The sequence below is a fragment of the Nerophis ophidion genome, linkage group LG05 (assembly GCF_033978795.1).
Source record: "Nerophis ophidion isolate RoL-2023_Sa linkage group LG05, RoL_Noph_v1.0, whole genome shotgun sequence".
Classification (NCBI taxonomy): Eukaryota; Metazoa; Chordata; class Actinopteri; order Syngnathiformes; family Syngnathidae; genus Nerophis; species Nerophis ophidion.
This window is the reverse complement of record NC_084615.1, coordinates 47,887,512-47,959,600: the sequence shown is the minus strand read 5'-3', so window position 1 is coordinate 47,959,600 and position 72,089 is coordinate 47,887,512. Positions and strand designations below refer to the sequence as shown.

The 72,089-nt window shown below is 39.8% G+C and overlaps 2 protein-coding genes across 14 annotated transcripts in view; both read right to left on the bottom strand.

Annotated features, from left to right (window-relative positions):
- LOC133553230 (A-kinase anchor protein 7-like) overlaps positions 1 to 5,929 on the bottom strand; it is an 85,828-nt gene extending 79,899 nt beyond the window's left edge. For 2 of the 4 annotated variants that reach the window (XM_061901188.1, XM_061901187.1), the window contains exons 1-3: positions 5,385 to 5,928; positions 5,083 to 5,299; positions 4,458 to 4,606 (exon numbers count right to left, since the gene is read on the bottom strand). In XM_061901188.1, the coding sequence (XP_061757172.1) occupies positions 4,458 to 4,606; positions 5,083 to 5,299; positions 5,385 to 5,501 (483 nt within the window). In that variant the 5' untranslated portion in view covers positions 5,502 to 5,928. Of the gene's footprint in view, positions 1 to 4,457; positions 4,607 to 5,082; positions 5,300 to 5,384 lie in introns of all 4 variants that reach the window. The other 2 variants (XM_061901186.1, XM_061901185.1) reach the window with 2 other exon arrangements.
- A 14,476-nt stretch (positions 5,930 to 20,405) lies between these two features.
- trdn (triadin) lies at positions 20,406 to 59,571 on the bottom strand. 10 transcript variants are annotated; one of them, XM_061901191.1, is made up of 7 exons: positions 59,458 to 59,571; positions 59,195 to 59,328; positions 46,003 to 46,192; positions 36,171 to 36,212; positions 26,257 to 26,304; positions 26,022 to 26,156; positions 20,406 to 21,660 (listed from the first exon to the last, which is right to left on the bottom strand). In XM_061901191.1, exons 2-7 carry the CDS (start codon positions 59,294 to 59,296, stop codon positions 21,527 to 21,529), a joined length of 651 nt encoding a protein of 216 aa, XP_061757175.1. In that variant the 5' UTR covers positions 59,297 to 59,328; positions 59,458 to 59,571; the 3' UTR covers positions 20,406 to 21,526. The 10 variants fall into 10 exon arrangements, with proteins under 10 accessions (XP_061757175.1, XP_061757173.1, XP_061757176.1 ...); XM_061901199.1 differs by adding an exon at positions 25,803 to 25,852 and having other exon boundaries at positions 21,520 to 21,660; positions 59,195 to 59,560; XM_061901196.1 differs by adding an exon at positions 25,803 to 25,852 and having other exon boundaries at positions 21,527 to 21,660; positions 25,992 to 26,156; positions 59,195 to 59,560.
- Between the last annotated feature and the right edge of the window lie 12,518 nt (positions 59,572 to 72,089).

Genomic DNA, 72,089 nt, shown 5'->3' with positions numbered 1-72,089 from the left:
CATATGTCAGTATGTGGCCCCACTTTTTACTCTTTTTTTGAAACGCTTAAACCCACCCACCCCCTTCTCTGTCTGTCTGCCTGTCCCAGAGAGACACCACCTTAACTAACAAATTTTCTGGGGGAAACACTGTTGTTTTTTGTTTGTTTTTATTGCTGCTGTTTTGACTGTTTTAATACATAAACAAGGTTGTTTTTTTTTTTGTTTTTTTTTTTTTTAGAAATTTGGTGATTAAATTAGACAACATTTTAATCACCATTTCAATTTTTGTAACAGCTGAATAAGCAGCACAGTTACAGTAAAAATACATATGCATGAATGAATTAGTCATTTTTGTTGTAAGAACATGCCTAAAATAACAAAAGCTGCATTTAGAAGTCGATGAAAAATTAGAGCCATTAAATATGTGTACGCTTTATTATCCGATTAATTGTTAAGATAATTGTTGAAGAAACGACTATCAAAATAATCGTTAGTTGCAGCCCTAAATTCAAATGCGTCTCATAGGTGACACAATAGTGCGTTAACCTTGATGCTGGAATTTAGACAGTTTAAAAGTTATTTTAGTAATCTCAACAGGAAACACACCGTTTTGCATGGCTATAGCTTTAATACTAATGAGCTGATTGTCTATGACAAAGTATGTGTCTTCAAGTAGAACTGTTGTGTATTTCAATCACTTTTGAGATATACAGTAGAATGTATCTTTGGACTTGTACAACAATGTAACATTGAGGGGTGGGTTTAGGGTACACAAACATTAGGAGTACGAGCATAACTATGAGAGCCTACATGCTAACATCAGAGCCATATTTTAACATCATGCAAGTTAAAATATTTGCTAAATCAAATACTTACTTACAGCTCTTACGTTCGTAGCTGACTGACGGATAAAAGAGCGGGGGCTCATTTAGCAAAGGAAGGGTCAGAGGTGGTATCATGTCCATAAGGAAGGAGGTTTTTGTCCATGATGTCATGAAAAGTTGCAACTTCAAAAGCAAGCGTGTGAGTGCCTCTTAGAATTCGAGCAAAAAAGTGAGGCGAATAATAGATTTGATCATGTTTGGTGCTTGGCTGTAGAACAGTGCTTCTCAATTATTTTCTGTTCAGACCACCCAAGCAAAGACAAAATATTTTGTGTCCCCCCCACTCTCCACCGTGACTATAGATGGTATAATTGTTATAATTTTGCAGCACGGTGTAACAAGGGTTAGAGCGTGTGCCTCACAATAAGAAGGTGTGTTTCTGTGTAGGGTTTGCATGTTCTCCCTGTGACTGCGTGGGTTCCCTCCGGGTACTCTGGTTTCCTCCCACCTCCAAAGATAGGCAGCTGGGTATAGTTTGATTGGCAACATTAAATTGGCCCTAGTGTGTGAATTGGTTGATTGGTTGAGACGAGGCCAATCAGAGGCAACATAGGGCGGGTAATGGAACCAGGATAGAAAATCACAACAGACATCCCGAATGACAACGAGAAAGTCGTAGATGAGAAGAGGGAATTTTCAAGCGGGCGATCTATATATATATAAAAACTAGTGGAAGATGGCAGAGGGATTATCTCCCTTATATTTTTTTTAACGATGTAGAGGACATCCAGGAAACACACAAAATGTGTCTACTTGCCATATTTGGACAAATATATGCCTCTGTATAAAACATTAATTTGAGTTGTTTACCAAAACTGTTCTCGAGTTTCCAAGACGGGCATATTTTGTATGAGTATTACTGCCAAAAATGTATCCAGAAGTTAGGCAGGTCCATCCATCCATCCATTTTCTACCGCTTATTCCCTTTCGGGGTCGCGGGGGGCGCTGGCGCCTATCTCAGCTACAATCGGGCGGAAGGCAGGGTACACCCTGGACAGGTCATAGATACATAATTTCATTTATATTATGTGTGCTACTTAAAAAAAATATTTTCTGTGCTGTTAATACCCATCTTGAATAACTTGGTTAATAAAAGTGCCACTTACTGTTTACAGTACAGTTGTCATTCATTAAATTTCAGTGAATCTCGTTCAAAAATGAGTATCTTTATATGTATACTTTCACCGGAAAATATATTGAGATATAGGGCTGAACGATATGGCCTTTTATTAATATCTCAATATTTTTAGGCCATGTCACGATGCACGATATATATATCGATATTTTGCCTTGGCCTTGAATGAACACTTGAAGCATATAATCACACCAGTATGATGATTCTATGTGTCTACATTAAAACATTCTTGTTCAAACTGCATTAAAGGCCTACTGAAATGAGATGTTCTTATTTAAACGGGGATAGCAGGTCCATTCTATGTATCATACTTGATTAATTCGCGATATTGCCATATTTTTGCTGAAAGGATTTAGTAGAGAACATCGACAAAAAAGTTCGCAACCTTTGGTGCTGATGAAAAAGCCTCGCCTTTACCAGAAGTCACAGACGATGACGTCACAAGGGTGAGGGCTTCTCACGTCCTCACATTGTTTTGAATGGGAGCCTCCAGCAGCAAGAGCTATTCGGACCGAGAAAACAACAATTTCCCCATTAATTTGAGCGAGGATGAAAGATTTGTGGATGATGATATTGATAGCCAAGGACTAGAAAAAAATTAAAAAATAAATAAAATAATAAGCGACGGCTCCGGGCGGCGGCAGTGTGAGCGTTTCAGATGTAATTAGACACATTTACTAGGATAATTCTGGCAGATCTCTTATCTGCTTATTGTTTTAAAATGTTTTAGTGAGATTGTAAAGACATACCTCGAGGCCGGATGGCTGCGGTGAACACGCAGTGTCTCAGAGAGAAGCCGAGGAGCCAAGCTCACAGCTGCCTTTTAAACAGCTACTGCAGGAGCACGAATATTCCAATTATGTCTCCGGTAAGATATATATCACAATTTTCCCATCCAAAAACATGCTGGTTGACGTTGAGAAACATGTTCGCTTGACCGCTCTGTGTTAAAAACAAAGAAACACTGGCTGTGTCTCGGTGCTAAAGACAGCTGCAATACACCTCTTTCCACCAACAGCATTGTTCTTTATAGTCTCCATTATTAATTGAACACATTGTAAAAGATTCTGCAACACAGATGTCCAAATTACTGTGTAATTATGCGATAAAAAGAGACGACTTCTAGCCGTAATTGTTGCTTAACTAATATTTCCTGACAGTCCGCGACGTCACAAAAAACGCGTCATCATTCCGCGACGTTTTCAACAAGAAACTCCGCGGGAAATTAAAAATTGCATTTTAGTCAACTAAACCGGCCGTATTGGCATGTGTTGCAATGTTAATATTTCATCATTGATATATAAACTATCAGACTGCGTGGTCGGTAGGAGTGGGTTTCAGTAAGCCTTTAATATATGCTCAATTTAAACTTTCATGCAGACAGGGAAACCACAACTAAGTCAATTTCCCAAAAGTGTATTTATTAAACAGTTAATAAGCAGTGGCACAAACATTCATGTCATTTCCAAATCAGAAAGTGCAAGATTGTCGGAGACATTTTACAACAAGCTATTAGTGCACTTTTGTGCATGGTGTCACTTAGATGACATATCAAAACAACACTAAATTAAATTTAACTTTTTGTACAGCAAGCCACTACAATAGTTTAAAACAAATAAAGTGTACTTTTGTGCATGATGTCACACAAGATTTTTCAATAAGTGTGAAATAAAAATGAGCTGCATAACAGTAAATCAAATAGTATATGTCCTTCGCTGTGTGGTAGGTTCCTGCGGACGTTATCTCATTCTGTTGTTGACAATTTTTTACATAAGGTGTTGATTTGGAAATAGTTGCTCCGGCATTTTGTTGGTGATGCATCAAACGGAGATGTTGACATGCTGCGTTTTAAGCACTCTTCATTCTTTGGCGGGTGACATTTCAAAGGATGCTACTTTAGCAATGGTGCTCCTTTTTGTAGCAACGCTTTTGCCGCATAATTGTTCAACAACTTCCCGATTGAAGCCAAACCAGCGCCAGACGATGGACCCTGTGCTGTTTTTCCTTGGAATTATTTCTTCTTTCATTTGTTACCAGATTCGCACCTTCTCTCTTTCGTATTACCACTCGCACCGCTCTGCTAGCACCGCAGCTAACGTTACCATGTCGCTACCTCTCTGCTCCGTGGGAGCGTGTGACGTATGTAACAAGGTGCGCTTGTTTTTAAGTCTCTGTGAAAAGGAGAGACAAGAAAGAGTTGGAAACACATGCAGTGTAATGCCCGCAGTTAAAAGCAACTGCGTGAAGACGAATACTCGAATATCACGATATAGTCATTTTCTACATCACATAGAGACAAACTCGCGATATATCACGATATATCGAGTATATCGATATATCGCCCAGCCCAATCGAAATATATATCCAATATCGAGTTTAAGTAAAAATATATAAAGATATACTTTTTCGTCCCTATCGCCCAGCCCTACATAAGGCACAAGTTTTTGTCTGTTTACCTGTGAATTGGTTATGGGAATGGAGATAAAGTAGTTAGGGCGTTGGCTCGGTTTCTTCTTCTTCTTTGTCTCTGCGTCTTCCTCGCTGTCCACTTGTCCTCCGCTGCCCGCCCTCTTCCTCTTCTTTTTGCGCGACTCACGCTTGGTGACTGAGGACAAATAGGGCGTCAATGCATAGCACTAGATACATATCCGTCCATCCATTTTCTACCGCTTATTCCCTTTTGGGGTCGCGGGGGGCGCTGGCGCCTATCTCAGCTACCATCGGGCGGAAGGCGGTGTATACTCTGGACAAGTCGCCACCTCATCACAGGGCCAACACAGATAGATAGACAACATTCACACTCACATTCACACACTAGGGCCAATTTAGTGTTGCCAATCAACCTATCCCCAGGTGCATGTTTTTGGAAGTGGGAGGAAGCCGGAGTACCCAGAGGGAACCCACGCATTCACGGGGAGAACATGCAAACTCCCCACAGAAAGATCCCGAGCCTGGGATTGAACCCAGGACTGCAGGACCTTCGTATTGTGAGGTAGACGCACTAACCCCCTCTGCCACCGTGAAGCCTTAGATACATATGTTTTTTCTAAATGTGCTTAGTTGTTCTTTCCTTCAACTCACTTGTCTTATTGGCGGCTCCAGAGTCAGTGATAACTGTGTTCACCTGACATTGACTCTCTTCTGAAACTCTTTCTAGTCCAGTTTCGTCTTTAGAACCACTGTTTTCTTCCTCCTTTTTTTCACCATCATTATTATTATTATCATCAGCCAAAGGCCTCCTATCATGGGAGATGCTGACAGACGCCATCTTGTTTAAGCTGACCAGAGAGAGACAAGCCTAGAGGATAAATAAGTAACACAATTTGTAATAAAGCTTCTTTAAAACAACACTTGAGGGATTGAAGATCTGCAGGATGGATTACCTCTGGTCTTGTGTGACGATAAGGAAACCAAATTGATTGCACATTGACTGCTAATTGCTTGTGTGCAGTTCTGCAGCAAGTCGATAGAAGTCCAAACAGGAGGCGGCTCAGGTGCATGACACACTCCAGAAAGGTAAGCTACGTTTAATAGCTGACTAATGGTATGTTGCTGTAAATTACACAATGACTCAGTGAAATATATAGCCTGGCTCTTCGAAAAAAATATATACTTAACGCGCGCGACATTTTGAACGTTTACATATAAATGTCACACCTGTCCAAATGCTGCAATGTTGGCACAGCTACTGTCACGCAAACAGGCTAGCACCTGACTTTAACGCAACTAAAAAACAAAAATGACACGAGTCACAACTTTTTTTTCGGTTCCCGAGTAATTGGTTTGTCAGTATTAGACACGTTTCCCGAAAAATAAGACACAAACATGCAAACAAAAGGGGGGAATGGGACTTCTGCCGAACTCTTCCCGCTGACCGGAAGTACAGTCTGTTCGTAAACACAGCCTCACTTCCGGTCCAAGTCAGTTGTCAAAATAAAAGCCGTATTGCAAATTGACCCATGATCATTATACCTTTATACCTTTACCTATACCTATCCATCCATCAATCCATTTTATACTGCTTGCCATTTAACGGATTCAAATAAACTATGTCGTATTTGGTCACTTCACAACATTAAATGAACTTTATAGCCTGCAGGTAAGATAAAGATTAATAGCTCATCTTATACAAAGTTAAGTGATGTATATTAACTTCAGTATGCAGTTTATCTTCGGCACATAATTTATTGTGAAAAATTCAGTTGAAACAAATAAAAAAAGTACAGTTTCAGTTTCAGCTTATGACCAGTAGATGGTAATCAGGCATCAGGAGTGGATCTGTTTTAGCAAGCAAATTCACTACATTAGATAGTTAGTCTAGTTATGTTTAGATGTTTACATGGAAAGAGGTGATACATTTTTATATACTATTTTAATATAGTTGAATAAGATATCAACATGAAAAGAGTGAGTAGTATACTACAGTATTTTATCCATCCATCCATCCATCCATCCATCCATCCATCCATCCATGTTTTTACCGCTTGTCCCTCTCAGGGTTGCGGGGGTTGCTGGAGCCTATCCCAGCTGCTACAGTAATTTAGTGTGGTTAAATTGAGATGTTAAAATGGGAAGAGTTGGTAAATGTAGTATACTGTTTTAATGAGAAGAGTTGATCAATGTAGTAAACTATTTTAGTGTAGTTAAATTAAGATGATTAAATCGGAAGGACTGGTAAATGTATTTTACTTTTCAGAGAAGATTTGGCTTCTGGGACAATGTTGGAATTAAATCTGCACAGCATCAGTTATAACAATAAAAATAAAAATAAAAAGCCAGTATTGAGTAGGGTACTCAAGAAGAAAGAAATATGAAGTGCTATCCTGTTGCTCATTAATGCATCACAGCACATCATAGCAACACCTCCGTTACCATGAAAATATGCCCATTAGTGGTTAGAAGTAGGTGTTTTTCGGAAGCATTGTGACATCGTTGGTTTTCAATTTATGAAGAGTCAAACAGCTTAAATGCTTAATAGGCGGGGCGTTTATTTATCAAACTAGTACATAGGTCACAGGACTAATTGGGGGAAAAGCTGTTATTTTTTAAATTTGAAAAACTATATGTAAAAAGTTTCTTTTTTTTTTTTACTTTAACAATGATTTTGACTTAATGAGAAAAAAGCAAAGCTTGATTGTTCTTTTTTGAGCAAATGTATGGTAAAACACGACAGCAACAAAACCAATGTTGTAATAGCAGAAGGAGAAAATTGCTGAGTCAGCATTAGTCACTCCATTGAGTTGATTGTCAACAACAGTAAGTGTAACATGCATGAGGTTCACATCAACAGCTGGGTAGCAACATTGTATAGCTCATCATACTTCAAATACAACTAAATAATAAAACAGGGGTTACCTACAGCCACAGCTGTAATACTGATGTTTTTTGGCCTAAGTAAAGAGCAATGCGTTTATGTAAGTTTGTAGACAACGCCCATGGCTACCATGGGGAACTCAGCAGTTTATTAAAGATGCGTTGATCATTGCATTTAATTTACTCTTTACGCTGCATTACTATTATCCATCCATCCATTTCTACAGCGTGCCCCTATTGGGATCGCGGGGGTGCTGGAGCCTATCCCAGCTGCGTTCGGGCGGAAGGTGTCGTACACCCTGGACAAGCCGCCACCTCATCGCAGGGCCTGTATTGATATTATAATATATGTAATACAGAGAAGTGATTTATTTACCATGTCAATTTTGTTTGATCAAAAAAAGCATTATTCTTATAATCCATGCAAAATACAGTGAGTTTATTAAAGTTTATTGTCAAGCATTTAAATCATGTGACTAATAACAAGGCTGCCTGTGAGCATTCTGTCCTTGAAAAGATAAGAATGTCTGGCCCTCAGAGACTTTCAAAACGTCACGCTTGTGTGGTTGTTAAAGGTCAGAGAAAAAAAAAAAAAAGTAGTCAGAGCGTGATGATCACTGACATTAAAAAGCTCCGTAGGCGAGTACCGAGTTTGTGTCTTTCGTGGATGCACGCATGGGAAAGTAGCACAAAAAAACGCATGTTCCACTATCTTACGTTGTCTTGTTGTGGAGCAAACACTTTGAAGTGCAAAGATGACTAGAGGTGTTTGCCAAAGAGCTGAACAATCACATCTGATATAGGGGATTATGTGCAGAGTGGAGTGTGTATACCGTCATTGAGCAAGTGGAGGTGACAAATACTTGCGGAGTAGTATTTCTGTCGGGAAACACAGACAGCTTCCCTGTGGACTAACTAGTGTTGCTGTTGCTTGGACCTGTGTTGGGCTATTTAAGTGAACTCTGAATGCATTGCATCAAAAGTTATTGTGATAAATATTCCTACATTCATTGATAGCAGAGCTAGTGCAGCAGTTCAGGCGTCCCTCAAGAGACCATATTCTGTCCCTTTTTTCATCATTGCTACCTTTTGTTTAAGTTACTCTTTCTGCTTGTACAACATAGTGCCTTGTCTCATGTTCTATTTCAGTGGTCCTCAAACTTTTTTCACCTAGTACCACATCAGAAAACACTTGGCTCTCCAAGTACAAACCCCGTTTCCATATGAGTTGGGAAATTGTGTTAAATGTAAATATAAACGGAATACAATGATTTGCAAATCCTTTTCAACCCATATTCAGTTGAATGCACTACAAAGACAAGATATTTGATATTCAAACTCATAAACTTTATTTTTTTTTGCAAATATTGATTAACTTAGAATTTCATGGCTGCAACACGTGCCAAAGTAGTTGGGAAAGGGCATGTTCACCACTGTGTTACATCACCTTGTCTTTTAACAACACTCAATAAACCTTTGGGAACTGAGGAAACTAATTGTTGAAGCTTTGAAAGTGGAATTCTTTCCCTTTCTTGTTTTATGTGAGCTTCAGTCGCTCAACAGTCCGGGGTCTCCGCTGTCGTATTTTACGCTTCATAATGCGCCACACATTTTTGATGGGAGACAGGTCTGGACTGCAGGCGGGCCAGGAAAGTACCCGCACTCTTCTACTACGAGACCACGCTGTTGTAACACGTGGCTTGGCATTGTCTTGCTGAAATAAGCAGGGGCGTCCTTGATAACGTTGCTTAGATGACAACATATGTTGCTCCAAAACCTGTATGGACCATTCAGCATTAATGGTGCCTTCACAAATGTGTAAGTTACCCATGCCTTGGGCACTTTTGAACTTCGTGCCTATAACAATCCGAATGGTTATTTTCCTCTTTGTTCCGGAGGACACCACGTCCACAGTTTCCAAATATAATTTGAAATGTGGACTCCTCAGACCACAGAACACCTTTCCACTTTGCATCAGTCCATCTTAGATGAGCTCGGGCCCAGCGAAGCCAGCGCCGTTCCTTGGTGTTGTTGATAAATGGGTTTTGCTTTGCATAGCAGAGTTTTAACTTGCACTTACAGATGTAGCGACCAACTGTAGTTACTGACAGTGGTTTTATGAAGTGTTTCTTAGCCCATGTGGTGATATCCTTTACACACTGATGTCTGTTTTTAATGGAGTTCCGCCTGAGGGATCAACGGTCCGTAATGTCATCGCTTACGTGCAGTAATTTCTCCAGATTCTCTGAACCTTTTGATGGTTTTACGAACCGTAGATGGTAAAATCCCTAAATTCCATGCAACAGCTCGTTGAGAAATGTTCTAAAACTGTTTGACAATGTGCTTACAAACTGGTGACCCTCGCCCCATCCTTGTTTGTGAATTACTTAGCATTTCATGGAAGCTGCTTTTATACCCAATCATGGCACCCACCTGTTCCCAATTAGCCTGCACACCTGTGGGATGTTCCAAATAAGTGTTTGATGAGAATTTCTCAACTTTATCAGTATTTATTGATACCTTTCCTAACTTCTTCGTCACGTGTTGCTGTCATCAAACTCTAAAGTTGATGATTATTTGCAAAAAAAAAAACGTTTATCAGTTTGAACATCAAATATGTTGTCTTTGTAGCATATTCAACTGAGTATGGGTTGAAAATGATTTGCAAATCATTGTATTCTGTTTATATTTACATCTAACACAATTCCCCAACTCATATGGAAACGGGGTTTGTACCACCATAGTGACCAACATTGAAATACAGTTGTGTAGTAGGCCTGAGTATTCATTAAAAAAAGGCAGAGGTTTTATTCAACAGACATGCACCTGGGGATAGGTAATTGGCAAAACTAAAGTGGCCCTAGTGTGTTAATGTGAGTGTAATCTGAGATAGACTTCAGTACCCCCCACAACACCGAAAGAGACAAGCAGTAGAAAATGGATGGACAGATGAAATACATATATTATTTTATAGGGGTGTAACGGTACGTGTATTTGTATTGAACCGTTCAGTACGGGGGGTTCGGTTCAGCATGCGGGCGTACCGATTGAGTTTGTAAGTCTTCACAAGCTGCTCTGCTTTCTGCCTCTGTCTCAGCAGCAAGCATTTGTACCACCCACACAACCATCTGATTGGTTACATACAAAGCCAGTCAGCAGTGCGTATTCAAAGCGATGTAACAGTCAATCAGCAGTGCGTATTCAGAGTGCATGGAGTCACTGCTTCAGCGTCGAGCAGATATTCGTTTAGCAAGGGAGCAGCGGGCTCTCCCCTAATGATAATAAACACTTCCAAGTCAACTACTTTCTAAACATCACCATTAGCTCGTTGAACTTCTAGAATTTTAAACTCAGCTTGCTCGTAAACCATGGCTTGAGGTGAAGGCTAGTTAGCTTGTTGCGTAACGTTATCTCATTTTGCTGTGTGTGTGTGATTGTGTGTGTGTGTGTGTGTGTGTGTGTGTGTGTGTGTGTGTTAGGAGCAGCAAAGCCTTGTCTGTCTGTTATTTCATTGAACTCCATGGTGTTTAGGGATGAATAGTCTCTCCTATTGCTGTTGTACTATTTTTTCAGCTATACTTACATTAATCATTAGTAATGTAGCAGCCTAGTTTTGAATGGCAGGGTGCCTGCTATCACATGTTGATACAAATATAGCATTTACATAATAAAAGTCAACTACAGGCTTCCCAAATGCTGTAATAAATTAAGCCTGATGAGTTGACTTGAAACTGTTTAATGTTGCACTTTTTATATGTAGGAGAAAGGTTTTGTCATTTGATTTAACCAAAGCAACAACTTGAGGTAGTTTAATGTGGATTAACGTGGGCAGAATTATTATAGTGTTCTCAATGTCTCAGTTGGTTATTTATGTGTCATATAACGTACACTTATTCAGCCTGTTGTTCACTATTCTTTCTTTATCTTAAATTGTCTTTCAAATGTCTATTCTTGGTGTTGGGTTTTATCAAATACATTTTCCCCAAAAATGCGACGTATATATGTTTTGTTCCTTCTTTGTTATGCTTTATCGGCAGGTGCGACTTATACTCCGGAGCGACTTATACTCCGGAACAACTTATACTCCGAAAAATACGGTACATATACAGTACACATTTACAGACTTCTTGAGCATACCACTACCACAGCTGTCAGGCTTGCCCCTGACAGTTTGTTTGTGTTCTAGTTTTTTCCTGTGTGTGTGTAGTATTTCCTGTCAGTGCTCTTATTTTGTTGGTTACCTGTCTTTCTCCCTGAGCGCTGTTTCCCCTCAGCTGCGGCTGATGGGCACCTGGCCACACCTGGTGTCAATCAGCCCGCTCCTATTTTTACTTGCTTTTGTCCTCCGGTCAGGACAGGATTATTGTCATGTATTATCGCTTCTGTATTGTCGCTCTTGTCAATGCTACCTGTCGTGTCGTGTCGTATCAATACAGCGTTGCGGTAAGCTATATTTGATAGTGGTTGGTAGCTTATTGTCTTTTGTTCCCTGCTTCTAAGATTGTTTTCATATTATAAGTACAACTTCTGTTTCTTGCTCGATACCTGCTAGCTTCCACGCTAGGCCTCTTTATTTGTTATCCGCCCACGTGCGCGCTTTTTGTTTGGACCCTTTGTTTGTTTTTTGTGTTAGTGTTTTAAATTAAATCATGTTTTCCCACTCCATGCCTGCCCCCTTCTCTGCATCTTGGGGTTAGTCACAAACTAACTCTGAAAACAGCCTTGTCGACTGAAATGAATTAAAATCAGTTTAATCGGTGCTCGGCCCCCCCAAAACATAACATTACCATATAACAAGCCTTTTCAGAAGAAAAACACACTTTTAGATAAGAACTATTGTATGAAAAAACATGTACAGAATGTACAGTAGTTTTATGAAGTAACGTAATAATAATGAACTCTAATTTACCTTGTAGAATGGACTTCTACAGTATCTCCTTCCAGCTGCTTCTTTGTCAAACACACCATCAGCAGCTTCTCCAGATGGTCATGGATAAATGTCTTGACTGTTGTTATCGACTCATTCTTTTTTAGTTTATGCAGACTAATGTTTTGGTCAGAACAGGTGTATTTTAGAGGACTGCCTCTTTGTAATGTTGTAATTTTCCATGCCATCAAAACAAGCCTGCTTGATAGAAAGTACTCAAAAGTACGGTTCCACTTTTCAAAATGCGCTAGCTTGAGGCACATGCCATATACCTGCTACGGATTAGCATTAGTGATTTTACATGGTGATTTCCTCCAAGTTTGTTCATGAAAACTACAACTTAGATTCAGGCTAGAATTAAACAGCTGTGACAAACAGCTGGAATAAAAACAATACTTATAAACACTTCATAAGGCTAAAAAAAAGACAAGACTTGCACATTCAACTAAATAGCAAAGACTACTTCCTTATTACTACAACACACCTAGAACAAACTGAAATGAATGCATACTTGCAAATGGTACACAGAAGTGTAAGAAAACATTATTATTATCAGCTCAGTCTTATTTAAAAATATGTTATTATTAAACAAATTAACATTTGTTACCACATGAACACACACAAATGTGTGACATTTAAAAAAAATACATCATGAAGCGAGAGAAGAAATATTATTTTTGAATTGCAAACATATGGTAGGTTTTTTATGATTTATAATCACATTTTTCAAATGTATCATGGCCAATATGGAAAAACGACCATTACATCACCCATCACATGATTCTTTTAAACATTGCCTATATCGGTAATGAAGGGCTGACAATGGCCACTCTTCGAGCCTGGAACAGATCATTTCTAGTTTAGTAATATTTCCATAATAACAATTGTGTTGGGATGACGCATGGCTGCAGTTGTGTGTCCCCGAGTATGCAAGAATCCAGGAGAGTTGAGTGAAGGTAAGAGGAATTTAATACACATAAGAAAATAACAAAAGCAAACATAAAGCAGTCGTGCAGATAAACGTTCTCAACATAATATTATCATCGAGCACTGAGGAGTGCTCGAGTGAAACATAAATAGACACTAGTGTGATTGACAGCAGGTGTGAACCGCTGCCAATCAACGAAAAGAGAAAAACAGTGCTCCGTGAATAAAAACAGGAAATACAACAAAATAAGAGCACTGAACAGGAAGTAAATACAAAAACATGAAAAACTAACAGAAATTAAGTGACACATCGTCACAAATTGATTGTATTAAACCTTAAAGGTTCCACTGTACAACTTCAAAATAAAATATGAAAATTATGCTCAAAAATAAATACAACTGTACAAAACAAGCAGCATTTAAAAAAATATTCAACCATTTGGTTTTGTGTGTGTGTGTGTGTGTGTGTGTGTGTGTGTGAGAGAGAGAATGAAATGGGACAATGAAGTTGGACTGAAGACATGACAGCACATTGGACCTGAAAGACAAGCAATAAATGAAAGATGAAGAATTGTCTATGCTTCCTCTTAACATGCTCAGTTTTCCCAACATGAGATGCTCTGTCATTCAAACTGAAAGAAACACACGCATGAACACACGCACGCACGCACGCACGCACGCACACACACACACACACACACACACACACACACACACACACACACACACACACACACACACGCACACACACACACGCACACACACACACACAGCAGTACCAGAGGCTGCTCTGTTATTAGGCCTCCATAAATCAAAAATGTTGGGACAGGAATTAATCTTAAACGACGGCGATGGTGTAAGTCGCCGAATGTAAACTTAGCAGCTTTATTAGAAAACTAGATTGTGTGGATTTGTCTGAATTAATTTGACATTTTACTTTTTTTGGTGATTCACCGTTGCCATGAAATCCCTGCCTTATGTACGTAAGTAGTTCTCAACCTTTTTTCAGTGATGTACCCCCTGTGAACATTTTTTTTAATTCAAGTACCCCCTAATCAGAGCAAAAGCATATTTGGTTGAAGAAAAGAGATAAAGAAGTAAAATACAGCACTATGTCATCAGTTTCTGATATTAAATTGTATAACAGTGCAAAATATTGCTCATTTGTAGTACTCTTTCTTGAACTATTTGGAAGAAAAGATTTAAAAATAACTAAAAACTTGTTGAAAAATAAACAAGTGATTCTATTATAAATAAAGATTTCTACACATAGAAGTAATCATCAACTTAAAGTGCCCTCTTTGGGGATTGTAATAAAAATCCATCTGGATTCATCAACTTCAATCTAAACATTTCTTCACAAAAAAATAAATCTTTAACATCAATATTTATGGAACATGTCCACAAAAAAATCTAGCTGTCAACACTGAATATTGCATTGTTGTATTTGTTGTTCACAGTTTATGAACTTACATTCATATTTTGTTGAAGTATCATTCAATAAATATAGTTATAAAGGATTTTTGAATTGTTGTTATTTTTAGAATATTTTTGAAAAATCTCACGTACCCCTTGGCATACCTTCAAGCTGGCACATGCACACATAGGGCCCTATGGGTGCTTGAGCCCCTGCCCTTTTTTGCCTCATCTTAAAAAGTGCCCTCTGCCTGTGTGTGTTTTTTATTTATTTATTTATTTTCCCTTTAAACAACATTAATAAATTCCTGTTATGGATGTAAAAGAACAAAACAAAACAAAAAAACAGCGGTACAAAAACTCCACGTTTTCTTGTAATACCGGGTTGTTTGAGCCTGCGCTTCCGCCAGAGAGAGAGAGAGAGAGAGAGAGGACGAGTGAGTGAGAGGAGACGCCCCTGAGGAGACGAGACAGTGGAGCAACTTGAACCTGTGAGTTATGGTCTATCCGCCGTCCACTTATTCAGCATCTAATATGGGTAATATTTCAGAAAAACGCTGTATTATTCTATCATTCAATGTGTCAGCTTCTGTTTTTGCCGAACGTCGGAGCACGACGCATCAATTGAGCACGGCACATCAATTCCGCACAGAGCAGAGCGGATCGTGTGGGACAGGAAGTAGTGTACAAAATACAAAAGAAAACAACGGTCTAATTTTCAAAATAAAATGCACTGTGTTTACAGCGGATCACATTTTTCTCACAGTAGAGGTTTAGATATAAAGTTGTATTGCGTTTCAGATGTTCAGTCTGAACATTAAGTGAGAAAGACCATAAGTTACAACTTGATGGTGTTTTCATCAAGTTAAGGGAAGAAGGACAGATTTTTACATTGAAGTTATTTCCATTTGGATATTTATTTTTGTATTATTTTTTCAAAGTTCATGTTGCACTGTTCAATGTTCAATATTAAAGTGCTTATCTTTAACAATAAATAGCCTAATAATAAACCAGTGTTTTGTTTCTTTTCATGTCTTCCAAGCCTATGATAATATGAATTAACTCATTATGACAATAATTTGTTGACACAAATGAAATGACAATCACTTTTACCCACAAAGGACACACAGCTAAGTAGTTAGCTTCCTATTAGCGAATTTAATTTTACATTAATTTCCATATTGTGTAATGGACCAAAAAAAAATGTCCTGCCCTTTTCTGACTTTGAGCCCCTGCCCCTCCATAATCATGCGCACGTCCCTGCCTTCAAGTACCCCCAGGGGTACACGTAACCCCATTTGAGAACCACTGATGTACGTGACTCATTGTCATTCTTGTTGTTGCTGTTCTATTTATTTTAGTAATTGAAAAATCTATCCATTAGTTTGTTCAATTAAGTGAGTGATAGGATGAAACACACATCATAGCCTCACAGGAAAATAGTTTAAATAAATATATATTTTGTAATGAATGCACATCATCAACATTAAAATCGCATTTGTATTGATAACATTGATTCAGACTGCAACACCCACACCCATCGCTCTCATTGCAGTGGCTATGGGGAAACTATGACTGTATATTTAAATTTCCGAAGACATTCCCGCCTTCCGCCCGCCTTCCGCCCGCCTTCCGCCCGCCTTCCGCCCGATTGTAGCTGAGATAGGCGCCAGCGCCCCCCGCGACCCCGAAAGGGAATAAGCGGTAGAAAATGGATGGATGGATGGATTCCATGTAGTTCGGATTTTATGAATTTTTTTCTAATCAAATTAATCAATTGAATCCACCTAATGCAACAACAACTCTTTATCACGGTAATGATATCATTACTTTATTTTTATTTTAACGTTATTTTTGTGATTAGGATGTAAATTTAAGCGTATAAACATTAAAAGTGGCAAAAATATATATGTATATTATTAGCACATTTTTGGTAGCAACTTATTTAGGTCCTATGCCAGATTCGTGGAAGAGGGGTTAGTGCGTCTGCCTCACAAAACGAAGGTCCTGAGTGGTCCTGGGTTCAATCCCGGGCTCGGAATCTTTCTGTGTGGCGTTTGCATGTTCTCCCCGTGAATGCGTGGGTTCCCCCTGGGTACTCCGGCTCCCTCCCACTTCCAAAGACATGCAACTGGGGATAGGTTGATTGGCAACACTAAATTGGCCCTAGTGTGTGAATGTGAGTGTGAATGTTGTCTGTCTATCTGTGTTGGCCCTGTGATGAGTTGGTGACTTGTCCAGGGTGCACCCCGCCTTCCACCCGATTGTAGCTGAGATAGATACCAGCGCCCCCCCGACCTCAAAGGAAATAAGCGGTAGAAAATGGATGGATGGATGGTCCTGAGTCGTTATTTTTTATTAAAAAACAAAATGTACAATTAAAAACATTAAGACATCACAAACATTGTTGCTATTGTTGCCATGCAGTATACAAGGCTCTAATAACAGGTTTTAGTAATCTGCTTTCCATATTTTTGTGTCTGTCTTTTTATTAAATAATTAATAAAACGTTGCGACTTGTCCAGGGTGTACTCCGACTTCCGCCCGAATGCAGCAGAGCATACACCCCAAAAGGGACAAACAGTATAAAATGAATGGATGGATGGATGGATGGATAAGTACTTTTGTGTTTTTCTTGTTCAAATTAGACCACAATTGTTGAAAATGTAAACAAAAACACATTTAAAAAAAATGTTTACTTGATTAGGGTTTTAAAATGTTGAGTTTTAAAAGTCCAGAATATGAATGTGTGATTTATAAAAAAAATATTTTATGAAGGCACTTATTTTTGTCCCGAGGCTTCTCCGTGTTTTTAACTTCTTTTATTTCTTTTTACAAAAATGTTGACTAATATAAGTATTTTCTGCTTTTAAATAGAGTGACTATTTTGTTAGTGCTTGACTTCTGCATTCCGGCTCTCCCTATCCTTTTCTCAGCTGTGCATGGCAACTGGGTAAACTGCTAGGGAGACAAATGATTGTACCCTGCAAATCCTGCCTAGCAACTAGTGACATTACCATCAAATCAGCCAGCTATAATTAAATTTGAAATAACAGTTTAGCGGCTTCACGGTGGAAGAGGGGTTAGTGCGTCTGCCTCACAATACGAAGTTCCTGCAGTCCTGGGTTCAAATCCAGGCTCGGGATCTTTCTGTGTGGAGTTTGCATGTTCTCCCCGTGAATGCGTGGGTTCCCTCCGGGTACTCCGGCTTCCTCCCACTTCCAAAGACATGCACCTGGGGATAGGTTGATTGGCAACACTAAATTGGCCCTAGTGTGTGAATGTGAGTGTGAATGTTGTCTGTCTATCTGTGTTGGCCCTGCGATGAGGTGGCGACTTGTCCAGGGTGTACCCTGCCTTCCGCCCGATTGTAGCTGAGATAGGCGCCAGCGCCCCCACGACCCCGAAAGGGAATAAGCGGTAGAAAATGGATGGATGGATGGATAACAGTTTAGCTTCGCTGCAAGTGAAGACATTTCAACATCATGCATCAATTGCATACTAAAAGTGAATATCCTGCACTACCATGAGCTAATACAACAAAATGTCATTCTTATCTGAACTGTAAAGTTCAAATTTAAATGACAATAAAAGGAAGTCTAAGTCTACAGTAAGTCTAATAATAGTAACAACAAAATATAATAAGAGCACATTTTGTATTTTCCAGAAAAGGGGCTTCTTTCCGACGCTGATTTTGTATGTGGCAGCCTCAAAATGTCTTATTTTAGATTTAGCATGGTGGAAAATAATCTACAGCGCCTTAAATAGCAACATTAGAAGTGTCAAAGCCTCTAAAACACTTATGATGTAGCTGGATTCTGTGTGTGTATGCGCGCGCTCGTGTGTGTGTGTGTGTGTGTGTGTGTGTGTGTGTGTGTGTGTGTGTGTGCATTTGTTGCCTCCCTAGCATTGCAGCAGGAGCCAAGCTTCTTAAAGAAAACACAACATTGCTTCGTGTACATGTGTGTGCTTTCAGGAGATGCGCATAACTGTGTGCGTGTGTCTGTGCGTGGGTGCGTGCGTGTGCGTCTGTGCGTGCGTGCGTGCGTGCGTGTGTGTGTGTGTGTGTGTGTGTGTGTGTGTGTGTGTGTGTGTCTGTGTGAGCGTGTGTGTGTGTGTGCGTGTGTGCGTGTGTGTGTTTGCAATGGTAACAACTGGTAAAACGGATTAGCGTTCTGTGGCAGCATGTGCACTTGTAAATGTGACAACCTCTTCATTTTAGCTTAAAACGCTGAAGTCAAATAGTGTTGTTGTTTGTGCATTTGGTGTATGAATAATGGAAGAACATAATTTTACAAAAGTTTAATAATCGTAATATATATACTTTTTTTGTCCGTTTACTAACAGGCCCTGTCATCAGCATGTTGCATTTAATGATTGAAATGTCAATACCGTCACTTCCTGTCAAGGGCAGAAGACGCAAAGAAAAAAGCTCTGCTTTGGCTGCTGGGGTTTTTGATACATTTGAAGACTTTTGATACATTTCAAGATTTTTGACCACTGGGGATAGGTTGATTGGCAACACTAAATTGGCCCTAGTGTGTGAATGTGAGTGTGAATGTTGTCTGTCTATCTGTGTTGGCCCTGTGAGGAGGTGGCGACTTGTCCAGGGTGTACTCTGCCTTCCGCCTGATTGTAGCTGAGATAGGCGCCAGCGCCCCCCGCAACCCCAAAAAAGGGAAGAAGCGGTAGAAAATGGATGGATGGATGGATGTGTGAATGTGAAGGTGAATGTTGTCTGTCTATCTGTGTTGGCCCTGCGAAGAGGTCGCGACTTGTCCAGGGTGTACCCTGCCTTCCGCCCGATTGTAGCTGAGATAGGCGCCAGTGCCCCCCGCGACCCCAAAAAAGGGAAGAAGCGGTAGAAAATGGATGGATGGATGGATGTGTGAATGTGAGTGTGAATGTTGTCCGTCTATCTGTGTTGACCCTGCGGTGAGGTGGGGACTTGTCCAGGGTGTACACCGCCTTCCACCCGAGTACTGCTGGGATAGGCTCAAGCATCCCCCGTGACCCAGAGAGGGACAAGCGGTAGAAAATAGATGGATGGATGGATGGATGGATGGATTTGTGATCACGGCCACAGGAAAGTTACCTGGCATATTGGAACTGCTTTTGGTCCGGGGAGAGGCATTGATTTGCTGCAATAAGGCGAGTTAGAAAAGCCCTTAACCTCAAGCCAACGGCCCCCAGCGCAATTCAAAGCGGTTGCCTAGCAACCAGAAGCTTCGGCGAGAGTTTGAAGCTGTTTTAGAGTGCTTCCGACGACACAGAGTGAAATAATTTGACAGGAATACACCTCAAGTTGATCTCTTAAGGGCGCAAGGTACGAAATTGATGAAATAAAGAAGTTATAAGTGCTGCAAGTTGCTAAAGAAGCAACTGCCGTAAGCGAGTTGATACGAGAGTTACTAATGTCAGTGAGCTACTGCGATGTCGAAATATATTTAAAAAAAATCAAAACCTGCAGTGTCATCTGAATCAAATTATTCTCTGGACACAAGACACAAGGGGAAGGATGACTTGATGCTACAAAAAATAGTAGGGCTGGGAGATCCATCCATCCATCCATTTTTTACCGCTTATTTCCTTTTGGGGTCGCGGGGGGCATGGCCTTTTATTAATTTCTCAATATTTTTAAGCCATATTGCGATACACGATAAACATCTTGATATTTTGCCTTGGCATTGAATTAACACTTGATACATATAATCACAGCAGTATGATGATTCTATGTGTCTACATTAAAACATTCTTCTACATACTGCATTAATATATGCTCATTTTTAACTTTCATGCAGAGAGGGAAATCACAACTAAGTCAATTGACCAAAACTGTATTTATTAAACAAGTTATTAAGCAATGGCACAAACTTTCATGTCATTTCCAAAACAGAAAGTGCAAGATTGTCAGAGACATTTTAAATGTCAAATAAAAATGAGCTGCATAATAGGAAATCAAATAGTATTTGTCTTTCGTTATGTGGTAGGTTACTACGGACGTTATTAAATTATGTTGTGGACCAGTTTTTTCATACGGTGTTGATGTGGAAATGTTTGCCTCGGCATTTTGATGGTGTGGGCATGTGGCACCGAACGGAGATGTTGACATGCGGAGTAAACACTCTTCATTCTCTAGCGGGTGACTTTTCAAATGATGCTACATATTAGCAGTAATGCTACTTTTTATAGCAACGCTTTTGGCTCACACTTGACAAATTACTGTTGTCTGTTCAACATATTCCCACTTGAAGCAAACCACAGCCAGACGATGGACGCCCTGCTTTTTTTTCTTGGTAATTACTTCTTCCTTCATTTGCACCTTCTTTCTCTCGTATTACCACTAGCACCACAGCTAATGTTACCCATGCTGCTACCTTTCTGCTCCGCGAGGGTGTATACGTATGTGACGTATGACGTGACAGTATGTGACGTGTGTAAGAAGGTGCGCTTGTCTGTGAGGAAAGACAGTAAAGAGTGAGAAGAGCCTGTAGTGTAATGCCCGCAGCTAGAAGCAACTGCGTGAGGACGTATACTCAAATATCAGGGTATAGTCATTATGTATATCGCACAGAGGAAAACCCGCGATATATCGTGTATATCGATATATCGTCCAGCCCTAAAAAATAGTCAATGAAATTGAAAATGCAAGATTAGATCACAAAGCAGACATGGAAAAAGAAACAAGATAATTCATTTAACAGTTTCTTTACTCTTGGTAGTGTACTCACAACAAAGGGTGCTCCACATAGGAGAGAACTAAAAGCGACGAAACAAAAATGACAACTCAAAATGGGCTTCGTGAAAAAACAACAAAAACTATATAATAATCTTAGACTAAACTTAGGCTGGAGTTGCAAGACGTGCAACAGCTGTCTAGGAACCAAGTTGGATGGCACCGCAAGCGACCAGGATTACAAGCAGGATCGGATATGGAAGTTGTCAGTCATGGAGCCAAGAAGTGGAATCGCCAAGTGCCATCCAGCTGCCAAGGTGCAGGTTAAATATCCTCTGGGGAAAATGGGAAGCAGCTGTACACGTCTCACAACTCCGCCCACAAAGAGGAAACAGGAACACTAAGAGGAAAGAGAAATGAAGTGAGTTTAAAAGGTCAACTGCACCAACAGAGGAAAACTGAATACAAACCGCAAGGTGGCAGCAGGTGGTGACAGGGTCCACGTAAATCAAATCATTACTTAGTGGAACCCATTAACTAAGTTACAATTAAACCAGTGTGGGCGGCACTGGGAGCGGGTGGGTAAAGTATCTTGCCCAACGGCAGTGACTAGGATGGCGGAAACGGGTATCAAACCTGGAATCCTCAAGTTGCTGGCACGGCCGCTCTACCAACCGAGCCAGGCTGTCCCCAATAGCATTTGACAAGTAATGAAAAAGGGGTAGGATTAGACAAGCTCTGCTTCTTCGTACTCCTACACGGTTTGTTGAAAAGAAAAACTACAAATTGTGATGTATCATGTTGTAATTGTATGCATGTTGAAAACTGTAACCATAAACATACTTTTTTGTCAGTTTACTAACGGACCCTGTCATTAGCATGTTGCACGTAATGTAGACTGACCAATGCCTGCAAGATATCTGTCAAAATGGAGGTACAGTTCAGGCTACAGAGACTTTTTAATAATGTCTCATCAGTAATGTGTCCCTTCAGTTTGTTTATGAGCATCAAACATGGAAAAGCTGTTATCATCTATCCATCTATCCATTTTCTACCGCTTATTCCCTTTTGGGGTTGCGGGGGGCGCTGGCGCCTATCTCAGCTACAATCGGGCGGAAGGCGGAGTACACCCTGGACAAGTCGCCACCTCATCGCAGGGCCAACACAGATAGACGGCCAACATTCACACTCACATTCACACACTAGGGGCAATTTATTGTTGCCAATCAACCTATCCCCAGGTGCATGTCTTTGGAAGTGGGAGGAAACTGGAGTACCCGGAGGAAACCCACGCATTCACGAGGAGAACATGCAAACTCCACACAGAAAGATCCCGAGCCTGGATTTGAACCCAGGACTGCAGGAACTTCGTATTGTGAGGCAGACGCACTAACCCCTCTGCCACCGTGAAGCCCCAAGCTGTCATCATGTGTTATTATATTTTTCTGCTTTTTGGTCCGGGACCCTTTGGGACTGTGTGACAAGGGGTGGCACTTTCGTGACCTCTGCGGTGCTTTTTTGTGGATCCACCTCCCTTGAGCCTTTTGTCCATTGAGACCAGCTGCTGGGTCTCTGCCACACCGGAGTCTGTTTGGAAGGACTGGAGGAGATGCGGATGAGGGGACAGGGCTGCAGAGCTAGCACTGAGCGCCGGGACGGAGAGGCTTCGCGGTGTCTTGGCTGGGTGAGCAGGTGTCGGACACCTCAGTCTCCTTGGACATACCCTCGCTCATCCATGCAGACTGGACACTGGCCGAGAGTTGGTTGGCGGCCGAGAGTGGAGTCGGCTCTCTTGGTTGCTTTGTTGGGTCTCCTCCTGTCTCTGGCCATGCACTCTCTACCCCAGCAGACGATGGCGTGGAACACTGCAGAGGCCACCACAGTGTATATGTTTCTTTTACTGTTTATTCATAGCTGTATGTAGAAGTGGCTGGTTGTATCAGCTCTGCTGCTTTAATGTCTTTCATGTCCTTTGTGTTCTTTGCTGTTTGATGTTTCCCTCTTACACACATGTGAGAGGGATGTGTACTATGGCTGAGTTGTTGTTTTTTTCCCTTGGCCTCAGTCTGGACCCCCTCTTCAGGGGCCCAGGCTTGGACCGATTTTTTTTAATTTTATTTTAATCTTCTATTTTTTCTCCCATTCCCCCCACCCCCCTGTTGTTTATCTGTATCTCACCTTTTTTGTAAGGGGCGCCAGAAGCTGGCAGACCCGTCAGCGATCCTGTTCTGTCTCCCTGTAACGTTTGTCTGATCTTGAATGGGATTGTGCTGAAAATTTTAATTTTCCTGAAGGAACTCTCCTGAAGGAATAAATAAAGTACTATCTAATCCAGTCTATTCTCCCTCCATGTTTGAGGTGTTCAGGTGCTACCTTTTAAAAGTAAAAAATGTTTATTAACAAAAAAAAAAAAACACTTTTCTCAGGCTTTGCGACACATCTTAAAACAAAGAAAGCCCAGAGCTCTGCCAACTACCCGTTATCTGTTATACGTCAGTCATAAACATGGGAACTGTAAACTTGATCTTGTCGTTCTTAAATCAAATGTATTGTTAGCATGTCGCTCACATAGCTTTGATGGTGTCGCTAATGTTTGTGTCCTCCTGTCCCACTCCCTAAAGTTACAATGCTGTATTTGATACCATCTCCGGCTGGCCCATGTGGACTGGATTCTCACAATATGATCTAGATTTACTCGACGTCCATTGCACCGGTCCCCTCCAAGGTTTCTCATTGTAATCCCATTGGGTTGAGTTTTTTCATGCCCTGATGTGGGATCTGAGCTGAGGATGTCATTGTGACTTGTGCAACTCTTTGAGACCCTCGTGATTTAGGGCTATATAAATAATATTTGATATATATATATATATCAATCAATCAATCAATCAATGTTTATATATATATATATATATATATATATATATATATATATATATATATATATATATACACATATACATGTATATACTGTACATCAGTGTGTGAATGTGTGTGTGAATGGGCGAATGTGGAAATACTGTCAAAGCGCTTTGGGCTCCTTAATAAGGGGTAGAAAATCACTATATAAGTACAACCCATTTACCATATATATATATGTATATATGTATATATATATATATATATATATATATATATATATATATATATATATGAAGCGACTGGGATGAGAATCAGCAGGAGGAGTGCCATGTCCGGGTTGGGGAGGAGACCCTGCCCCAAGTGGAAGAGTTCAAGTACCTCGGAGTCTTGTTCACGAGTGACGGAAGAGTGGATTGTGCGATCGACAGGCGGATCAGGTGCGGCGTCTTCAGAGATCCGGACACTTTATCGATCCGTTGTGGTGAAGAAGGAGTTGAGCCATAGGCAAAGCTCTGAATTTACCTGTCGATCTACGTTCCCATCCTCACTTATGGTCATGAGCTTTGGGTTATGACCGAAAGGACAAGATCACGGGTACAAGCGGCCGAATTGAGTTTCCTCCGCCGGGTGGCGGGGCTCTCCCTTAAAGATAGGGTGAGAACCTCTGCCATCCGGAGGGAGCTCAAAGTAAAGTCGCTGCTCCTCCACATCGATGAGGTGGTTCGGGCATCTGGTCAGGATGCCACCCGAACGCCTCTCGAGGGAGGTGTTTAGGGCACGTCCGACCAGTAGGAGGCCACAGAGAAGACACAGGACACGTTGGGTAGACTATGTCTCCCAGCTGACCTGGGAACGCCTCGTGGTCATCCGAGAAGAGCTGGACGAAGTGGCTGGGGAGAGGGCTGCCCTTTTGGGGTCGCGGGGGGCGCTGGCGCCTATCTCAGCTACAATCGGGCGGAAGGCTGTGTACACCCTGGACAAGTCGCCACATATATATAGGGGCTTCACGGTGGCAGAGGGGTTAGTGCGTCTGCCTCACAATACGAAGGTCCTGCAGTCCTGGGTTCAAATCCAGACTCGGTATCTTTCTGTGTGGAGTTTGCATGTTCTCCCCGTGAATGCGTGGGTTCCCTCCGGGTACTCCGGCTTCCTCCCACTTTCAAAGACATGCACCTGGGGATAGGTTGATTGGCAACACTAAATTTGCCCTAGTGTGTGAATGTGAATGTGAATGTTGTCTGTCTATCTGTGTTGGCCCTGCGATGAGGTGGCGACTTGTCCAGGGTGTACCCTGTCTTCCCCCCGATTGTAGCTGAGATAGGCGCCAGCGCCCCCCGTGACCCCAAAAGGGAATAAGCGGTAGAAAATGGATGGATGGATGGATATATATATATATATATATATATATATATATATATATATACACAGCTCATTAGCCTTAAAGCTACAGGCACACACTGCGAATCTTATCTCAGTAGGTTTATTAAAATCACTTTAATATTCCTGCATAAATGCTCACAACCCACTATTGCGGGACTTGATTAGAATTTAATGATGTAATGAAACAACCAAATGATCAATGGGTAGTAAATACTTTTATGAGTTTTTATTGAGTATGTTTTGCTGTTAATGAAAATTAATGAAGCATTGCTGTGATTTAGTTTGTACTTCTTCTCTTCTCACATCTCCTGAAGCCACGTTTCTGCGCCTTCACAGTTCCTCGGAGTGCAAAGCTAAAGTGCAGAAAAAAAAGTACTGAAAGTATTGTTGAGTGAAAAAGTATTGCAGTAAAGGCGTGTGGTTAGTAACGCACTGCGGGCGTTGTTTGCGCCACTAGATGGGTGATTATTAGCATGAGAGATGTTTTCTTACATGTGAAGGTTTCGGTTAGCTGGTGAATACCTTCCACACTCTCAACGTCGTCGTCATCAGGGGCCACCAAGCTGACTGCAAACGTCCACATCATCTCCAGCCAGTCAGTGCTCTCCGGCGGGGTGGCCAACTCACTGACGGGTGACCTTAGTGGACGGACTCCTCCTACACGGCAAACTCAAGTCAGGCCTATGTCTGCATATTTCAGTAATTATTGTGCAGCGGTGTAATGAAAGGCGTGATGTTGTATCGTTTTTGTGCTCGCCTCTGGCCTTCAAACCTCGCTTGGCGATGGCAGGGGGAGGCGGGAGACCTGCGGGAAGAACGAAGCGAGATCAAATCACAGGTGCATGTTTCAAATCTTCTCAGCTGCGCTCCACACACAAACAACAGATGTTTTGCGCAATACTGGATGAAAAAGCAAACAGGCATGCAAGCACATCAATGTTGTTTAATGCAGGGGTTATTAACCTTTTAGGCTTCAGGGCCCTACGACAGTGCCACCCGGGGCCCACTCAAATATTAACACTTACTTTTATTACACACCAGTTGTTTAATTTGATCAATAATAACAATAACAATCATATCTAATGTACTTAATGTAAACCATGTGTTAATCAAAAATATTTATTTGATACAAACTTTAAGCTTAGGTCAGGCTGATTACGGAAAAAAAGTACCAGTATTTAACATTTTACAAGCTATTTTTGCTTCTTTGGCGTGTCTCATGTGTCCTCATGCGGCATGTCCCCAGGTCAGGCCAAAAAGTTAGGAGCAGAAACAAATAACTACATGAATAAACGGCCATGCATCGATCGGCCCATAAATGATTAGCCCACCTGGAAACTCCTTGTACTCCTGATGGCTAGTCCACCACTGCATTCTGGTTAATTTACATATATTATTCTGCCCTCCCTGAATGTTGTAATTTGGGTTGACGGATGAGTAAACACTTTTTTTAATTAGGGATTAAAAAACATCCAAAATTAGGTTGTCCATTGATAGCCTCCATAATGAAGTTACAGGTACTGTAAAACTAAGCATGCAAATTAAAGTACATTCATATACATATGAAAAGCACATGCATATAGGAATCATGTTAAATCAACTGGACAGTGTGTCATGAATTAAAAAAAAAGCAATGGAACCACATAGGATAAAGGTTGGCTTTTATGCCGCTTGCTTATATGTTAACATGCAACAGACTGACTAATAAAATTAGTATTCCCAATCATTTTAAATGTTTAACAAATGAGATTTTAACACTACAAAATTGACATAAAGCATGAGTTTTATTCGTACTTTCAGACATATATTTATCAAACTGGAGAAATACAAACCCTGTTTCCATATGAGTTGGGAAATTGTGTTGGATGTAAATATAAACGGATTATAATAAAATAATTTTCAACCCATATTCCATTGAATATGCTACAAAGACAACATATTTGATGTTCAAACTGATAAACAATTTTTTTTTTTCAAATAATGATTAACTTTAGAATTTGATGCCAGCAAAACGTGACAAAGAAGTTGGGAAATGTGGCAATAAATACTGATAAAGTTTAGGAATGCTCATCAAACACTTATTTGGAACATCCCACAGGTGTGCAGGCTAATTGGGAACAGGTGGATGCCATGATTGGGTATAAAAACAGCTTCCCATAAAACGCTCAGTCTTTCAAAAGAAAGGATGGGGCGAGGTACACCCCTTTGTCCACAACTGCGTGAACAAATAGTCAAACAGTTTAAGAACAACGTTTGTCAAAGTGCAATTGCAAGAATTTTAGTGATTTCAACATCTACGGTCCATAATATCATCAAAAGGTTCAGAGAATCTGGAGAAATCACTCCACGTAAGCGGCATGGCCGGAAACCAGCATTGAATGACCGTGCCCTCGATCCCTCAGGCGGCACTGTATCAAAAACCGACACCAATCTCTAAAGGATATCACCACATGGGCTCAGGAAAACTTCAGAAAACCACTGTCACTAAATACAATTCGTCGCTACATCTGTCACTGCAAGTTGAAGCTCTACTATGCAAAGCGAAAGCCATTCATCAACAACATCCAGAAACACCACCGGCTTCTCTGGGCTCGAGATTATCTAAGATGGACTGATGCAAAGTGGAAAAGTGTTCTTTGGTCTGACGAGTCCACATTTCAAATAGTTTTTGGAAATATTCGACATTGTGTCATCCGGACCAAAGGGGAAGCGAACCAACCAGACTGTTATCAACGCAAAGTTCAAAAGCCAGCATCTGTGATGGTATGGGGGTGCATTAGTTCCCAAGGCATGGGTAACTTACAGATCTGTGAAGGCACCATTAATGCTGAGAGGTACATACAGGTTTTTGAACAACATATGTGTGACGTTTGGCTGGCATCGTGGTGTGGTTTTGTTCTCTCAATAGAGGCAGTTGAAATGGACACAGTGTGAAGGTAAGAAATGAGGATTCATTATCACTACATAAACGGACTAGGAACAGAAAACACTTGCACAAAGGCACTAAAGACAAAACGAACAGAAAGCGCTAGCATGTGAGCTAAGGACAAGCAACAGAATAGCATGGAAGCTTAAGTACACAAAGTCTTTACCACAAGCGGGGATAACAACGTCACCTGTTGCATCAAATAGCAAATTAGACTGCAAGGACGATTGACAAAAAAGGGCAGGCTTAAATAGGGCCAGAAATTAGGAGGCAGGTGAGCGTCAAAAACACAAGGCAGGTGACACTAATACGTAACTATGACAACAGAACAAAACAGGAAGTTTCACCAGGAACTAAGGAAGACAAAATAACAGAACAAAACCAGAATATGCCATGATCCAAGTAGCTGATCATGACAATATGATGCCATCCAAGCGCCGTCTTTTTCATGGACGCCCCTGCTTATTTCAGTAAGACAACGCTAAGCCACATTCATCATGTGTCACAACAGCGTCACTTCATAAAAAAGGAGTGCGAGTACTTTCCTGGCCCGCCTGCAGTCCAGACCTGTCTCCCATTGAAAATGTGTGGCGCATTATGAAGCGTAAAATACGACAGCAGAGACCCCGGACTGTTGAACGACTGAAACTCTACATAAAACAAGATTGGGAAAGAATTCCACTTTCAAAGCTTCAACAATTAGTTTCCTTAGTTCCCAAACGTTTATTGAGTGTTGTTAAAAGAAAAGGTGATGTAACACAGTGGTGAACATGCCCTTTCCCAACTACTTTGGCACGTGTTGCAGCCATGAAATTCTAAGTTAATTATTATTTGCAAAAAAAAAAAAAGTTTATGAGTTTGAACATCAAATATCTTGCCTTCGTAGTGCATTCAATTGAATATGGGTTGAAAATTATTTGCAAATCCTTGTATTTCGTTTATATTTACATCTAAAACAATTTTCCAACTCATATGGAAACGTGGTTAGTAGATTTTGATGCAAACTTTGTATTACCAGGCCAGTCTGCTACACAGCACTATGTGCTAACTAACTACGGAAGTTGCTCAAACTCTAATTTCAATCAATCAATGTTTTGTGAAACATGTCTGATATCCGTATTGCAAAATCTGAATTTTTTTTTCAAAATATTTTAAAATACATTTGTTTTACGCAAATTAATATTATTTAAGTTACGCATCTATTTGTTCTAAATGTAACAACAAATATGTATTTTTATAGCCTCAGATCAGATTAAAATAATAACTATTTTATGTTACAACTGACTTCATCTCTTTATGGTACACATTGTTAATTTAATTACATTTTATCCAATGATATCATAGTGTGAATGTTGTCTCTCTATCTATGTTGGCCCTGCAATGAGGTGGCAACTTGTCTAGGGTGTACCACGCCCTCCACTCAAGTGCAGCTTGGATAGGCTCCAGCACCCCCACGATCCCCAGAGGGACAAGCGGTAGAAAAATGGACGGATGGATGAATGGATTTGATTTTATTATAACAATTTGTTTACATTAAAGCGTTTTTCTAATGACGGTACAAAATACTTGTGCAATAACATTCTGCATGATTTAATATCGAATATTGAATCTGGAATGTCCTGAAAAGTAGACATTGTCTGAGAAAAGACATCTGGTCATACTTAAAAAAATAACTACGTAATAATCGTTTCAATGATTCACACTTTCATCGTACATACTTTAATAGATTCTTCTGTTTACAAAAGTATTTTACCATCTCTAGCTGTCTTTGTATTGACCAAAAGTTGCTTTTGGTCAATACAATAGAAAATAATAACCAGGGTCACTAATTAGGTGGGAAAAAAAAGCAACGCTGATTGTTTTATACATTTTTTGCTTTTCAGAGTAATTCACTTATTTTTACACAATGTAAACAAATATCTGTACAGTCGATAAAGGTTTGATGAAGGAACAGATCACTATTAAAATTTTAATGAGGATGAGAAAAAAAAAGTAGTTTTGTTTGCTATACTGCCATCTCCTCAAAGATGCATTCAGTGCAATTTTCACATTAATAGCACCTCTGTTATGTTTTTTTATTCTTGCATGAAATTATAATAATTTCTCTGCCAGTTGGAAGGTCAAGCATCTGTCTGTCAAGAGTGTTGGCGACCTACGTCCTGTTTAATAGACGCTCATAAACATCTGATTAATGCACTGACATTTGGCGGCTAGAAACACAAAATAACAACTTTGTCACGCATATTTTCAAATACTACTTCCTGCTTTCAGTTTATGTGTCACTCATACTTTCAATGACTACTTTCTGCATCACACATACTTTTAAGTACTTTCAAGTTATGTGTCACTCATATTTTCAAGTACTATTTTCTGCATTACGCATACTTTGAAGTTATTTGTCACTCACACTTTCAAGTACTAGTTTCTGCCTAACGCAGGGTTCAAGTAAATTTCAAGTTATTTGTCACTCAAACTTCCAGCTGGGAGACATAGTCCCGACAAGATGTCGTGGGTCTTCCCCAAGGCCGCCTACCAGTCGGATGTGTCTTAAACACCTCCACATCCTGAGCAGATGCCCAAACCAATTTATCTAGCTTCTCTCTATTTGGAGGAGCAAAGACTTTACTTTGAGCTCTTATCTTAGAGTTGCTTTTTATGTTTATTCTTATTGTAATATGTTTCTATTTTGTTTCCATTTTAACCCCATTATTTACTTTTTACTGTTTAATTTATCTCAACTCTGTACACTGCTGCAGGAATTTTTAATTTTCCTTTAGGAACTCTCCTGAAGAAATCAATAAAGTACTATCTATCCATCTATCTATCTATCTATCTGTCCGTCCGTCCGTCCGTCCGTCCGTCCGTCCGTCCATCCATCCATCCATCCATCCATCCATCCATCCATCCATCTATCTATCTATCTATCTATCTATCTATCTATCTATCTATCTATCTATCTATCTATCTATCTATCTATCTATCTATCTATCTATCTATCTATCTATCTATCTATCCTCCCGAATGACAGCTCTTCTCACCCTATCTCTAAGGGAGAGCCCCGCAACCCGACGGAAGAAACTCATTTCGGCCGCTTGTACCTGTGAACTTGCCACTTCATTCATAACCCAAAGTTCACGACCATATGTGAGAATAGGATTGACCAGTAAATTGAGAGTTTGCCACACCACGACGGACCCATGTAGGGTCCGCATTACTGTCAGTGCTGCACCGATCTGCCTGACGATCTCACGATCCACTCTTCCCTCACTCGGGAACAAGACTCAGAGTTACTTGAACTACTCCTTTTAAGCAAGATCTCCTCCCCAACCCGGAAAAGAACACTCCATCTTTTCTGGGCAAGAACCTTGGACTCGGACTTGAAGGTGCTGATTCTCATCCCAGTCGCTTCACATGCACCTGCGAACCGATCCAGTGATAGCTGAAGATCCTGGCCAGATGATACCAACAGGACCACATAATTTGCAAACAGCAATAACTTAATTCTGCAGCCACCAAATCGGATCCCTTCAAAGCCCTGACTGCGCCTAGAAATTCTGTCCATTAAAATTTTTAACCGAACCAGTGATAAAGGGCAGCCCTGGTGGAGTCCAACCCTAACTGGAAAGGGGTCCGACTTACTGCCGGCAATGCGGACCAAGCTCTGACACTAATAATACAGAGAATGGACAGCCTGTACAATACAGGCTATCAGATACCCCATACTCTCTGAGTACTCCCCACATGACTTCTCGAGAGACACGGTTGAATGCCTTCTCCAAGTTCCCAAAGCACATGTAGACCCTCAAGAATCCTGCCAAGAGAATACATTTGGTCCATAGTTCCACAACCATTATGAAAACCACACGGCTCCTCCTAAATCTGAGGTTCAACTATCCAGCTTTTCCTCCTCTCCAGTACACATAAATAGACTTTAACGGGAAGGCTGTGGAGTGTGATCCCACACCCTCCAGTCCACCCTCTTTAAGAGAGGAACCACCACTCTCGGCTACCAATACAGAGGCACAGTCCCCAATGTCCATGCAATGTTACAGAGTCTTGTTATCTAAGACCGCCCCAGACCATCCAGAGCTTTAAGGAACCCCGGGCGGATCTCATCCCCAGGGAACCTGCCACCAAGGAGCTTTTTAACGACCTCGGCAACCTCAACCCCAGAAATAGGAGAGTCCACCATAGATTCTCCAGGCACTCCTTCCTCAACGGAAGACCTGTATGTGGGATTGAGGAGGTCTTCAAAATATTCCCTCCACAGATCCACAACATCCCGATTTGAGGTCTGCACACACCTTCCCCACCATAAAAAATGTTGCCAATGCACTGTTTATCCCTCCTGAGGCGATGGAAGGTGGTCCAAAATTGCTCTGAAGCCGTCCAGAAGTCGTTTTCTGTGGCTTCCTCAAACTCCTTACAAATCTGAGTTTTTCCTCCATGACTGCTTGGCCTGTCGGTACCTGTTCGCTGCCTTTGGAGTCCCATGAGCCAAAACACCCCATAGGACTCCTTCTTTATCTTGACGGCATTCCTCACCAACGGTGTCCACCAGCGAGTTCTAGGATTATCGCCACGACAGGCACCAACTATCTTTCGGCCACATTCCGACAATAGAGGCACTGAACATGGTCCAACTTTCTCTGACAGAAAACTCTGTTAGACGTTCCCAGCAGACCCTCACAATGCATTTGAGCCTGCCAGATCTCACCGACATACTCCCCCACCATCGGAACCAACCCATCGGTGGAAATCTCCGCCTCTTTTCAACATGACAACGCAAATCCGATGACCCAACCACAAAGTCGATCATCAAACTGCAGCCTAGAGTGTCCTGCTGTCAAGTGCACTTATGGATACCTTTATGTTTGAACTTTGATGTTCGGTACGAAAATTATGTGTGGAGCACAAAAGTCCAATAACAAAACATCCCTTGGGTTTAGATATGGGCGAGTGTTTCTCCCAATCCCACCTCCACAGGTCTCACTGTTGTTACCAATGTGAGCGATGAAGTCCCCCAGTAGAGCAAGGGAATAACCTGAGGGAGCACTTTTTGTCATTCATACTCTCAAGTACTACTTTCTGCATCACACATACTTTTAAGCACCTGCTTTCAGGTTTCTGTCACAATTTTATGTATTACTTCCTGTTTTCATGTTACAGACAAGTTCTTGTTTTCAAATTATTTGTCACTAATATTTTGTTTGCTTTTGAATTACTTTCGGCATCACACATCCTTTCAAGTATTACTTCCTGCTTTCAAGTTTTTCACTACGCATACTTTTAAGTACTACTTTCTGCGTTCTTATTATTTGTCATTTATACTTTCAGTACTACTTGGTATTACTTCCTTCTTTCAAGTTGTTCGTCACTCATACATTTAGGTTTGATTTTCTTTTTTCCAGTTATTGGTCACGCATTATGTCAAGTACTACTTCTTCTCCCATGCGACAGCAGAAATAAACTCTTATAAAAACTTAATGTCCACATGCACATAAGACGCTAATGTCATGTGACTTATGCATTCACTAGTCTCTGCCCATCACACAGCAGCTGTTGTAGTGTTTTCCCAGCATGTGTTTGTGTGCTTGATCACCGCCATGACAAGCAAAGACTAATGAGCATGTCAGAATCTCTGGAGGAAAAAAAAACACCCTTTAAAATTCTCAGTTCCGTCACAAACGTGGAAATAAAAGAACGTACTTTACGGATTATTTCCGCAATTAGTGACCTTTGTGCACTCAACTTCAGAGAGGACCAGGCGTTCCTCAAGAGGGTGGCTTCAAATGCAGAGATGTAGAAAGTATGTGGGGAAAATCAAGTTTAATTCTTCTACCATGTGGAAGTAAAGCATCATTAATGCAACAAAGTATGATATTTAAATTGGACTTTATCCTAAAGTTAGTATGAAGCATAACACAATATATGATCATTTGCCAACAAAGATGTTGATATCATGGTACGATAGAGCGATTACGCAGTAACTGTTGTATTATGAGGGGAAAAACATGATGTGAAACCACAAAAAATTACAATATTTTGCCAACAATGACAAAAACATTATGAGACATTTATTACATAATTACATGTGTCTTTTGGGTAAAATATTATGGACATACAACTAACTACTACATTTTGCCAACATTTACGATCATTTTTTCAATACTATACACTGATTATGCAATTATTTGAACATTGTGGGAAAATAACATGATGTGATTACTGATCACATTATCAACAAAAATGATACAATTACGATACCATACAGTGAATACTTGAGAGTTGATATGTTTGGGAAAAATACGTAAAATTGACTTGCTAACAACTGTGGTATTTTACCAACGTGACGATAGTATTAAGATTTGATACAAATATTTCTGTCAGGCTTGCCACTGACAGTTTGTTTGTGTTTTAGTTTTTCCTCTGTGTGCATTTAGTATTTCCTGTTTTTAGTTCCTGTCAGCGCTCTTATTTTGTCTGTTTCCTGTTTTTTTTCCTGTGCGCTGTTTTCCCCTCAGATGTGGCTGATTGGCACCTGGCCACACCTGGTGTCAATCAGCCCACTCTAATTTTACCTGCTTTGTTCCTCCAATCAGGGCTGGATTATTGTCATGTCGATGTCGCTCTTGTCGTTGCTATGTGTCGTGTCGTATCATATTGTGTAAATGCAGCGTTGCGGTAAGCTATATTTGATAGTGGTTTGTAGCTCATTGTCTTTTGTTCCCTGCTTCCAAGTTTTTTTTCATATTATAAGTACGACTTCTGTTTCTTGCTCGATACCTGCTAGCTTCCACGTTAGGCCTTTTTGTTTGTTATCCGCCCACGTGCGCGCTTTTTGTTTTTACCCTTTGTTTGTTTTTTGTCTTAGTGTTTTAAATTAAATCATGTTGTCTCACTCCATGCCTGCCTCCTTCTCTGCATCTTGGGGTTCGTCACCAACTAACTCTGCCAATTTTGCCATAATTGCTATACTTTGAGAAAATCACATATGCTGTGTTACAACTAATGATTGGTTTATTACCCTAACCAACTAACTAGTTAGCATCTGTGATATTTTGCCAGCAATGACAGTATCACAATACCACATGATGACGGTGCAATGTCATAATTGATATATTTCTGACAATTGAAATATTATGCCAATTACATATCGATTACGCAAAAATTGATATGTTATGGAAGAAAACAAAGGATGTGCAACAACTAACAATTACTATATTTTTTCAACAATGAAACAATATTATGGTACGATACAGCAGTTGTGGGATAATTGATGTTATACTAACAATTGCGATATTTTGCCAATGAAGATGACAGTATCACAATACGATACAACAGTGATGCAATAATTGATCATTTACGGGGGAAATGCAAACTGCAACAACCTAACAACTGTGATATTATGCAAATGATAATGACAGCATTATGATACAGTACACTAATTATGTAATTAATTATTTAATCCTAACAATTACGATTTTTTGCCAAAGATGCTAATAGTATTACAATACGTTGATTATGCAATAATTTATATGTTATGGAAAAAAACATAGCATGTGTTTCAACTATGATGATGCAGATAATACCATACAGTAATTGTGGGATTGTTGATATATTATAGTGAAAAAAACTGTAACGATACAGGGCACTATTTGCGGCTAAATTCTGTGTTTTTTATGTTTCTTGTTCGTTATGTTAGTGCAAGCAAAGCCATGCAAGTACACAGTCAATGTTTTTACCAGGAGATAAACACACGGGGTCGTCACAGTATGACGTGTACTCTTTGGGGGTTGGATGGCAGGTGATGGACAGCGTGAGGATGAAGAAGGCGTGAACAGGTGAAGGAAGAGTGGGAGAGGAGTTAAAAGATGAGTGTTTGAAAAAAGTGAGGAATTGATGGAAAGAACCCCATTATGAACGGCATTTGAGTACAGCAATTTAGACATTATGATGTATCGTAGTAGATTATGGATACGTTTTTAATGTCATATAACATGAATTAAAATACATTTAAAAATGGTTGTTATTATTGATTCTTAAAAAGCAACAAAGATCGTAGTGGTGGTGATACTGGTCAATGCTATATTCCAACTGCTAGAGTGCGTTATGACCTCAAAACCGAATAAACGTGAAAGCAATATTCTACTCTAACACTTTCTCATTAAATAACATGAGCATGTTTTACTGGAGTGCATTATAAAATGTGTAAACAACCCGTAAACATACAGTAGTAAAAAAATATATACATACTGTATATAACTGTTGATTTTACTACCCAAAAAACTGGCAACTCAGTGGGAAAATTTGACCATAAAATATACACAGTATTTTTTACACCAAATTACTATAAATGAAAAAACGGTGCAATTGTTATTTTCATAGTAAAATGTAACTGCTAGTGTTTTTCCATTAAATCTACGGTCATAGTTTTTACAGTGTAATACTGTAATTGAAAAAACACTACTACCTTTATTATTTAGTAAAATTCTGGTGAATGAACTGCCATTTTTTAAACCATAAAATTGTTGTTTATACAGTGCATAATTCCTCAATTGATAAAAAAGATCTAACTTTTATTTTAACAGCACCATTCTGGCAATTACAGTGCATTACTCTAAATGGAAAAAATGTACCGGTGTTAATATTACACTACAATTCTGGCAACTGAACTGTTATATTATACCGTAATAATCGACTGATTTGTTTTTTTTCAAACAGTGTAGAGTTATCCTCTGTGCTAGTGCTAAGACACATGAAAGGTTGTCCTGGCTGGACCACCACAATATTACAAAGTGAAGTGAAGTGAAGTGAATTATATATATATATATATATATATATATGTATATATATATATATATATATATATATATATATATATATATATATATATTTATATGTTTATATCCATTTTTTTTCCTACCGCTTATTCCCTTTCGGGGTCGCGGGGGGCGCTGGCGCCTATCTCAGCTACAATCGGGCGGAAGGCAGGGTACACCCTGGACAAGTCGCTACCTCATCGCAGGGCCAACACAGATAGACAGACAACATTCACACTCACATTCACACACTAAGGCCAGTTTAGTGTTGCCAATCAACCTATCCCCAGGTGCATGTCTTTGGAAGTGGGAGGAAGCCGGAGTACCCGGAGGGAACGCACGCATTCACGGGGAGAACATGCAAACTCCACACAGAAAGATCCCGAGCCTGGATTTGAACCCAGGACTGCAGGAACTTCGTATTGTGAGGCAGACACACTAACCCCTCTGCCACCGTGAAGCCCTATATGTTTATATATATATATATATGTATATATATATATATATATATATATATATATATATATATATATATATATATATATATATATATATATATATATATATATATATATAAATATATATGTAGTGTTCTTTCTCTAGTGACTCAAAGCGCTTTAAAATAGTGAAAACCAATATCTAAGTTACATTTAAACCAGTGTGGGAGGCACTGGGAGCAGGTGGGTAAAGTGTCTTTCCCAATTACACAATGGCAGTGACTAGGATGGCAGAAGCGGGGATGGAACCTGGAACCCTCAAGTTGCTGGCACGGCCGGTCTACCAACCAAGCTATACCGTACTAAGGAGCGTCTCCTAATAGGTAATTATTTTTCATAAGCTGTAACATTATGGTAGATATTTTCAGGTAGGAACAAGGCTAGACGGTTCTTGAATTAAATAAACAAAACAAGCATACTCCCACCAGCATACGTTTCATTATCGCTGACGACATCTTTGAGCAGCTTTGAAGTACGCCATCAGGATGCCGACTAACGCTTGAAGAGGAGCTCTTGACTCCCACGTTTTAATTAATGAAGTACGTCGTCAGCCAGAATCCTTCTGCCTGTTATCCTGTGACGACGCCAGTAATTAAAAACATGATCATAAAAATTGTAATCACATTTGATCAGTCCAGACTGTTAAGTGCCAGGAACCTTCAGGTTTAAACGGGAACTGCACTTTTTTTGGAAACTTGCCTATGGTTCACAATCCTTATTAGAGATAAAAAAAAAACTGAATTTTTCTTTGGGGGAGGGTTTTGGCATTCTAATTTGTAATAATCAAATTGGTCAACGCAGCTAAGGGGAGTAATCCATTCTGCCTCTAAATCACTCTAAAATGTATCCAAAAAAACCCCAAAATACGTAATTTAAATTCCGTAACCTGTATAATAACCAAGCTGGACTGACATTGTTATTGTAAGAGTGAACACTGAGGAACTCTTTTTCTAGCATACTAACACACGGGTTTTGCGACGGCATGCTACGGGATTAACTGTAAAATAGCTCCTGAGTTTGTAAAACACAACACAATGCACTAGGACACCAATCTATGCTGACTGAAAAATATTAAAAATCATATAGCAGTATCCACAAGGTGTTAGCCTACAGTTTTGTTTGTACTTAGCTTGCTTGACAGTGTATGTCAGACCTGGGCAAATTAAGGCCTGGGGGCCACATGTGGCCCGTTGAGATTTTCAATCCGGCCCGCCGGACATTCCCAAATATTTGTTTTAGATCTTTAAGATGAAAACTGTAGCTACCATTATGATGTGCAGTCATGTTTTTTAAATGGCCATAATTCTTCAACTATACAAAGTATTTCAATGGTTGGAATCGGCGCTTATGGATGATATACCAGTTACTATGGTAATCTAATTAGTTACTATGGTAATTGTGAATTGAATTGTGAATTATATTTATATAGCGCTTTTTTTCTCTAGTGACTCAAAGCACTTGACATAGTGAAACCCAATATCTAAGTTACATTCAAACTAGTGTGGGTGGCACTGGGAGCAGGTGGGTAAAGTGTCTTGCCCAAGGACACAACAGCAGTGACTAGGATGGCGGAAGCGGGAATTGAACCTGCAACCCTCAAGTTGCTGGCACGGCCACTCTACCAACCGAGCTATACCGCCCCTAATCTAATTAGTTACTATGGTCATCTAATTAGTTACTATGGTCATCTAATTAGTTATTATGGTCATCTACGTCACAGCAGCTCAGACGAGGCAACAAGCAGTGTGGGTGGGAAGCGTTTTCACAGACGCGGAAGGAGATTTTAACAACAAAAAGTTGTAAAGCTTAGTGATGTATGGAATAGAATAGAATAGAAAGTACATTATTGATCCCTGGGGGAAATTCAGCAAATATTAGATGTATCAGATTGTAGGTGGGTTTATTTTGTACCCTTCACGTTCATATTTCACTGTTTGTCGCATTTGTGTTGCGTTCCACTTGATCGTAAAATATGTTGATCGAAATGGGGTGTGACATTCATATTTTGTTGATATTCAGTGTTTTATCCTTCATAGAAAAATGTAAAATTCCGTTAAGTTTTTTAAGGCAGTCTGTAATAACGTTTTTAGCATTCAATCAGGCATTATTGTGAGGTTTTGTATTAGTGTTCCTAAAAATAGATATTTCGGCCCCCAGACACATTTTCTTCTCTAAATGTGGCCCCCGAGTCAAAATAATTGCCCAGGCCTGGTGTATATAGTTGGAATAACTAGCATGATGTGCTGAATGTATCATGATCAATATTATAGTGACTCACTCAATAGACAATTGTACGTCTGGTCAAGCTGGCCGGGGAATTTTTTTCAGTTGATTTTGGGTAGGGGGATAAAATGTTTTCCGCCTGCAGGCTTTGTTAGCACAAACAGTTTGTTTTTCATTGTGCTCTCTTCGCTAGAACAGGGGTTCTACTGCTTCTCGGCTTCCGTCCCCTCCATTTTTTCACCCTCTCCTTGTGCTTGCTAAGCTTTCAGCAGTTCATCTTCCATACATTCAAGTTCAAAAAGATATGTTTAAAGGTTGTGGATCCTCATTTGTCTAAAGATAGTCATTTTCGTCGTCTATTACCGAGTTTGCCATGATTAGCAAACACACGCTGTGGAGGGGAGCGTGGCCTGCGGGCCTGCCGCGGAACGGGGTGTGCAAGGACCGCCTTCGAAGACAGCGACAGGTGAGTAGATGGCCCAGGTGGGCCTTGTTATTTAATCACCTGTCGCCTTTATTAGCAGCAGCTGGAACGAGACACAGCAGTTGGAGTGGGAGCCAGAGAGAGAGACATGTTTTATGAGAATAAAACAGAGTTGTACCCTGAAATCCGGGCTCTCGTGGCAGTGTGTGGTGGTCCGCAGAACCCACTAGAGGGCAACCTCTACACACTCGTTTGTTGACAAAAGTAGGAAGTGTGTTGCTGGGGCACTGGAATAAAAAAACATTCTGGTAATGCCTAAAATTACCAAAATATGGTAAATATTGATACATATTGTTATGAACATGTCTGTTACTACATTATATATACTTGCGGTGTTTATAGAAAATGTTGATGGATTGGGGTGCTAAACATTTTTGACATCAGGGGCCCAGCTTTTGCTCTACAGAGTCTCACACGCTATTGTAACACCAATTTTCATTCCACTTGTTTATCACCTTTTGTTTGGTCGTTAAGACCATTTTGGTGTTCAGTGTTTGGAGCAGTTATTTGGTTTTTCCTTTGTTTTTTGTGTTTTTCTTTGTTACCGCCCCTTTGTTTTCTGTTCAAACTTAACCACTTCCCGAGCCGGGCATAATTGCTGCAGGTGTGCGTCATTAATTAGCCTATTTAACCACACTTGTACGAGCAGAAAGGCACTAGCTGATTGCTCCTCATGGACACAGGACTTCACGTTCATGCTCTGGATTGTTCTGTCCTATTCCTGTTTTCAGTAAGACCTCCTGCCTTCCTGCCCTGTGTAGTCTTCCTCCTTGCTCAGGTTGCCACGCTGTTCTTGTTTATCATATTTTACCTGTTGCAGTATTTTTCGAGGCGCAATCTTTTGTTCTTTTTATGCACCATAGTTTTTTTTTCTCTCCTTTATTGATGCTCTTTATCTGTCTTAGGCAATAAAGACACTTTTTGTTCCACTCCTGCCCGTATTTTGCATTTTGGGATCCACTAGCCTCCTAGAGCAATGGTTCTCAACCTTTTTTTAGTGATGTACCCCCTGTCAACATTTTTTTAATTCAAGTACCCCCTAATGAGAGCAAAGCATTTTGGGTTGGAAAAAAATAGATAAAGAGGTGAAATACAGCACTATGTCATCAGTTTCTGATTTATTAAATTGTATAACAGTGCAAAATGTTGCTCATTTGAAGTGGTCTTTCTTGAACTATTCGGAAAAAAAGATATAAAAATAACTAAAACTTGTTGAAAAATAAACAATTGATTCAATTCAAAAGATTTCCACACATAGCAGTAATCATCAACTTATGGGGCCCTCTTTGGGGATTGTAATAGAGATCCATCTGGATTCATGAACTTCATTCTAAACATTTCTTCACAAAAAATAAATCTTTAACATCAATATTTATGGAACATGTCCACAAAAAAACTAGCTGTCAACACTGAATGTTGCATTGTTGCATTTCTTTTCACAGTTGATGAACTTACATTAATATTTTTTTGAATTATTATTCAATAAATATATTTATAAAGGATTTTTGAATTGTTGCTATTTTTAGAATATTTAAAAAAAATCTCACGTACGTCTTGGCATACCTTCAAGTACCCCCAGGGGTACACGTACCCCCATTTGAGAACCACTAACCTAGAGTATCACCAAACGTGACAACAGAGGAGCCAAGGGCCCACTCAAATAATACATTTAAATTAGTAATCTAACTCTTGATATTAATCCTATTCAAAAATGTTATCCAACTTTCTTACAATTTAACAGGATAAATGTTGTCAAATGATATGAAAGCATGTGTTATTCAACAAAAATTGCCTTGAGCCGGACTGATTACAAAAATAAAACTGCAAAAGAAGGCACTCTTAAAAACTGATGAAAAATAAACGTGTGTTCAATTACAAAGTGATAAAATAAATACATTCTAACTAAATTTGTTGGAGCCTAATAAAGAGCCATACTTGAATCTTTTTTTATTTCATTATTTTTGAGTGAGGGCAGCACGGTGGAGCAAGGATTAGTGCGTCTGCCTCAGAAGACGAAGGTCCAGAGTAGTCCTGGGTTCAATCCCGGGCTTGGGATCTTTCTGTGTGGAGTTTGCATGTTCTCCCCGTGAAAGCGTGGGTTGCCTCCGGGTACTCCGGCTTCCTCCCACCTCCAAAGACATGCACTTGGGGATAGGTTGATTGGCAACACTAAATTGAATGTGAGTGTGAATGTTGTCTGTCTGTCTGTGTTGGCCCTGTGATGAGATGGAGACTTGTCCAGGGTGTACTTTGCCTTCCGCCCGATTGTAGCTGAGATAGGCTCCAGCGCCCCCCGTGACCCCAAAGGGAATACGCGGTTAAAAATGGATGGATTTTTGAGTGATTGGTGTGTGTGTCAGTTTGCACCCTTTGCAGGTGGTGAAAAGTTCCCACGCAGGCCTATAAGGGGCAGAAGCGCGCTGGGCGCGTGTTTGGCAGTCGGGCACCAGCATACCGTCTTTGACAACTTGAAATGGCATACAACATTGAAAATGATTGTTCCTATAACCCCTTTTGTTCAAATGTTTGTTCCACTTTGGGCGTGGGCCTCTTGTCTGACTCACACCATACACAGCCTTCTTTGTCACGTATTTTTTCCCCCGCTATCCATCCAGTAATTCAAACTGATCCAGCAGCGCAATCGAAGATTGTCTTATTTACAAAAATCAAAGAACAGAATACTCGGGGAAACAAAATAAAAGGTAGCCTGTATAAAGCCAAGGTCTACAGCAGTGGTTCTTAACCTGGGTTCGATTGAACCCTAGGGGTTCTGTGAGTCTGCCTCAGGGGTTCGGCGGAGGTCAAAACACACCCGACTCATCGTGTAAATAAAACTTCTCCCTATCGGCGTATTGCGGATATGGCAACAGCTGACTGATTTGCAGGTGTGTAATTTGTTGTAAGTTTATGCACTGTGTTGGTTTTGTTCTTTGAACAAGGGGATGTTCATGCACGGTTAATTTTGTGCACCAGTAAAAAAATATTGTAACACTTTAGTATGGGGAACATATTCACCATTAATTAGTTGCTTATTAACATGCAAATTAGTAACATATAGACTCTTAACTAGTCATTATTAAGTACTTATTAATGCCTTATCCGGCATGGCCTTAACCCTCTAACCCTGAGCCTAACCAAATAACTCTAAATTAAATCTTTATTACTTAGAATAGGTTCCCCTAATGTTCAAATAACTCTAAATTAAGTCTTTGTTACTTAGAATATGTTACCCATACTAAAGTGTTCCCAAAACATGTAACTTTGTCCTGAATATAAAAAACATTTTATTTTTCACTAAAGAAAGGTGAATGCGCAAATATCAAATGGTGGGGTTCAGTACCTAAAACAAGGTTAAGAACCACTGGTCTACAGACAGGTGAGGTCAAAGACAGTATGCTGGTATCCGAGTGCCAATCACTCGCCCAACACGCTCCTGCCCCTTATAGGCCTGCGTGGGAACTTTTCACCACCTGCAAAGGGTGCACACTGACATACACACATCAATCAGTCAAAAATAATAAAATAAACGTAGATTTAAGTATGGCTCTCTGTTTGTCTCCTACAAAAGTAATAATAGGAAGTGTTTCTTAAACGGTCAAAAGTGCAAATGAAAATACAGCTCAAGAAGCTTCTGTATGACTTTAGCGCCAGGTTTCTTCTGTTGGTTTGATATAGTCATTACTGCCACAAGTGGTGGAAGCGTGTATTGCAACGGTGTACCGCTGCGGCCCATATGGACCACAGCTGAGAAAAACATATGGCTACACTTTAGTATGGGGAACATATCCACCATAAATTAGTTGCTTATTAACATGCAAATTAGTAACATATTGGCTCTTAATTAAGTACTTGTCCATACCTTATTCTGCATGGCCTTATTATACAACCAGTAAGCCATTAACTAAGTCTTCCCTCAATAACCTCCGAATTATTGCTTATTAGTAACCCTATCACTTATATGTTACCTTAGTGTCCAAATAACTCTAAATTAAAGGCCTACTAAAATGAGATTTTCTTATTTAAACGGGGATAGCAGGTCCATTCTATGTGTCATACTTGATCATTTCGCGATATTGCCATATTTTTGCTGAAAGGATTGAGTAGAGAACATCCACAATAAAGTTCGCAACTTTCGCTGCTAAGAGAAAAGCCCTGCCTCTACCGGAAGTCGCAGATGATGACATCACATGTTTGATGGCTCCTCACATATTCACATTGTTTTTAATGGGAGCCTCCAACAAAAAGTGCTATCCGGACCGAAAAAAAGGACAATTTCCCCATTAATTTGAGCGAGGATGAAAGATTCGTGTTTGAGGATATTGATAGCGACGGACTAGAAAAAAAAAAGCAAAAACAAAAAAAAAGTAAAAAAAACAAAAAAACCCTATTGCATTGGGACGGATTCCGATGTTTTTAGACACGTTTACTAGGATAATTCTGGGAAATCCCTTCTGTTTCTATTGTGTTGATAGTGTTTTAGTGAGTTAAATAGTACCTGATAGTCGGACGGGTGTGTCCACGGGTGTTTTGACGCGCAGTGTCTCAAGGGAGTCGACGCCAGCTAAGGACGGCACAGGCTCAGCTTTTCTCCGGTGAGAACTGACTTTTTAACCACAATTTTCTCACCGAAACCTGCTGGTTGACATTTGGTAGGGATCCATGTTCTCTTGACAGCGCTCTGATCCATAGGAAAGTTTCACCTCCAGGAATTTTAAACAAGGAATCACCGTGTGTTTGTGTGTCTAAAGGCTAAAGCTTCCCAACTCCATCTTTCTACTGTGACTTCTCCATTATTTATTGAACAAATTGCAAAAGATTCAGCAACACAGATCTCCAAAATACTGTATAATTAGGCCGTTAAAGCAGACAACTTTTAGCTGTGTGTGTGCGCAGCGCTCATACTTCCTAAAAACCTGTGACGTCTTGCGTGCACGTCATCATTACACAACGTTTTGAAGACGAAACTCCCGGGAAATTTAAAACTGTAATTTAGTAAACTAAAAAGGCTGTAATGGCATGTGTTGCAATGTTAATATTTCATCATTGATATATAAACTATCAGACTGCGTGGTCGGTAGTAGTGGTTTACAGTAGGCCTTTAAGTCTGTGTTACTTAGAATATGTTACCCGTGCTAAAGTGTTACACAGTATATATTTTGTATCGTTAAACACAGATTTAGAGGGATTTGAATGCAACATTGCGGACTCCCATTAACCACATCTTGCAAGCGTTTTTTAAAATTCTATAGAATCCAAAGAAACAGCATTTGTATTCTTGTCCCTCATAATGATCGTGAATGGTAGGCAATATTCCCCCCAAAAAGTGCAGGTTTCATTATTAGTATGCACCAGCGGGGGTCTTTCCATCAATTCAGTGAGTGGCTATGTAGTAATGATGAGAATGAAAAGAACCCAGTTGAGATTAAAATGATGTCCACTTTTGAAGTCCGCTTCAAAAATGTCCGAACTGGCAATGAAAATGTGCTTATTAAATATGACATTTTAGAGAAATGGTCAGAAGATAATTATGAACATGATGTAGAATTTTTACCTGCGATGGTTTTGTAGTCGAGCAGGTCGAAGAGAACGACAGCCACGGCCGACCACGTAATGACCAACGCCACCACCAGCAGCCACGCCATGGGCGAGCTGAAGGTCAGGATGATGTCGTCCACAATTGTCTTCTTATTGGCTCTTGGTGGAGGGGCCATGCCCTCGCTGCTGCTCGTTGGCGAACAGGGCTTATAAAGTTTGAGAAAATGCAAATAAATAATCAAGCAACCAAGACATGACTCTGGACTTCCTCATATAACAATATCCCTCTAAAAAGAAAACATTGTAAACTACGACAACAATCATTGAGCACAGACCTCCAAAAGGCCCTGTCTCCAAATAGTAAAGAATCTTTTGAAATTAACAGTGAATTGTCTCTGTGGGTGTAGGCGGGGCCGTTAGCATACATATGTAGAAGTTGAGCCTCATCACCATGGCTGCTTCTGGCTAAATTGGGGCCAAAAGCAGAATGTATTTAGAACCCCGTCGTATTAAAAAATTGTAATACACTCTTTTATTATTGTGAAACGATTTCTATAGTGTTTTAATCAGTTTAATTTGGATGCATGTTTTGTGCCAAAAGGAATTAATGGGAAATAAATGGTTCAATAATTTAAGTTTTTAGTGGAAAAACCCCAGGTAAAACATAAAATTGCAAACCTTTCTTGAACAACTCCACCCTGGGATTGAATTCAGTATGACTGTCTTACAAGACAAATGATGCATGTCACTGTAGGCAATAACATGGTATTATTACTGCAGAGAGGGGTGAGGACAGCGGAAAGGATCATCAGGACTCCTCTTCCTCCTATCCAGGTGATCGCAAAAAGCCACTGCCTGAGCAGGGCTCAGAAAATCTGCAGAGACTCCTCCCACCCTCACCAAGGACTGTTTTCACTGCTGGACTCTAGAAAAATGTTCTGCAGCCTCTGTAGCAGATTGTAACAGCTTCTTCCCTCAGGCCATAATATACTTGAACACATCATAATGATCCCTTCAATTTCCCCCAAAATGGAATATAAAGACAACATAACAGGCATCCATAAACATGGATGCATATGCAAAAGTGCAATATATTTATCTGCACAGTAAGCTATTTATATCTGCACCTTATTGCTCTTCTACCCTGCACTACCATGAGTTAATGCAACACAATTTTGTTCTTATCTGTACTGTAAAGTTCAAATTTTAATGACAATAAAAAGGAAGTCTAGTCTCTGTATTTTCAGCAATGGAGCAGGAAGGGGATTGGAATATGTTTTACATAAAAGCAAAAAATAATTACTTTTGTGCAGCAGTTGTACATTCATTCACTTTCATATGCCAGTGTCAGCAGCACTGGAAGCAGGGTTGGTAAAATGCCTTGCCCAAGGACACAACACAGCTGGAATTGGACCTGGAACCCTCAATTTGCTGGCACGGCCGCTCGACCATGTGAGCCACGCTATCACTCATATGAACTGCCTTCTCATTCATTAACTGACATTTTACATGCTTATTCATGCAAAGCGGGCCCCCACACACCACGAGATATGTTCAGCCGTTTAACAAGCGTTCGTCAACGTAGCAAAAAGTATCTGAAATTTAATCAGTTTCTAATCCCATTTCTGGCATTTCCTAAAAGTATCTTCTTCAGTTTTTGCATCATGTTGTAAACTAGGGATTCTCAAACTGTGAGAATGAGTGTCATTGTTAATATCTGTGCATTGTGTGTAATGTTACAGTGGCCAAAATATTAAATATACTTTTTTGGTGTTAAAAACAAGACTCTTCCTTGATTTTAATGAATACTTATGCCTACTACGTTACTGTCTTTTAATGTTGGTCATTATGGTAGTTTTTCTGAGGTGGCACTTGGTGAAAAAAACGTTTGAGAACCACTGTTTTAAACTTTCAAATAAAACAGACCGCAGCGAAGGATATGTCCGGAAATATCTGACTGCCGATATCATCGGCCGATAAATGCTATAAAATGTAATATCAGAAAATATCCGTATCAGTTTCAAAAAGATAAATTTATGACTTTTTTAAAAAATGCCGCTGTACGGAGTGGTTTACAGACGTAGGGAGAAATATAGAGCGCCATCAAACCTTAAAGGCACTGCCTTCTCTTGCCGGCCCAATCACATAATATCTACGATTTTTCACACAAACAAGTGAATGCAAGCATACTTGGTCAACAGCCATACAGATCACACTGATGGTGGCCGTATAAACAACTTTAACACTGTTACAAATATGCACCACGCTGTGAACCCACACCGAACAAGAATGACAAAGACATTTCGGGAGAACTTCCGCACTGTAACACAACATAAATACAACAGAACAAATACGCAGAACCCCTTGCAGTACTAACTCTTCCGGGATGCAACAATATACACCCCCGCTACTCCCTACCCACCCCCACTCCTCCACACCTCAACCCTGCCCACCATTCCAAGCTGCTGTTTTGAGGCATGTTAAAAAAAATAATGCACTTTGTGACTTCACTAATAAATATGGTAGTGCCGTGTTGGCATTTTTTTCCCCATAACTTTTGGAAAACCTTGTTACATTGTTTAATGCATCTAGCGGGGCATCACAACAAAATTAGGCATAATAATGTGTTAATTTCACGACTGTATATATCGGTATCAACTGAAATCGGAATCAGTAATTAAGAGTTGGACAATATCGGAATATCGGACATCAGCAAAAAAAACATTATCGTCCATCTCCAATAAATAACATTTATCAGTCACGTCTGTAGCCACCAGAGGGTGGAAATGCGGTGAATTCAAGATGTTGGCTCAACATGAGTTACATGAAGAACAAGGCAGTGTTTGCTGTCAGGTCAAATGTTTTCTTGTGATGGTGCATGTGTGTGCGAGTGTTTGTGTGTGCGAGTGTGTGTGTGCATCCGTGTGTTAGCGTTGGGGTTGATTAAAGCATGCGGCAGCTGTTTGCTCACCATGGCGTCGGTGAATCACCCGAGCATGTGCTGCATTGTGCGGCGATGAAAATCAAAGCCACGAGGCACAGAGCTGAGCCGCGGATAAAGAAAGTGGGAGAGACGCAGATCGAGATCACCTGAGGTGATTCAAAGATTGAATTCCGTGTTTGATTTGCAGAAGCTGCTCGACAAGTCTTAATAAACTTTTCTTTTTTGTCATCCGCCACGCTTTCCTTATCTAAACATAAAGACTTTGGTGGAACATGCTCCTTAAGGTTATTAATAAGGCAGCATTGTACATACTGTATTTTATACTACACTTCAGATAATAACATATGTGGCGCCTCTGTCATGACTTTCGATCATGTCTTGTTTGGCTATGTTCTGTTGACCTTTGGACTCTTTAAGTTCCAGTTTATTTTTCACTCCCTTGTTTTGTTGCCATGGTTGTAAATTACGTTCACCTGTCTCTGATTAGTGTTCGGCCACTCACCTGCTACCCGAGCACTAATCAGAGGCATTATTTGAGCCTGCCATTGGCGGTCAAGTCGGTCTGGCGTCATTGTGTTCTTTTCATGCTCTGTCCATGCCGGTTTTTTCATGCCAAAGTCCATGCTACTCTTGTCAAGTGTTGTTGATTTATGTTCATAGTCTGTTTATGTGTTAGTTTTGTTCCTTAGCCAAGTTGTGCCTCCCCTGTGAGCGCTTTTTGTTTGTACCTCGTTTTAGTTCAAATTAAATCATGTTTTTACCTAAACGCCATGTCCCGAGTAGTCCGTCTGCCTTCCTGGGAGAATGACCCCGCAGCAAGCTGCGACCCCCCCCTCCCACCCCCATCGTGACAGCCTCATGCTTTGTGAGACATGCTAGCTACATGTAATCAATGATCAGTTACTTTTTGGCAAAGACGATTTGCTTGATGGTGGCCAGGTTTTTCTACCAGCTAGGGATGCATAAACTATAGATTTTCAATCACAAGTTTGGCTGGCACGATTAAATGAAGGCGACAGCGTCTTGTCTTGAAGCCAGGGTAAGCGGCAATTGCCCATGCCAGAGGCCATTGTGTTTGCGAACAGAGCCCCGTGACCTACCAGACTGCGTTAGGGTTAGAGTTAGGGCCGGAGGTCAGCAACCCGCGGCTCTGTAGTACCTCCGTAGTGGCTCCCTGGGGCATTTTAAAAAAAGGATTGAAAATGGAAAAACATATTTTTTTTGTTTTAGAGTGTTTTTTTGTTTGAGGAAAAACATGACACAAACATTCCCATTTGTCAGAAAGCCCACTGTTAAACATGTTTGTGTGTATGCTTCACTGATGAGAGTATTTGGTGAACATCGTTTTTTCCTACTAATTTTGGCGGTTCTTGAACTCACCATAGTATGGACTGTGACACAACAGTTTGTTTACATTTAAAATCATTATGTCCACCAACAGTTTTATGCTGTGCGTGAATGTACAAAGGTGCGCTTTCTTGACTTGTCGCGGTGCTAATCAGACATTTTTGGTCAGTGCAGAACTGCAAGCTAATCAATGCTAACATGCTATTTGGGCTCGTTGTATGTACATATCATTATGTGTCATTTCTAAGTATATTTGAGCTCATTTAATATCCTTCACTTTTATCCTATTTGTATATAATTTAGTTTTGCATGTCTCATGACATATTATATGTATGTAATATTGGCTGTTTGCTTACCATGTTGTTCTAGACCACAACAAACATAAGCAACATTTCTGTTAAAAAATATTTTCTTAAGCCTGCGACGCATAGTCATTTTGATAGTAGGCTATTATAGCTAATATAGACACTTATGTCATGTGTTGCCTTCATTATAAGACTTATACACCGCTTTTCATTTTTAGTGGCTCCAGACAGATTTTTTATTTTTTTATTTATTTTTTTATTTGTATTTTTGGTCCAAAATGGCTCTTTCAAAGTTTTGGGTTGCTGACCCCTGGGTTAGGATAACTTGCCGGCCAACATTGACATTGACAAACTGTTTTTTTTTTCCTATAGGTCTCAACAAACCGCAATAGTATATAAATAGAGCTAAAGGCATCATGTAGCACACCAAAGCTTGTCTTAAAATTATTGTATAACATATATTAAGCCTTTTTATCATTTCATTACAAATAACATGACAATGTCACGATCACATCATTCATTATGTTATGTTATTTATGTTTGAACAATGCACAAGTCCCCAGCTAGGTGGCAGCAGCTCATAACACATAATAAAATCAATATATATAAAAAAGTTAAAAAGTTAAAGTACCAATGATTGTCAAACACACATTAGGTGTGGTGAAATTTGTCCTCTGCATTTGACCCATCACCCTTCATCACCCCCTGGGAGGTGAGGGGAGCAGTGGGGAGCAGTGGGCAGCAGCGGTGCCACGCCAGGGAATAATTTTTGGGGTGATTTAACCCCCAATTCCAACCCTTGATGCTGAGTGCCAAGCAGGGAAGTAATGGGTCCCATTTTTATAGTCTTTGGTATGATTCGGCCAGGGTTTGAGCTCACAACCTACCGACGTCAGGGCGGACACCCTCACCACTAGGCCACTGAGTTAATAGATAGATAGATAGATAGATAGATAGATAGATAGATAGATTAATAATACTTTAGTGATTTATAGTACTTCATTGATTTGGAATCTAAATTTGGGGGGCATGAAGAGAACTTACTGGTTTATAGAAACATGTGACTGAATATGTTCACACAGAGTCACTATTGTTTGCAGCCCTGTGACAAATCATTTGGCTTTAGGCTTTATAGTACAAAGATTTGACCTTTTAACTGGCTGCATTGCTAACAAATCTCAATCAATGGAACGTGTTTGCAGCCTCGCTACATGTGTGTATGCTATATAAAAGCTGCACATCGATCCAGCGGTGCTCCACAGCCGCCGTATCGACCTGCTGCAGGTGAAAGAGGCGTGACGAGCTCCTTTAGGATGTACCAGAAAAGGCCATCAGGCGCTTGTCAGTCTCCAAAAGTCTGACATGGTCCAACTCTTGCACTTTTTAATGAGCGAATGACGACGACCACCTGCTGGCACACAACTGCTGGCTGCAGAATTAAACAAGATTCAACTGCAGACTATTTACTGAGGCTGTGGTAAATAATACACCAATGTTAAATGGGAACTGCACTTTTTAATTTTATTTTGCTTATCTTTTACAATGATATATATATATATATATATATATATATATATATATATATATATATATATATATATATATATATATATACTCCAGCAAAAGTCATGTGGTGACATCAATTATGGTATTTTGAGAGGTAATCATTGAAATTGGAGATCACTGACAGCATAGGTGGGAAACACACGGCCCGCCACTGGGTGATTGGTATTGTATCGGCTGAAATGTGAAAGGTACCATCCCATATACATTTTCATATATACAGGTATCTACACACGTGTGTATATATATATATATATATATATATATGTATATATATATATATATATATATATATATATATATATATATATATATATATATATATATGTATGTATATATATATATATATATATATATATATATATATATATATATATATATATATATATATATATATATATATATCTCAATCAATGTTTACTTATATAGCCCTAAATCACTAGTGTCTCAAAGGGCTGCACAACCACAACACAAACCACTACCACATCCTCGGTAGGCCCACATAAGGGCAAGGAAAACTCACACCCAGTGTGGGACGTCGGTGACGATGACTATGAGAACCTTGGAAAGGACGAAAGCAATGGATTTCGAGCGGGTCTAACATGATACTGTGAAAGTTCAATCGATATTGGATCCAACACAGTCGCGAGAGTCCAGTCCAAAGCGGATCCAACACAGCAGCGAGAGTCCCGCTCACAGCGGAGCCAGCAGGAAACCATCCCAAGCGGAGGCGGATCAGCAGCGCAGAGATGTCCCCAGCCGATACACAGGCAAGCAGTACATGGCCACCGGATCGGACCGGACCCACTCCACAAGGGAGAATGGGACATAGGAGAACAAGAAAAGAAACGGCAGATCAACTGGTCTAAAAAGGGAGTCTATTTAAAGGCTAGAGTATACAAATGAGTTTTAAGGTGAGACTTAAATGCTTCTACTGAGGTGGCATCTCCAACTGTTACCGGGAGGGCATTCCAGAGTACTGGAGCCTGAAATGAAAACGCTCTATAGCCTGCAGACTTTTTTTGGGCTTTGGGAATCACTAATAAGCCGGAGTCCTTTGAACGCAGATTTCTTGCCGGGACATATGGTACAATACAATCAGCAAGATAGGATGGAGCTAGACCGTGTAGTATTTTATACGTAAGTAGTAAAACCTTAAAGTCACATCTTAAGTGCACAGGAAGCCAGTGCAGGTGAGCCAGTACAGGCGTAATGTGATCAAACTTTCTTTTTCTTGTCAAAAGTCTAGCAGCCGCATTTTGTACCAACTGTAATCTTTTAATGCTAGACATGGAGGGACCCGAAAATAATACGTTACAGTAGTCGAGGCGAGACGTAACAAACGCATGGATAATGATCTCAGCATCTTTAGTGGACAGAATGGAGCGAATTTTAGCGATATTACGGAGATGAAAGAAGGCCGTTTTAGTAACGCTTTAAATGTGTGACTCAAAGGAGAGAGTTGTTTCGAAGATAATACCCAGATTCTTTACCGTGTCGCCTTGTTTAATTGTTTGGTTGTCAAATGTTAGAGTTGTATTATAAAATAGAGGTCGGTGTCTAGCAGGACCGATAATCAGCATTTCCGTTTTTTTGGCGTTGAGTTGCAAAAAGTTAGCGGACATCCATTGTTTAATTTCATTTAGACATGCCTCCAGCTGACTACAATCCGGCGTGTTGGTCAGCTTTAGGGGCATGTAGAGTTGGGTGTCATCAGCATAACAGTGAAAGCTAACACCAAATTTGCGTATGATGTCACCTAGCGGCAGCATGTAGTTGCTGAAGAGTGCAGGGCCAAGGACCGAACCCTGGGGAACTCCACACGTTACATTAACGTAGTCCGAGGTCACATTGTTATGGGAGACGCACTGCATCCTATCAGTAAGATAAGAGTTAAACCAAGACAGGGCTAAGTCTGACATACCAATTCGTGTTTTGATACATTCTAATAAAATATTATGATCGACTGGAACGAAAGCAGCGCTAAGATCGAGGAGCAGCAACATAGATGACGCATCAGAATCCATCGTTAGCAATAGATCATTAGTCATTTTTGCGAGGGCTGTCTCCGTAGAGTAATTTGCCCTGAAACTGGATTGAAAGGTTTCACATGGATTGTTAGACGCTAGGTGTTCATTTAACTGCTCCGCAACAATTTTTTCGAGGATATTTGAAATAAAGGGAACGTAGTAGTTTACCATGAGGTCAGGATCGAGGTTAGGTCTTTTAAGAAGAGGATGAATAACCGCTTTTTTGAATGCTAGGGGAACAGTGCCCGAGGAAAGTGATAAGTTTACAATATTTAGCACTGATGGACCTAATAATACAAAGAGCTCCTTGATAAGTTTCCCAAGAAGAGGGTCAAGTAAACATGTTGTTTGTTTCATTCCATTTACACGTTGTAACAATTCCTCTAATGTTATTTCCTCAAAATGACAGAAACTATTTTGGAGGGCAGTATCCGCCGTATATACCATCGTATCAGTGTTAATAGAACCCAGTTGTAGCTGGGACGCATTGTCTTTAATCTCCTTTCTAATGACTTCAATTTTCTTATTAAAGAATTGCATAAAGTCATCAGCTGAGTGGGTGGAGCTACTGGAAGGGGTCCCTTGTTGGGTTAGCGATGCTACTGTACTAAACAAAAATTTAGGATCGTTTTTATTACGGAGGATGAGATTTGAGTAATATTTAGCTTTAGCTAAGGTAAGCATGCGTTTATAAGTTATTAAACTATCACTCCTTGCTTGATGGTGCACCTCAAGTTTAGTCGTACGCCATTTGCGTTCCAGCTTTCTACATAATAATTTCTGAGCTATAGTTTCTTCTGTAAACCACGGGGTACGCTTTTTTGGAGCCTTTTTTAACTTTAGCGGTGCTATGTTATCAATAGGCGTCGTTAAGTTGTTAGTGAGGTTATCAATAGAGCCCACATACTTTGGGAATGGTGCCATTACCGAGGGCAGTAGGTCAGCAAGATATATATATATACATATATATATATATATATATATATATATATATATATATATATATATATATATATATATATATATATATATATATATATATATACACACGTGTGTAGATACCTGTATATATGTAAATGTATATGGGATGGTACCTTTCACATTTCAGTTAGTGAGGTTATCAATAGAGCCCACATACTTTGGGAATGGTGCCATTACCGAGGGCAGTAGGTCAGCAAGATATATATATATATATACATATATATATATATATATATATATATATATATATATATATATATATATACATATATATATATATATATATATATATATATACTGTATATATATATATATATATATATATATATATATATATATATATATATATATATATATATATATACATAATATCAAATCAACTTTATTTATAGAGCACATTTAAGATTTACCACTGGGGTAGCCAAATTGCTGCACAATGGGCAGGTTAAAAGATAATACAAGAACTGAGCAGACACAACACAACACAAACAGAACATGATAAAACAAAATAGAAAAAATAAAACAGGTTCACAGCCGGTGTATTATGGGGAGCCATTGTAGGATGGATATCACTCAGTGTTAAAAACCATGGAATAAAAGTATGTTTTTAAGAGAGATTTGGAAACAGGAAGAGGAGGCTTGTCCAACACTCAGAGGTAGGTCATTCCAGAGCTTAGGAGCAGCAGCGGCGATAGCTCTGTCACCTCTAAACTTCATGTATATATACAAACCCCGTTTCCATTTGAGTTGGGAAATTGTGTTGGATGTAAATATAAACGGAATACAATGATTTGCAAATCATTTTCAACCCATATTCAATAGAATGCACTACAAAGACAAGATATTTGATGTTCAAACTCATAAACTTTATTTTTTTTTGCAAATAATATTTAACTTAGAATTTCATGGCTGCAACATGTGCCAAAGTAGTTGGGAAAGGACATGTTCACCACTGTGTTACATCACCCTTTCTTTTAACAACACTCAATAAACAATTGGGAACTGAGGAAACTAATTGTTGAAGCTTTGAAGGTGGAATTCTTTCCCATTCTTGTTTTATGTTGAGCTTCAGTCTTTCAACAGTCCGGGTTCTCCGCTGTCGTATTTTACTTTTCATAATGCGCCACACATTTTCGATGGAAGACAGGTCTGGACTGCAGGCGGGCCAGGAAAGTACCTGCACTCTTTTTTTACGAAGCCACGCTGTTGGGGCGTCCATGATAACGTTGCTTGGATGACAACATATGTTGCTCCAAAACCTGTATGGACCATTCAGCATTAAGGGTGCCTTCACAGATGTGTAAGTTACCCATGCCTTGGGCACTAATACACCCCCATTACATCACAGAGGCTGGCTTTTGAACTTTGCGCCTAAAACAATCTGAATAGTTATTTTCCTCTTTGTTCTGGAGGACACCACGTCCTCTGTTTCCAAATATAATTTGAAATGTGGACTTGTCAGACCACAGAACACCTTTCCACTATGCATCAGTCCATGCAGTGATTTCTCCAGATTCTCTGAACTTTTTGATGATTTTACGGACCGTAGATGGTAAATTTCCCTAAATTCCTCGCAATATCTCATTGAGAAATGTTGTTCTAAAACTGTTCGACAATTTGCTTACAAAGTGGTGACCCTCACCCATCCTTGTTTGTGAATTACTTAGCATTTCATGTACGCTGCTTTCATACCCAATCATGGCACCCAACTGTTCCCAATTAGCCTGCACACCTGTGGGATGTTCCATATAAGTGTTTGTTGAGCATTCCTCAACTTTATCAGTATTTATTGCCACCTTTTCCAACTTCTTTGTCATGTGTTGCTGGCATCAAATTCTAAAGTTAATGATTATTTGCAAACAAAAAATGTTTATCAGTTTGAACATCAAATTTGTTGTCTTTGTAGCATATTCAACTGAATATGGGTTGAAAATGATTTGCAAATCATTGTATTCCGTTTATATTTAAATCTAACACAATTTCCCAACCCACATGGAAACGGTATTTGTATATATATATATATATATATATATATATACACACACAGCCACACATACATACTTACATTTACACACAAACACTTTTTCTCTCAATGTGGCCCCCAGAGTCAAAATAATCGCATATATTTTGTTCCTTGATGCTACATCTAGCTATCATGCTAACTGTCAGCATTTCAGTTCAGTTTCGGCTTTTTAGCATTCACATGCAATTTTTACTGACATATTTAGTTAGTTTGTATAGCACCAGAGACAACTTTTCATTCAATAGCAAGAGAAAGTGTTGTGTAAAAGTGTAACATTTGAGTCCCTGTGGTGCACACCATCTTTCTGGTGTCACTGTCCTGCATTGAAAAGTTTGCTATTGTCAAAATGCAGCAAAATGAATTTCCTGCCACATCATTTTGGTGTACTTCTCCATTTTATTAAAGGGGAACATTATCACAATTTCAGAAGGGTTAAAACCAATAACAATCGGGTTCCCAGTGACTTATTTAATTTTTCAAAGTTTTTTTCAAAGTTTTACCCATCATGGAATATCCCGAAAAAAGGCTTTAAAGTGCCTGATTTTCGCTATCTTTAAATCCATCGTCCATTTTCCTGTGACGTCATTTAGTGATGCCAACATGGCGGATAGCACAGCAAGATATAGCGACAGATTCAGACTCGGATTTCAGCAGTTTAAGCGATTCAACAGATTACGCATGTATTGAAACAGATGGTTGGAGTATGGAGGCAGATAGCGAAAACAAAATTGAAGAAGAAACTGAAGCTATTGAGCGAATAGCTATTGACGCTATTCGGTGATCGCCTTCGATTGAGTGTCGCAGGATGTTCATACATCTCTGTGCCATGTCTGCCTTAGCATCGCCGGTAAAATGTGCGGACCAAACGATCGGGACTTTCGCATCTTGTGACACAGGAGCACCTTTAATCCGTCGATTGGTAAGTGTTTGTTTGGCATTAAATGTGGGTGGAGAGAAAGGCTGGATGCAAATATAGCTACAAATGTACATACAGCTAGCCTAAATAGCATGTTAGCATCGATTAGCTGGCAGTCATGCCGTGAACAAATATGTCTGATTAGCACATAAGTCAACAACATCAACAAAACTCACCTTTGTGAGTTAGTTGACTTTATCGTTGGAAATGCATCTGCAGGATATCCATACATCTCTGTGCCATGTCTGCCTTAGCATCGCCGGTAAAATGTGCAGACCAAACGATCAGGACTTTCGCATCTTGTGACACTGGAGCAACTTAAATCTGTCGATTGGTAAGTGTTTGTTTGGCATTAAATGTGGGTGGAGAGAAAGGCTGGATTCAAATATAGCTATAAATGTACATACAGCTAGCCTGAATGGCATGTTAGCATCGATTAGCATGCCGTGCTAATCGAAGCACACTTCACGTAAATCAACTTGAATCCGTCTCTGAACGTGTTGTTACACCCTCCGACAACACACCGACGAGGCATGATGTCTCCAAGGTACGGAAAAACAGTCGAAACAACTGAAAAAAACAGAGCTGATTAGACTCGATGTTTATAATGTGTTTGAGAAAATGGCAGACTGACTACCTAGGTGACGTCACAACGTGATATAATAGAAAGGCGTTTAATTCGCCAAAATTCACACATTTAGAGTTTGGAAATCGGTTAAAAACATATATGGTCTTTTTTCTGCAACATCAAGGTATATATTGACATTATCACCAGACATAGGTGTGGTGATAATGTTCCCCTTTAAGTTCTTTTTGTGTCAGCTCGAGTTCAGCTAAACTGCAAATGATTGTTCCCCAAACAGATCTATTTATATAAATATTAATAATCATAATCATAAACCTGGATGCTTATGCAACAGTGCAATATATTTATCTGTACAGTAATCTATTTATTTATATCTGCACCTGATTGCTTTTTTATCCTGCACTACCATGAGCTAATGCAACGAAATTTCGTTCTTATTTGTACTGTAAAGTTCAAATTTGATTGACAATAAAAAGGAATTCTAAGTCTAAGTCTAATTTATTTTTACTCTACCTTGGACTTGTTGGACTTGCAGCTGGCTTGGCTTGCCATCCTTCTCTTCAAAGGCTCAGGAAGCACAGAGTTACCATAGAAACAAGCATATAAGTCCTTCATCAAATCCTTTCTTGCGGTGCTGGAAAAAATGGCTGACACCAGGCAGCCCAAAATAAGTTGAACTGGATCACAACTGTTCCAAAAAAGACCACCAACTTTGCAAGACAAAACAATGACAACAAAAAAGCAAAACAATTATTTAGATTGTCCTCAATCTTTACCCAAGTGTTCGTTTCACTTCAAGCAGCGCTTGCTGGTTTCACTTGGTAGCTGCGGAGAGGAGGGGTCACCCTTTCAGTCGTCCGACCCCATCCCCCACTAACCCCTCCTTGTCAACGTCCAAAATAGAGACACCAAACTGGGGGGGGGTTGGAAGCAAGATGAAGTGGTGGAAAGGTAAAATAAATACTAATGGTAATTAATCATCTTACAAGCAGAAAGACGATTAATTAGCAAACTACTTTCGAAGATCATGTAAAGCAGGTGTGTGTCAAACGTACAGCCCGAAGGCCGGATCAAGTTTGCTAAGCATAAAAATTAACCTGAAATTTCTGAATGAAAGAAACAGCCACTGGATGTCGCAATAGCAATTCTTTGTATATTTGTAGATGATGCTAAATATGTACAAAATAAACCACATGATGTTAGTAAATCAGTCGAGGAAAATTATCAAACTACATAAATAACATACTGTAATTTTATTTTATTTTCATCTTGATGCATTGAAAATTAACACCAAATGAGTTGACTGGTGAACATTATCACATCATTTATTCCAAAAATATAAATAACGACAAGTAAAGATAGAATACTATTAATTTCAACATGCAAGTGTAAAAACAATGACAGTATGATTTGTACAATTTCAGAATGTGCTTGTTCTATTTTTAAACAAAGAACATAATCTGAAGTTGTCTTTATTTTTGATTGTTGTGCCTTGATTTTACCAGTCCAGCCCACTTGGGAGTACATTTTTCTCCATATGGCCCCCGATCTAAAATGAGTTTGACACCTCTGATGTAAAGGCTGACATTTGCTCTTGCATCTCGCAGCTTGTGTCCCCTCTCACGGCATCTTCATGAGATATGGCTACCGAATTTCTACTTTTATAGGTATTGAACAATTTCTACTTTTATAGGTGTTGAACAATTTTTTTTTTATAGGTATTGAACAATTTCTGTCGGTACAACCGGTTGCCGATTCATATACAATCCACGGAGCCCCTAAAGCAGGGGCAGGGAACCTATGGCTCTAGAGCCAGATGTGGCTCTTTTGATGACTTCACCTGGCTCTCAGATAAATCTTGTCAAAATGCGGCCCGCGGGTAATTTTTTATCGACCCACGGCACATTTTAAGAATACAATTAAAAAAAAAATTAAAAACATAAAAAGTGGTATAAAAGAGCAAACAAATGAAATGTAACAAGAAATTGTTGCAATGCTTACTCTTATAACACAAAGCTGCCATGCAGGCTGTTTCTTTCTTTAAAAAATAATAATGAATCAAAATCAATGTCATTTTGAATTATTGACCTATTCAAGGCTTTGTTTACACTTTGAGATATTTTTGGGGGAAAATGTTGCATATTTTGTGTTTTACCATATAAAAAACTGAGCTGTTTTTTTTTTTTTAAAGAAGGGCTTAAAACAAACAAACAAAACATAAACAACAATAAAACTTAAAATTGACGGATATATCTGAAGTTGATCTCGAGATTATTGTGCTAAAAGTAAACAGTAAAAAAAATGTACAATTTATTTTTTAACACTTTGATGAGTAGGACACTTTTGGATCCCCAATTATCTTAGTGTGGTTTGTTTTTAGGTGTCATTGCTCAAAAAATAATGATGAATCAAAATCCAAAATTAAGGCTCCAATTATTATATAATCTCAAATATCCCACCTAAAAAAGTTATTGGGTGAAAATATTGCATATTTTGTGTTTTTTCCATTTTTTTTCCAATACTGATCTAGAGATTTAAAACTTGCATAATAATAAAAATTATAATACTGAATAATGACACATTTTTTATATATTTTTTTACCAAAACCCTTTGGGGTCCCCGGGATCATAACTGAGTGGAGGCCTAAATGTATATTTTTTATACATATGTTGTATTGGTTTTTAAAATAAAAATTATGAAAATGGCCCCCGCTTTCTCAGATTTTTCAGTGTGCGGCCCTCAGTGGAAAAAGTTTGGACACCCCTGGCTTAACACGATAATTATGAATAATTCCGCTAGTAATCACAGTGTTAAAAATAACATTCAAAATATAAAACATTCTCATGCATTTTATCCATCCATCCGTTTTCTACCAGACTTGTTCAAGAAGTCGCATTAATGATAAGAAGTATTTGATTTATTATTGGTTAACTTCAGAATAAGAATGTTATTAAAAAGAATAGGAGATTTATTATACTTTAAACATGTTGGTCTTACTTAAAAATGCACACATTAGTTGTATTCAGTGTTAAAAAATATTACATGGCTCTCACAGAAATACATTTTAAAATATTTGTCTTTCATGGCTCTCTCAGGCAAAAAGGTTCCCGACCCCTCCCCTAAAGGGACAATGAGGGAAAAATTGTTTTGCGAGTACTCGCAAAAGCTTTTTTTCCTATGTCAGTGAACCGGAAGTAAAACAGACACAGCGATGGAGGAGGCTCTTGTAAAAACTTTTTTTTTTAAACATTTTTATCCCTCCATGTCCCTTTAGGGGCTCCGTAACAATCAAACAGCACCACATTTCCTTATTATTGTTGCACTTGACGTCAAAGGCACTCAAAAGTAAGTACTCCGCTTTTTGATGCTAACTTATATTGAACAGTTATCCAGGAACATATGGGAAAGCTGCTGATGGTGTGTTTGACGGAGGAGCAGCCGGAAGGATATACCATAGAAGTCTATTCTTTGAGGAAAATGTTGTACATTGTTGTTACATCACTTCATTAACCTATTGTACTTGTTTCTACTACATTCATCCATTTTTTACCATTTGTCCCTCTAGCGGTCTCAGTGGGCAGCAGCCTGAACGTAACTACACTCGGGCGGAAGGCAAAATAAACCCTAAACAAGTTGTGTTTGTACTACGTTCTACTGTATTGTTTTCTATACAATATTTTTATCAAAAAGTTGGTTTTACTTTCAAAAGGTATGTTAAATGTAAACATTGCCAGGTTCTGGGGCCATGATAGAAGACCAGCTACACTATATGATAGTGACACCACACTTTATGATCGTGACACTACACTTTATGATAGTGACATTACTTTGTATGATAGTGACACTACACTTTATGATAGTGACACTACACTTTATGATAGTGACACCACACTTTATGATCGTGACACTACACTTTATGATAGTGACACTACTTTTTATGATAGTGACACAACAGTTTATGATCGTGACACTACACTTTACAGTTTATGATAGTAACACTACACTTTATGATAGTGACACTACTTTTTATGATAGTCGAACTACACTTTATGATAGTGACGCTATACTTTATGACAGTGGCACTACACGTTATGATAGTGACACTATACTTTATGATAGTGACACTACTTCTTATGATAGGGACACTACACTTTATGACGGTGCCACTATACTTTATGATAGTGACACTACACTTCAGGATAGTGACACAATACTTTATGATAGTGATACTACACTTAATGATAGTGACACCATACTTTATGATAGTGACACTACTTTTTAGGATAGTGACACTACACTTTATGACAGTGACACTATACTTGATGATAGTGACACTACACTTCAGGATAGTTACACTATACTTTATGATAGTGACAACACTTTATGATAGTGACACTACACTTTATGATAGTGACACTACAAAGATCTCCTACAGGTAGTTGGTGATACAAAGGGACAACTAATATTTGCTTCAACTCTTAGTATTTTTATAAGTGTTTAATTCAGACATAATGCTTTATTTAACATGTTGTATGTATTAACATTTAATAGCATAAAAAATTACATCACTGCTGAAGTTTTTTTTGTAAAAATATAAATAAAATACAGAAATGTAGACAGTCAAATAAATAAAATAAATATATCTCAGCACTCTTTTTTTATCAAAGTAGTTTTCATACTGGTGAAAGTTGGAGACCTGCTCTATCATAAAGCTCAACACTGAATCTATACTTTTTGAAGTTAAGCAATACAGATGTCTCTAAAGAAAGGTGTTTGTTTTTATTTTGGCAAGTTAAACAGAAGATAAAACATTTATTTTTTTCAACAATTGAGAGTTGACAACCCTAGGCACATCTCTTTTGAGACTTAAGAGGCAAAAGTGGTCTGATGGTGTGACTGGGGAGTGTTTAGGCTTGTTTGTCAATTAGGTAGTTAGCAGGCTACTTGCTGCTTCTAGGAGAAGATTAAAAGACGATACTATTTTTGATTCTGTTGAAAGAGGAAACTGAAAAGGCAAAAGTGCACCATTCCCAATGAAAATAGAAAAAGCCATTTTTGATGTCGTTTGGAAACAATTTGTTAGCCAGCTGACTGCTTCCTGGTCTAAAAAAAGATGATGTAGGACAACTGGACAGTCAGATTTTTGGAATCCATGGTTGGAGAATGGGAAAATTAATCCTAAAAATAAGCTGTGTCGCATCTTATTTGTGCATGTGTGTGTGTGTGTGTGTGTGTGTGCGTGCGTGTGCGTGTGTTTATCCAATTATAAGTTAGACTTCTCGGTGTCCTGGAAAGCGTCCTCATGAGGTGAAGTTTCTTGTGGTCCACTTTTAAAAAGCAGCTTCTTGTGTTTGCTACATATGAGAAGGCGAGCAGTAACCTGACCTCCAGTCTTGCCCCGGGAGCCTGCGCTGTGGAAGCTATAATTAGAAGGCCAGACAGCTGCTGGTGTCCACACTGGACTGGACTTTGAATGTAGGACAAACTGAAAGGAGGTAGTGGTGGTTCATGTAATACTTTGATTATACTATAACCTGCTAAATTTATATCCTGTTGTATTATGATTATTATTTATCCATTTAAATAAGTATTACTGTTCTTGTGGCATTCCTTTGGCTGAACCTGAGACCTCGGGTACTAAATTGTAATGCCATCTCTGTAAAGTTCTTTTGACACTACAATAATGCTATTGTAATATTATTATAGTGATGTAATCTTTTTTATGCTAATTATTCAATAAAGTAAGTTCAATGTTTAATTGTTTTTCTTTGTATCATAGTAACGTTGAAATGTTACCTTCACAGTATTACAATTTTGACCCTGGAACAGATTATGTATTCATAGAGATGCTCTATGTTTGAAGTCAAACTGGTATCCGACATGCACATACTGTCCAGCGCTTCATTTCTGTTAATCAACTAACAATGAACAGTATTAATGATAAACTGCGTTAAAACTTGGATTACAATTTAAATTAAAATCAAAACAGTGTTTGATAAACGCACGTTAATAAAGTTACGGATCCTTTTTGCTGGGTAGCACGCTAATGGCCAGCATGTTCGTTTAAATGTTAACATGAATACGAGAGGCATTGATGTCTTTCTTAGCACAGAGTGATGAATCTATACTTTTGTACTAAATATGTGACAACGCATACAAATATATCACAGTCAAATCTATAAAACAGGTTCTGTCTCTGTGAGGAGGGAAGTGGTGGACCCTTAAATATACACAACCAAAAAAATAAACAAGATGGCCAAATAAAGTTATTGTGACCAAAATGATCACCATTGTCATTATTATAATGGTATTGTTGACTGTGCTCAAAAAGTACTTATACAAACACTAAAATCTTTTAACCAAGTTTTTTTTTTAATAACTAAAATAAATAGACAATATACATTCTTCGCAGAGGAAACATTAAATATTGTTCTGGCAATATTTTTTTGTATTTGTGCGTCCAAATTCCGTCCAAATATATATATATATATATATATATATATATATATACAAATATATATATATATATATATATATATATATATATATATATATATATATATATATATATATATATATACATACATATATATATATGTCTTGATTGGATTATCCAGAGAATAGTGCTCGATACCGTGGTAAAACGAAATATATGTAGGTGTGGGAAAAATCACAAGACTACTTCATCTCTACAGAACTGTTTCATGAGGGGTTCCCTCAATCATCAGGAGATTGAGGGAACCCCTCATGAAACAGTTCTGTAGAGATGAAGTAGTCTTGTGATTTTTCCCACACCTATATATATATATATATATATATATATATATATATATATATATATATATATATATATATATATATATATATATATATATATATATATATATATATATATATATATATATATATATATATATATATATATGTGTGTGTGTGTGGGAAAAATCACAAGATTTTTTTATCTCTACAGAACTGTTTCATGAGGGGTTCCCTCAATCGTCAGGAGATTTGAGGGACTGAGGGAACTCCTCATGAAACAGTTCTGTAGAGTTGAAGTAGTCTTGTGATTTTTCCCACACACACATATATTTCGTTTTACCACGGTATCGAGCACTATTCTATGGATAATCTAATTATGAACTCCTTGTTGGAGGAGTTGCGGCCAGGTGGGACGTTGGGCTGCAGTGTCCTCCAGCTGGGTCGGGTTCAGGCCGCATTTCTTAATGACAGTCTTTATTTGATCTTTGTAACACTTTATTGGGCCTCCTGCCAAGCAGTGACCAAGATGAAGCTGACCATAAAGCACCTTGTGTGGTAAGTGTTCTTCTGGCATCTTGATAACGTGGCCCAGCCAGCGAAGTTGGTGCTGGGTGACTGTAGCCTCCACACTGGTGCAGTTGGTCTTGCAGAGTATTTCAGTGTGGGGGACTCCGTTTTTCCAGGATATCCCCAGAATGCATTGCAAGCACCTGATGTGGAAGGCCTCCAGCATCCTGAAGTGGCGGCTGTACAGGGTCCACGCTTCACAGCTGAAGAGGAGTGTCGTCATGACCACAGCCAAATAGACTGCTACCTTGGTATGTAGCTTAAGGTCTTTGTTCTGGAAGACACTTACCCTGAGTCTGCCGAAAGATGCTGACGCCTGCTCGATCCGGTATTGAACCTCCCTGTCGATACTGCAATCGTCTGAGAGAAAGCTGCCAAGGTATTTGAAAGAGTCCACTACTGCAAGTGGTTTATTGTCGATGGTGAAGATTGGTGGATGAGGTGGAGGAGTGGATACCCACTGGCATATTACCTTGGTTTTTGCCACGTTGACAGAGAGGCCCAGTCTGCCATAAGCACTTTCAGCGGCTGAGAAGGTAGCTTGCAGCGCTTCCGGTGTGTGGGCCACAACTGCGCTGTCATCTGCGTATTGGAGTTCGATGACTTGCACCGGTGTGACTTTTGTGACTGCTTGGAGCCTCCGGATGTTAAACAGGTTCCCGTCAAGTCGGAAGTCGACGGTAACGCCACTGCCCTTCTTGATCCTCTCATGGAGCAGCAGCGCCACACACACGAAGAAGATATTAAACAAGACTGGAGCAAGGACACGTCTCTGGCGTACACCGGTGCACACCTTAAAGGGTTCTGATTCCTGGCTGCCAATAGTCACACGTGACATCATCCCTTCAGGGAATTGCCTTAGGATGTTGACAAACTTCTGTGGGCAGCCGACCTTCAGAAGGATATTCCAGAGAAGCTCCCTTTTGACAGTGTCAAACGCCTTTGGCAGATCAATAATGGCAACAAAGAGGTCTTGGTGCTGCTCCCTACACTTCTCCTGAAGCTGCCGTGTTGTTAACACCATGTCCACAGTGCTCCTGTTCTCCCTAAAACCACATTGTGACTCCGGCAACAGGTCTTCCGTGATGTTGTTCACCAGCCTGTGTAGCATGACTTTAGCTAGGACTTTACCAGCAACAGCCAGAAGTGAAATGCCACGACTGTTGTCACAGAGGGACTTGTCCCCCTTGCCTTTATAGATGGTGATAATATTGGCATCTCTCCACTGCTGAGGGACAGTTTCATGCTTCCACACGTTGCTGATGACAAGGAAAAGGGCACGGATGGAAAGGTAGCCCCATGCTTGAAGATCTCTGCAGGGATGTTGTCTGGACCAGGGCTCTTGTTGTCTTTCAGAGACCTTATTGCACTCTTAACCTCTCTAAAGGTTGGTGGAAGGTCAAGGTCATGGATGGTTGGGTAGTCACTGAGGAGCTACTACCCTGACCTATAGTCAGGGTAGTAGCTCCAGAACTGAGGGGTCTGTTGGGGCGGGCTGATTTAGTAGAGTTTCAAAATGTTGTGCCCATGATGAGCTTCTGGTCTTTTATGAGGGTTGTACTATCGTTAGACTTTAGCAGGGAGACAGCGCAGTTTCTTGGGCTGTAGATGGTTTTCACTGCATCGTAAAAGTTGTGCATATCATTTTTGTTGGCATAAGATTGGATTTCAGCTGCCTTTGATATCCACCACTCATTCTTCAGGGCACGCAATTTTGACTGCAGCTCCCTTCTGGATGTTTGCCATTGCTGTCGGAGCACAGCTGAAGTGGGGTTGTTAAGTACAGCATTGTGTGATGTGTGTATGTGTTTGATCATGGTGGTTATTGTGGCTGTGTTGTCATTAAACCAGTCCTGATGCTTTTTGCGGTTATAGCCGATGGATCGGGATGCTGCATCATAGAGCCTGGAGCTGATAGAGGTCCATTTCTCATCAATGGAGTCATCACTCTCCAGAATATGCTCGATGCCTTCCAGGTTTGCGGCCAGAGAGAGACGGAGATTGTCCCGAGCCGGGTACAGTCAAGCCTCTTCTTCCCTGACTTTTGAAGACGGATAGCAGGGCGTACTTGCACCCGGAGTCTGGTTATGATGAGCCGGTGGTCGGTCCAACACTCAGCTCCTCTCATTGAACGAGTTAGTGATATGTATTTTATGTCTGAGCGTCTCTAAATGTTGCAATCAATCAGGTGCCAATGTTTGGAGCGTGGGTGCATCCAGGATGTTTTGTGCTTATTTTTTAGTTGGAAGATGGTGTTTGGGATGGTCAAGTCATGCTCAGCACAGAGGCTTAGCAGCCGTAGGCCGTTAGCATTGGCTTGTCCAATGCCATGCCTGCCAATGACACCACTCCACATGTTGTTGTCCTTCCTCACTCTGGTATTGAAATCGCCCAACAAGAAGATCTTGTCCTCCTTAGGTCTGCGACGGAGGGCCTCATCTAGAAGCGGTCTTCAACATCTTCCTTTGATGGTAGCGTCGGTGCATAGGCACTAAGAAGGGTGGCATACATTTTCTTAGCCAGAAGGATCCTAAGTGACATGAGCCTTTCACTTATGCCAAGTGGTGTTTCTGGGAGTTTTGTTAGGAGGCTGTTTTTTATTGCAAGTCCCACACCGTGCTGATGCTCCCCTCCTGGAGGGTATCCTTTCCAGAAGAAAATGTAACCTTGACCTTCTTCCTTCAGGGATCCTTCATCCAGGAGTCTGGTTTCACTATGTGAAGCAATATCAACATTGTAGCGGTTAAGGTCCGCGGCAATGAGTTCAGTTCTGTGCTGGGGTCTATCAGTGGTGGCGCTAGTGTCCAGGAGTGTCCTTATGTTCCATGATGCCAGTTTAAGAGGGATTATTTTCTTTGCTTTGTTTCGACTGCGGAGTGGAATTCCCGACAGGTGCGGTAGCCTGTCCAGGATGGTTTTGAGTGGACAATGTTTGGGCCACCTTTTCTAGGCCCTTCCCCAGTTGGGGTGAGCAGTACAATCCTAAATAGGGCTGCTCAGGTGCACAGGGGTCTGCCGAGAGCAGCTGCCACTCAATTTCAGCTACTAGCGACCATAGATAGCCCTGTACCACTGGTGTGCAGGGTTCTGACAAGGAGCTTCTGGTACATTCATACCTGCTCCCGTTATCAGACACCAGTGCTAAAAACTAACTTGAAGACAGACAGACACCCACATGCTGCAGTATTATCTCTCTTGTTTAGAATACAAATCTGCATGTTTTACCAATATTTAACCACCGTTATTGTTATTATTATTATTATATTGTAGCTAAAGGTGCAAACTGAGAGGAGATGTGATGACGTAAAGCAGCACAAAAAGGACGCTGAGGAAAAAAAAAACGTCTTCCTTTCGTCGCCTGGTCCAAGTTGACAGGCGTGTTTTATGGCAAGCCCCCCGTGAGCCTTACTTTAATCATATATTGTTTGTTTCTCTGCAATGTTCTCTGTGAGGATCAGCACCCCAGACAGCGCCAAATGTCACATTCAAGACTAAAGGATGCTAGGAAGACATTGCAGAAAGAATATCATGGTGGACATTTCACTAAATAGTTCCTTCAATGTCTAAACTATAATATTTATAAAATATTTTAAACCTTGATGCTGGAATTTAAACAATTGAAACGTGATTTTAGTAAACCCTGCTGTGTGTCTATAGCCTTCATGTTAATGGGCTGTATTGTACTTGATCCACCTGATTCAGTCCCTGATTTGTGTGCCGCCCGTGACATGAACCTGGATCTTCCAGCATGAGAGACGAGCGGGCTATCTACAGAGCTATAAACCCAGTAACCGGCTGTCAAGCGGTGACAAACGATGCATCGTGGAAGATGCAGGAGGTTGTGGTGATTTTTAGGATGCATATGAAAGAGGTAGCAGCGTGAGGAAATAAAGGGCTATTTATTAATAAACATACAAAAAGCAAGACCGACTATGGAAGAAAACAAAACAAAAAAAACTGAAACCCAGCAAAACACTCACGGAAAATGTGCAGCAGACGGTGTCCACAAAGTAGTGCGTACAAGAGCTTGGCATCACAGGATCATCAATAGTCACCAGTACAACAGAGAATAACAACACAGGTGGAAAAAGGATCAATTTAAATCGTCTCGATTGCAAACAGAAAACAGGTGAGGGGAAATGCTCCGGGACAGAAGTGAAGCAGGCACGGGAAAACAACAACAAAACTGGAAGAGCCGCCAAAATAAAGGCACAGGACAGGAATTAACACACAAACGAAGCACTGAAGAACACTAACAAAAAGCAACGTAAGGCACGGCTATGACACCGGCACTTCTTTTAAAGGCCTACTGAAATGAGATTTTCTTATTTAAACGGGGATAGCAGGTCCATTCTATGTGTCATACTTGATCATTTCGCGATATTGCCATATTTCTGCTGAAAGGATTTAGTAGAGAACATCCACGATAAAGTTCGCAACTGGAGAAAAGCCTTGCTCTACGGGAAGTCGTAGACGATGACGTCACACGTGTGGGGGCTCCTCACATATTCACATTGTTTTTAATGGGAGACTCCAACAAAAAGTGGTATTCGGACCGAGAAAATGACAATTTTCCCATTAATTTGAGCAAGTATGAAAGATTTGTGTTTGAAGATATTGATAGCGACGGACTAGAAAAAAAAAACGCGATTGCAATCGCGTTGCATTGAGACGGATTCATATGTTTTTAGAGACATTTACTAGGATAATTCTGGGAAATCCCTTTTGTTTCTATTGTGTTGCTTGTGTTTTACTGAGTTTAACTGTACCTGATTGTCAGAAGTGTACGTCCACGGCCGGGTGTTGATGTGCAGTGTCTAGGGAAGTCGACGGCAGCTGTACGGGAGGCACAAGCTCAGCTGATATCCGGTAAGTGGCGACTTTTTAACCACAATTTTCTCACCAAAACCTGCTGGTTGACAAATGGTCGGGATCCATGTCTGCTGTGATCCATAGGAAAGTTTCAACTATGTGAATTTTAAACAAGAAATCACCGTGGGTTTGTGTGGCTAAAGGCTAAAGCTTCCCAACTCCATCTTGCTACTTTGACTTCTCCAATATTAATTGAACAAATTGCAAAAGATTCAGCAACACAGATCTCCAAAATATTGTGTAATTATGCCGTTAAAGCAGACGACATTTAGCTGTGTGTGCGTGTAGCGCTCATACTTCCTAAAAACCCGTGACGTCTTGCGTACACGTCATCGTTGCACAACGTTTTCAAGACGAAACTCCTGGGAAATTTGAAACTGCAATTTAGTAAACTAAAAAGTGTTGCAATGTTAATATTTCATCATTGATATATAAACTATCAGACTGCGTGGTTGGTAGTAGTGGGTTTCAGTAGGCTTTTAAAGCTGTCAGGGAGTGAGGTTTACCACTATACATATTGGCTGGCCTCTGTTAGACTCGTCCAACATAATAAAATGTATATGATGTATCACATACAACAATGTAAAATTAAGGAATGGGACAGGAGGACACAAACCTAAGCAAAACTGGTATAGCTGTGTGAGCTCCACGTTAACATTACACTGTGAACATCATGCTAGATTAGCAACATTAGCCTAACATTGTGAGCTACGTGCTAACATCACATTTTTACAAGGGCTGTCATAGTTAACGCGATAATAACGCGTTAAAAATAAGTTCCTTTCTTGATGCTAATTTTATTTAACTCACGATTAGCGCGCATGCATTCTGACTCCTTTCTGAATCTCAGTGTCTTCCGTAGCGTGGAAAATGTAATGGCGCTCTGCTACTGTTGAGCCACAAGCTCAAAAATAGCGACCAGAAATGTACAAAGTAAGGGAGACAGGCCGGGAAGGAGCAGGCGTCATCGGCGACGTGAAAACCGCAGGTTTCATCGGCGGCGTGAAAGCGGCAGATGAAGACGGTGAGGAGAAGCAAATGCCGGCCGAGGAGCAGCATATGCCGGCATTGGAGCAGGCGGCGACGATGACGACGACAATGATGATGGCGGTGTCATGCGAAGTCCCACCGGTGATGAAGATGTCTCCGTGGGACAAGATGATGGCGTGGATGACAGCGGCGTGGAAACAGCAGATGCCGACCGAGGAGT

Bases quoted from the DNA above. Each gene is read 5' to 3' on its own strand.
- trdn (XM_061901191.1), bottom strand. From the start codon at position 59,296: ATGAAGGACTTATATGCTTGTTTCTATGGTAACTCTGTGCTTCCTGAG. The intron at 46,193-59,194 runs GTAGAGTAAAAA...AAACTTTATAAG, and splicing joins GCAAGTCCAACAAGTCCAAG to CCCTGTTCGCCAACGAGCAG. The intron at 36,213-46,002 runs GTAAAAATTCTA...CAACCCCCAAAG, and splicing joins CGACTACAAAACCATCGCAG to AGTACACGTCATACTGTGAC.